Source organism: Watersipora subatra, chromosome 4, assembly GCF_963576615.1.
Source record: "Watersipora subatra chromosome 4, tzWatSuba1.1, whole genome shotgun sequence".
Taxonomy (NCBI): domain Eukaryota; kingdom Metazoa; phylum Bryozoa; class Gymnolaemata; order Cheilostomatida; family Watersiporidae; genus Watersipora; species Watersipora subatra.
The window spans coordinates 39,863,302-39,935,390 of NC_088711.1; the positions used below are offsets into that span (position 1 = coordinate 39,863,302).

The following is a 72,089-nucleotide window of genomic DNA, read 5'->3' on the forward strand; positions in this document are numbered from 1 at the left end:
GACACCCAATCGTTTTCTGAAATGAGTCTGATGAGTCAAAATGAGTCTAATTAGTCTTTTATATGACCAGTACGAGTGTCGTAAGATAGAGTAAATCAAGTACCATGAGATTGTATTTGACCTTTATCTTAAACATGCAATATAAGCCTAGCAATTTCTTAATGACCTGCTGCAATAATTAGCTCCGGCTAACATAATCAAGTCGGCACAGCCAGGTCTGTCCCAGCTGTTAAGTGCAAGGAAATTGCTTCAGCTATCTCAGCTATACTCGACTTAGCTGAACTAGCCACATAATGACTTATATACTCAAGCCAAGTCATGTATGAGAGACAAACCAAGGGTAAAGGAGGGGAGCCAAGCAAGAGTAAAAACACATGTAACGAGGCCAGATGAGCCAAAAGAGCCAGAGATGACTTGCAATCTCTTACGGGCTGTTCTTTTTAGTGCCCACATATTATTTACATGTATTTATTTATATATATTGGTCCAAAACATATCTATTTTTTAGTCTCTGCACTTGTTAGTTTTTGTGGAGAGTAAAAAAAAGTGGAAGTTCTCTGCAGACATACTTATTTCATACAACAAGCTGCTGAAGTAAATGACTGCTACTAAAACTTACAAATAATAAAAAAAAAATTTGTTGTATTAATAATAATCTATTTGTATTTTAATTGTCTTATAGTACATACTTGAACAATTCAAAGGTCACAGATGAAGTTGTAGAAATCCTATTCTGACAAACCTAAAAACCAACAAACCAGACTAGGGTGATTGAAACTAAAATTACTTCCTGGTTTTTCCTTTATGAACTAAACAGTCCATTTTCTTGAACTATCGTTTAGCTTATTTACACTACGCTATAGGTTTTTCATTTGGAAGATCATAATAATTTATTTGATTGTAATAATATACTATTTTTATGCTTATTACACTTATGTAGATTCTTTGACCAAGATACTTTGCCTCTCTAAGGGGTCGGCTAAACTCAGTTGTTAACCAATCACATGGCTTTCTTATGCTATTCTTTTACCAATTACCATTTTGCATCCAGTCAAAGGCTAATAATTATTGTATTAGATGTTTTTTAAACATAATTGATGGATAATTAATATAAAAGTTTTTACCATATCTAAAACCGTAACATAGTTATTTAAATTACTGTTGGTAATTTCTAATATTTGCTGATCAAAGAGTCAGCCCATGAACAAGTCCTTCACCTTAACCTGCCCAGTATCTTACTATTGACACAAAAATTAGAAGTCGTTTGCGCTTACACATGGTTTTCTGACTGTTTCTTTAACTCTTCACTCCATCATCTCCATCTCCATATACCCTACATTACGGATTTATTCACGGAGTTAAGTTTTGCGCAAATTGCCTTCTTCATGCATATTCGGGGACTATTTTATTTGCGAGTGAACACAATCATTCTCTATTAATAGTTAACTATATTGCGGCTAGCAATAGAGTTAACCCTTTGCATACTTTAGGTATGCAAAGGGTTAACTGTAAATAGAAACCCTTCGCATTTTTAAGTTTCTATTTAGCTTACAACAACTAGTCGATCATGCTAAGCTATAAAATTCTTGCTGCATTCATAGGTTTCACAAATGTTCATCAATTTGGAGGCCTTTGTTGAACCAACAACTTGTGGGGAGTAATGAGTTTTTTCAAAACCATTTACTGAATTGATAATTGAGTTTTACTTTGATTCTTTGGTGAAACATGTGATGCGGAAAACCGCATGTCCGGTTTATGACAGCTGGAAGAGGATTACGGCAACTATAATGCGAGTTATCAGAGGAAAGGGAAGCAAGAACCAGGAACTAAGAACCGGGTACGTTAGATGGTGTCAAGAGTGGTGACTACAAAAAGAATCAATAATTCAACGATAATAGTAGCGATAATAATAGAAAGATTAGGTAATAGTGAAATTGATGATAACAGAGAGAATTTGTAAAGACAATAGTTGAAGAAAAAAATAGAAAATTGTAGTTTATACAATAGTGAATGATTGAGGATGATAACCTAGAGAATGAGTGACAGACAAAGTAATAGTATTTGTGGAGACTTTTACGTCCCGCTTATAATTACTTGGGGTTGCTTGAAGAAGGAATAAGTTTCACTGCTAGTCTTTGTTTTATTTAGACTACCGTGAAGTCTGTAAAACATAACTTCACATGAACTAGGCAAAAATATTACATAATACTAATTAATTAATAAAACATAAACTAAACAACACAATAGCGTAAAATAGCACACAGTATATAATATAAAAGTCATGGAACTAATGCTGGTGGCTGCCTAACCTTTCCATTAAAAGTCTTCCAATTGCCAAAATTAACTTTGTTGAAACATGTAGCTTTACAGGAAATAAAAGGTATTACATCAAAATACATACACTAAATTTACTGACCTTTGTCTCCTTTTAACAACCTTTGTTTAATAACATTGTTCTGTAGTAAACACTGTTTCCAGTACTAAGGCTTGTAAATTAACTGTTTCCAGTACTAAGGCTTCCAATTAACTGGCTCTGAAGTCGGCTGACTTATTTGAATTTTAAGATATAACGCAACGAGCCAACGCAATGAGCCAACGCAACGAGCCAACGCAACAAGCCAACGCAATGGGCCAACGCAACGGGCCAACAGTAAAAACATATGGAGTTCACCACCAACACTCATAGATGTGTTTGAAAAGGTTTCTACAGTAATTTTGGGAAGGGGGTCAAGACACCCGAAATGAGACTAGAAACATGAAAGAAGTTGGATAGCGACGAGATATAGCAAATGAGATAGCAATTGTGTCTGCGGGGTTGAAAAGAAAGTAGCACACCAGAGTGTCAAGAAAAGTAGAGTTAGAAGATTATGACTTAAAACATAAGAAGGCAGCATTTTTGTTAGACTGTCTGGGAGAGAAAGGCTATGCTATTTTTGAATCATGGGAGATAGAGGTTGATGCCATGCAATACGCCGTCATCAAAGAAAGATTTGACGATTGTTTTTTGAGAAAGAAAATATAATAGCAACAAGGCACAGATTATTTACCATGAAACAGGATAATAGTGAAGATTTATGCAGGTTTATAGAAATAATAGAAAGGGCAGCAAAACAATGCAGGCTGGAAAGTTAGAAAAATATGTAATAGTGCAGCTTTTGATAATGGGTATGAATGATAATAAAATGAGCAAAGAGTTATTACTTAAGAAGAATATTACCCTATAGAAGGCAAGAGCCAAGTGCAGCCAGTACGATTAAGCCGCAATAGCAGCAGGGATAATAGCAACAACAACAAAAATAAACGATAGATCAAGTAGTAGGAGAAGAAGGTGATGAGTTAATACAAAGGATAAGAGGTAGAGCTGATGGATGCGCAAGAAACAAAAGCAATATTGGTACAGGAAGATCAGGAGTACAATGCTATACATGCAACAGATTTGGACACATATCAAAAGATTGTTTCAGAAATAAAGGAACTGGGCATAATAAAAGATACAGAGAATGAAACCTAACCAGAGAGCGAGGCACTCTAAAGAGAAATGATGAGAGGGCTCCTATCACATGCTATGCTTGTTCAGCAGCAGGACACATTGCAATAAGCTGTCCTAACTGACCAGCGGATAAGAAAATAAGCTTGGTGGAAATGATGCCTCCAAATATTCAAAATATTCATTATGACTAAAAGAGAAATTAAAAAGACTTAAAGCTGCTAATGACTTCCTAATCAGCTTGAAAACTAGAAACAAATATATAAACTTTGAGATAGACACAGGAGCTGATGTAACAGTTATAAGTAAAGCAACAGCAAAGAAGATAAACTGCAAAATTGAGCAAACTAAACGAGTACTAAAAGGAGCAAATGGTAAGAGGGTAGAGACAGTAGGCGAGTCTAAAATTAAGTTGGTATAAAAGAAAGGAAAAATAATAATAGCGAGGAACAGTGTTATGAAAGAAAACAATAGTAATCTGTTAGGGAAACTGGAGATAGTAAAGTTTGGGCTAGTTAAGACAATTCAAAAAGTGTCTAAGATAAAGGATGAGATGGCAAAGAAATACCCAAATTTTTCAAAGAGCTTTGAACACTACCAGACGTGTTCCGGATAAATTTAAATGAAGATTCGACACCGGTGTCTCCAAGCGCCAAGATGGATGCCAATAGGTCTGAAGGAAGCAACAAAAAGGAAATAGCAAGGATAGAAAAATTAGGAGTAATAAATGAGATTGAGAAACCAACAAAGTAGTGTTCTGGAATGGTAGTAGCACCAAAAAGTAATGATAGGTTAGAATTTGTGTGGATCTGACGCAACTAAACAAGAGTGTACTTAGAAACAATTTTCCACTGCCTACATTAGAAGAAACAATAGCTGAGCTAGAGGACAGCGTCATTTTTAGCACAATGGATGCAATTTCAGGATTCTGGCAGACAGAATTGGCAGAAGAGTCAAGAGAGCTTACTACATTCATTGCACCGTTTAGTAGGTATATGTTTAAGCGGGAGCCGTTCAGTATTTCGGCAGCTTCAAGATTTTTCCAAAAGCAAGTGAGTAAGATGATAGAACAATAACAGGGAGTTGTTTGTATGATGCATGTAATTCCAGTAGTGGGAAAGAACAAAGAAGAACATGATATGGCTTTGTGAAGTGTTAGACAAGCTTAATAGAGCAGGGTTGACACGTAATAGAAATAAATGTCAGTTTGGAGTTGATAAGGTGAATATTTTAGGTCATATTCTAAATACCCTAGGACACTTATATTTCGCTAGTATTTAGTTTCGTGAGTAGCACACAGAGTAAAATTTTGCTGCAACTTAATTTCGCGGCTCTGATGAGTGCGAAAATATAGTGATGTGAAAATAAATGCAGTGGAAAAAACATCACATTCCTCAGGTCCAGCTCACCAATAAGAAAAAAATTCAATTTGGGAATAGTTTGTATTTGTAAACCACAGGTTGAAATGTGTGGGTGAGATCGACAATTCAATTTGATCACTTGCTGCCATTTGTTTCTTAGACTATCAATGACGTCTAGGTCCCTCCCGCCGTGACTTTCACACTCGAATCCCAAGAAGAAGAAAATAGATAGGTAACAACCAACTTCACAACCAAAACTGTATAACCCTTACGCTGCCATAAATGCATTTATGCATTTTCTATGGGCCACTGCCATAAACACATTTTTGGACTTTCTCAGCAATTGTGTGGTAACCTGATTTTATTATTTGTTGACCACATAACCCACGGTCTTTAAGAGTTTTATGAGATTGACTGTGTTGTCAGAAGATTTCTTTTTAAAATCAGCCTAAAACAACGAAGCAATTTTAAACTTTTGTTTGAGAATTTCTAATCTAAAAACGAACATTTTTCTGTGAGTTCCTTAACTACTCCGCGCGAGTCATAAAACAGGTAATTAGTTGTTAATGACATAATAGCCAATTTAGATTTTCGTGATTATACAGATAATTAAAGTAGAACTTGAAAAAATACTGTGTACATATCATGAAGCAATATCGGCAATTTCGGTAAAATGGCTGCCACTAGGCCGGTAACGAATTTGTACATGGTTGGCAGAGAAAGAGATAATGTGGTTGGACCTGATGAGGGTTGATATTGTTTTTGGATAGTAATAAAATTCATCACTGCAATAATTATTCTTCAATTTTATGACTTCACCTACCAGACTTTCATCATCATCAGTTACAAATTGGTGACTAAACTGATATAATCTTAATTGGCTTTGCCATGCTGCTCAGTCGGTGTATTAGCTATAATGAGTTTACCAGAAATTTGCCATTTACCCCAACCACAGACGAAAATTGCCTGCATTTCTAATATTACGATTTTATTGTGGATATCACTGAACAAAGCTATTTAACTTCGCGTTTTCGCTCGTTCGTTATGATAGTTTAGTTTCGCTCATTAAATTTTCGCGAGAGGATGACAGCGCGAAAACGCGAAAGTTATATGCCGCGAATACATAAGTGTCCTAGGGTAAAGAAGGAATTCAGATAGATCCAGAGAAATAAAAGCAATCAGGGAGATGCAAGCATCTATAGACAGGAAGAGTTTGAGAAGGTTCTTGGTGATAGTGAACTATTTAAGAAGGTTTAGCTCATTGTTAGCAAAAGTAGAAAGAACATTGAGACTATTAGACAAAAACGATGCAGTATGGTGCTCGAATGAGGAACCGCAGAAGAGTTTTGAAAAAATTAAGGAGATTATCTCTACAGCACCAGTTTTGACTTTATTTGATAATAGTAGTAAACACAGGATAATAGTTGGTGCTAACAAACATACGTTGGAGTGGCTTTGCTGCAGAAGAATAGAGAAGGAAGATGGCAACCAGTAGCTCATGCCTCAAGAAAAATAAGTGAATCAGAACAAAAGTACGAACAAATAGAAAGGGAGGGACTCGCTGTAGCGTGGGCATGTGACAAATTAGATTTTTACTTGGTTGGGAAAGACTTTGAAGTTAAGACAGATCATAAGCCACTGATTCCGTTGTTAGGAAATAAAGATTTGTCAGACTTGCCATAAAAGATTCAAAGATTGAAGAAGAGGATAATGAGGTGCAGATATTATATTTTCCACACATCAGGAGATAAAATCTTTCTAGCTGACCTGTTATCAAGACCAGCATTAAAAAGAGATGAAGTAAAAATAAAAAAGAGTGGAAGATCATGCTAGTAGGATGGTAGCAGCAATAGAGAATGTTTTAATAGAGAAAATTAAAGAGTACGCAGAAACAGATGAAACGTATCAGACAGTGGTGAAAAGAACAAAAACAGGATGGGAATATGCAATATGTGGTGGGGCTAAAAAGTTGAAAGAAAAGAAGGATGAGCTCGGTGTGGTGAATTGAATGATTATGTGGAACTCCAGAGTTTACATACCTATAAATATGAGACAGGAAATAATGGAAAAACTTCATAGTGTACATCAGGGCCAGGTCAAAACATACCGGAGGTGTCAAGATTCAGTGTGGTAGCCAGAATTTAGAAAGGAAATAATAGAGATGGTGGATCGGTGCAAAGCATGTTTAAGGAATAGAAGGATATCACATAAACCGATGAGTTATCATTACCAGATAAGCCTTGGCAAGGGATCCGAACAGACATTTTCGAGTTCGAAGGAAAGCACTACGTTATCTTTATAAATGACTGCTCGAAATGGATAGAGGTAGCGCAGATGAATAATCAAACAGGAAGGGAATTGACGTTGAAACTTGCAGTAATAATAGCAAGGTTGAGAGCCCCATTGAAGGTACGTAGTGATACCATGTTACAACTCACTAGAATGGAGGGAAATTTTGAAGAGGTACAACATAGTAGAAGAAACTAGTAGTCATACATATCCCGAAAGTAATGGTTTAGCAGAGAGACAATAAAAAGCCTGTGGAGGAAAGAGAAGGACAAGAATTTGGCTTTGCTAGCTTATAGAACTACTCCACTAGAAAGTGGAAATAGGCCAGATGAGTTAATGTATAATAAAATGATTCAAAATGAGTTACCAGGAGTGCACTTAGTTGTACCCAATCTAGGACAACTTAAAGAATGAGATAGACACCTCAAAGAGAGAAAGAAGAGCAATTTTGATATAATAAAGAAGTCAACGAGATTGCTCGTGTTAAAAGAAGGGGACAGAGTACGGGTGAAAATAAACCATGAGAATAAAAGGAGAGAAGCAATAGTTATTAAGGAGGCTTTAGAACCAAATAGCTTATGGGTGGATATAAACGGAAGAAGAGTAAGAAGGAATAGGAAACATCTGAGATTATTATTTGAAAAAGCTTCATGCAACACAATTAAGTCTCAGGATAATGAAGTAGTTAGTAATAGTAAGATAAAGGGAGGTGATAGAAAGAGCAAGACAAGATAGAGAAAGAAAGGAAGGAGGAAGGTTTGAAAGCAAAATGGCAGCAGTTGAAAAATATTATGAAAAATATGTGGTCAGATCTATATAATAAAAGATAGGATAATAGCTGAGAGAGCTATTGAAAAAAGCAAAAGCCAAGGGGCAAGAAGCAGAAAGGGTTAATGGGCAGGACGAGAGACAACTAAAAATTAGAAGTATAGATAGAGATGCAAGGGAGAGAAGGTCACCAATCAGGCAGCGGAGAGTTCGTATTGTTAAAAAACTCGAGATGATAAGCAGAAACATATGACAAGATGTTCCTACTTTTTGAGAGTATGTTTAGTAGAAGAAATAGAATGGGAATAATAGTCAGGGCTTAAGTAAAGATAATAAAATCAACATAAATTAAGTAACAGACTAGATAGTAGTGAAATATAATAGTTAGCAAAAAACAATGTAGTGGTTAATTATAGACAGGGCTAAAAAAGAAATAATGAAGAAAAAAGAAAGAGAGAAAGGGAGGTGTGATGTGGGAAACCGGATGTCCGGTTTACGACAGCTGGAAGAGGATTACGGCATCTTGAATGCGAGTAACTGGAGGAGAAGGAAGCAAGAACGGGGAACTAAGAACTAGGTACGTTAGAAAACGCAATATTTATCTTTTCCATCTCTACCGCTTCGTTAATTGTTTTAGTGTGAGAGAGTGAGAGAGTCCAATTAGTTATTTGCACTAAAGGTGATAAACGCAGACTGTGCAACGGTTGGTCATCTACCCCGTGTTATAAGTAGAGTAAGCATCTTTTTTATTATTACAGAGGCACAATAACTGCAAGGGTGGTACAGTAGATGTCATTCCTAGAAGATCACCAATCATTCAGGGAGGTTTTGAAGTTGAGGTAGAAGTGACTGCAGCCTCTAACGAGGAGAATATATCTGTTTTAAAAAAATAACAAAAACGCCTTTACGAGCACAAATTTTTAGCCAACCGGTTTCACTTTGCAATAGTAAGCAGCAAGGAGAGTTTTGATGATAACTCTCTTACCAGCCATGTAGTAGCAAAGTAATTGCCTTTAATATCTACCTAAGGCAGTGACAGCGATATAGAGCTGATATTACCAAAATAACTAGTCAGAGAGCACCATTACACGCTAGCATTTACTTATCAAGAATATCAGTTTAATTTTATTGCCAGACAACCGCCATATTGGCAAAACTATTTGGATTTACTTCATTCATCATTTGTGCAATTTTATTTGTATTTGAAATTTTTTATTTGTACAGTCAAGTTTGTAATAAATTATAATATATCTATACATGAATGTGAATATATAATATAATCATGTTCGCTGCAGCAATATCAAGGAGTTGTTGTTGATGAAGGGGTATAGGTTGACTGGTTGGTTCTCTGTCAATATTCCTGCCTTGGTGAATATTACTACTTGTGTCTAGTTTTTGTAGTCGGAATAGGTTCTGTATTATATTAAATCCGCAGTAAACACAAACAAAAAAATAAGCGTAAAGGAAGTACAATAACAGTAGCTGATGTACTGGATAAAAGCGATCAGTTTTTAAACAAGAGAATGAACTAACACAGTTACTTATGGAAAAACGTATCTGCACTGCAAATCAAATACAAGACATAATGCCCAGATCAGAATCATTATCGACATCAACTTCAGTATTAGAGGTTGAGGGAGTTGTTTTTTATGTAAAAATACTGTAGGAAAGATTTTTGCAATGACGGCGCCATGCCGAATAACTTGTAAAAACCTTGAATAATTTTGTAAAGAAGTGTGATGCATTGGCAATATGGTTAACCCGAAGCCCGATGATGATTTTTAAAAAAGTTTAGGAACTCGGCTACGCTTAAAATTTCTGCCTAGCGGCTAGTTTTTAATTTGAGGCATTAGTTATTCTCCCTTGTGTTTGAAAATAAAACTAATTATTTGCTGAATTTAATAGTTCGCAGAATTGACTGTTCGCAAAATCGTGAACTTCTTTATTCATCGAATATTTTCATCCTGTAGGGTATTTCATCACCAGTTACTTCCACTACTGTATGTAAAGACCACTAATCAACAGTTTTTGCCCTCATTATGCATTGCATATTATGCATTATATATATATATATATATATATATATATATATATACAGTCAAACATGGATAACTCGAACTTCACGGGACCGAGCAAAAGTGTTCGAATTATCAGAGCGTTCAAGTTATCAGAGCACTGTCACAAGTCCATGTATTTACTTATTTATTAGTAGATACATGTACATATACAAACTATAATATAAATCAAAAGCACAAATGGCTTGTTTCGAATTAAATGCTTCTAATGTAAAGTTTAAAACGTTTTTATCAAAAAGTATAGAGATTTTTCTATCACTTGAGATTGGTTCATTGTTTGAGGTGATGTTATTGCCAGGACGTTTTTTAGATTGACATTGGCAAAACTTGATCGTTGTTGAAATGCTCAAAAGAAAAGACATTTTTTTCTTTTGGGGGTTTACCCACGATCAATTTTGCCGTTTTTTCTTGAAGTTTATGCAAAGATTACCTTACTTTACCTGGGATTCGTTAAGAGCAACACTCCGAGGCAGTTCAATTAGAAGTTTTACGAGGTTTTACGTACATTCTATATCACTCACGCTTTTTTAATAGATACTTATTGAATGTACACACGTATTCTGTGTTTAGGTCAAACGATGAATAGTGTTTTGTAGCTACGACAACGTATACGTTTAATTACAACAATTTTTAAGACGTTTTAAACATTCAATGTTTCAACGTTGATTCAACATGGAATCAACGTCGGAAAACTATTCCTCACGGGCTAGCTGGGTTACGCCACGCACTCAAGGATTTTCGCCACGCACATACAAAACAAAAACAACATGCGATTTTTGTTTTGTATGCGCGTGGGGAAAATCCTTGCACGCGTGACCCGGCTAGCCCGTGCTATTCATCGTATAACAGTATAAATCAAATTTCACCAAACCTTTAGAAAAGTCGTTGACAAGAATATTTTGCCGATGGTGGTAATAACAACGATTATGAATTACGAAAAGATGAGGTTTAGCTCTATGGCTTTGAATAAAGTGATTTTCTAAAGCGATAACAACCGTTTCGGTAGCCGTTGGGCAAAAAAACAGTGTTTTAATTAATTAAAATTTAATTAACAGTGTCGAATTAACAGTGTTGAGTTCGAGTTATATATAGCAATTTATCATTACGTGGGAATGGACCAAAGAAACCGTTCGAATTAACCATGTGTTCGAGCTATCCGTGGGCGAGTTATCCATGTTTGACTGTATATATATATATATATATATATATATATATATATATATATATAGTCAAATTAGATTGAATAGGAGGCCACTTTGGAAAATATATCCACGATATAGGGCTTTCGGATAATAGGAGGCTTCTGATAGGAGGCTTCGCTAGAAACATGCTTAAACAACTCTACTTGTCATGCTGATCGCATACGTATCTATTTTGCATTTTGCATAAATTTTGCCGGAGAGTTCAACATTTTGGAAAATTTTGCAGGTTAGGAGGCTCTGTAGTTTGAAATGGAGGACCTCCCATTAGCGTAAAATTTGAAAATTTTTATACAAAATTCTGAGTTGTCTTCTCTTTTACAAGAGAAGTTATCTTCTCATTAAATTCAGGGCTTCCTATTATGTTTTTATATCTTGAATTAGATAGTCCTAGTTCCAAGCTCTACTTCTTTTCTTTTTATATAAATTTAGCTAACTATGATATTTAGTTTGGTTCTTTTTACTTGTAATGAACCTTTATTGCATCATTTAATTTTCTATCAATTGGTTAAAAAGGCAAACTAATCCCTGAAACCCCATTTCAGGGATTTTGCCAACAGAACCTAAGAAAACCGATTTGCAGGCACATCTGTGTGTGCTTTGATCTAAAGTTTATCATACATATTATTCATAAAATTGAAAACTTATGCTTTCCCTTAATAGCTTGTTAGTTGGCATGCATGGCAAAAACAAGCACTTTGTCCATTTAAAAAAAGTTGTAATAAGTTGCAATAAAAACTAGGATGGTATTGACATCAAGTGATTGGTATTGAAACCATCCTAGTTGTCAAATAGAAAACTTTTAAAACGTATATTAATTAAAACAGTGCATATATTCATGCTGCCAAATATGCCTGGTAGAGTCAGAGACACCCAATTTTTAAAACATAAATGTCAAACATGGGAGATTTGCATACCTGTGGCCACATTTATTACTTATACAATTTGATTTAGTCAATTCATTGCTACTGAGGCAAAACTGGGAAATATAGCATATGTGGGGCCCTTTGGATTATAAAAGGTTTCAGATAAGAGCTTTCGATGAAACCATGCAGTAACATTGAACACACTGTGCAGATTGCATGCATGTATATCTAACTCGCATTTATCAACATTGGTCAGCATATTTCTTTAAAAAAAGCCCAAACTTACTCAAAAGGAAAAAAATTGACTCTTTAAGCAACCCCGTCAAGGAGTTGAGTTTACAGAAAAGGAAAGCTCAATATAAGTACGTCAAACAAATTGCTCAAGTGAGTGCAACGGTGACAAATAAAATATTCTTAAAACACAATGAGTTTGTATAAATCTTAAAGTCTTTAGTGCAAATGGAGCAACCTATCAAAAGCAGGCCAAACAGCTGTTACATTACCAAAAGATTAAAAATCAAAGCATTCACAAGAATACCATAAAACATTTATCAACAAAAGTGGACTATTTTATTTCTGTCAAATAAAGCTGTAGAGCTTCAAAACACTGAGCTCTATAATTGTCTTGCAAATTGTGTGACCATCTCCTGGCACCTCGAGTATAATGTGTGAAGTTGTGGTAGCTGTAACTAATGGCTCTGCACAACGTTTAAAATATGATTTTAGCTAGAGATCTTAGAAGCGATTCGCAAGAGAACTTTGCTGATTGTAGACACGCCCAGCTACAGAAAGAACTTTAAGGTTGGATGTCATTCCAGTCACTGGATGCCTTTTTGGAAATTGAACATCAACTTGTTGTTTGAAGGTTAGGCAATCTAGACCACTTTGCCTCCACTGGTAAATATGCTGCTCTACCTGCAAAGAAACCAGTTATTAACCTGTTAGTATAGTTAAAAATTAGGAGAATGTTGAACACTACTCATTTTACAGACTTTCCCAAGATATCAAACCAGCATTAAAACAATACTGACTAAAAAGTGTGCTCCATCATGTTGTTTTAGAACGCTTAGGAGATTGGCCAGAAACTTGAAGAGTAGGCTTTTGCAGCTAGCTATATTGGTGGCTGTACTAAATGTAGGTCACACAGAAGATGCTTTCCTACTGAAACTCTGCATAATTATGTTTGCCCTAAAGAGATTGCAGTTCTCACTAAGTTGATGTTTTGCCTAAAAAAAATAAACCTAGTAAGCCTTAAAAAATTCTTGTTTCGATGTTGTTAACACAAGTTAACTCAATAAAAGTAAAAAACAACAAACATTATCATTAATGCTTTCTTTTAAGCTAAAGCTTTTTTTGTCAAACTATTAGGTAAGAATGGTATCTTTTAAATATAAAATGTAATGAATAGTTGGGTTAAGAAAAGCTTTATTTTACAAACTAATAATTACAGCGTTACCATTCCTCTTATTTCTAAGCAAAATGCACCAAAATCTACAAAATTTTACACATTCAGCCTGTACTGTGATGAGAACCGTGTCTGTCCATATAAAGCCACCGTTGGATAATGGAAAAATATTGCATCCCGCTGGATTTGAACTTGCAACATTTACCTTGCTAGACTGACACTACAAAAACTATGCTAATTAACCTTGTAATAATTTGCAATATTTGAATGCATAATTATTGCAACTGATAATCTTTTACAGCACTCTACACTGCCAGGGTATTTGTTGGTACAAGCCAAGTTGATTCAAATCTTGAGCTGAGTAAAATTCCTAACTGTCTACACGGTCAATTTTTTTCATGCACAGATTGACTATGAATTGTATAAAAGTCCCTTTTCATTCAGTTGGCCTTTAACACTGTAAGGTTGGTGTGTATGAATATGCCTTTCACTGCAATGCATACGTGTACAAATTAAGCATAGGGTTACTGCCAGGTTACTCTGCAAAGCAGAGTTGTCCTCTCGTGCACTCCAAACAAATCCTAAATATTTAGGATTATACATTAATCATTAATTATATAGACATTATTGAAATTCTTTAAATAGTTTAGAAGTTTCTATTAAAACAGATTTTCAGCTTTTGTTTACACCATTTAGTCTCTGCTTATATGATAAAGCTACTCTTTGCCATTAGCATGTCTGTGCAAATGCGCTCATTTATAACAGTTCATCTTCGTAGACTATTTGAGATGACCAAAATAAATTCTAGCTCAGCAAAAAATTTAACTCTGATGCTCATATCAACTGATTGGACAATTAAAAACATTCAGTTTTGAAGGTAGTAAACATGAATTTGGAGATCAAACAGAAGGTGAGGTGAATAAAAGCCACAAGAGACAGACTGCTACTTGTTGCGGCTAGCTAACAAAGTAAAATCAGTGTCTGTATGACTTATCATTTATCCATCGTCGGGAAGAGCTTGAGAGCAAGATAGATTTTGATGAGACTAGATATCATGACATTCAGCTTGGTATACAGACGGTCCCCAACCTACGAACGAGTTACGTTCCGAACAATTGTTTGTACAGTGAATTTGTTCGTAAGTTGCTTCAGTGCTATATTTTGTATTATAACTTATGCTTAAGGCCTACATGTATATAAGTATATTGAAGGTTTATATTAGTATGTTTAAGGCTTGTATAAGTAACCTGTAAATTGGTTTGTACTGAAAAAACTTTTTAATAAAATGGAGAGAATACTGTGGTGGACGCCAGGCCATGACACAGCATTTCTTATTGATCGTATGTGTTGTCCTTTTTTATTATATCGTTGTTTTAATCGTTATGCTAGAACTTATCTTTGTTGTCCTTTTTTATGTGTTGTCCTTTTATTATACCGTTGTTTCACTCGTTATGCTATTGTTATATCTGATATCATGTTATAACACTATCATTTATCGTCACTTTTATTGTTGTCATACCAACTCGCTAACGGTCCTATTTATTCACCTTGTTAGCCAGTGTTCTCACCGTTTGCCGTTAGGACGGAACAGTTGATATTACTGAATATAACGGAGCGCTCTCATTTATTTGAGCAGAGCAGATAGATGTACGCTCCTCGAATAGTGAAATTTCCTTCGCTGATAAAAAAGCTGAATGGGACTACACACACTTTCTTCTTTTTATTTATTAGTCTAGATCGTGCCAAGTAAAGGTCGGCAAACTCCTTTACAATACATACAGGAAAAATAAAAAAGTTCTTTGCGCACTGGAGATACGTTCACGCGCTTATGCACTGCAACGAACTGGGCAGAGGAAGGTGGATGCTGGGTGATGCTTCTATTTAGCGCCTCTTTCTGCCGCTAATAAGTCGGTAATACCGTCGGTATTATCGATGAATATACGCGCAGACCTGTTCGTATGTACCGTTGTTTGTAACTCGAATGTTCGTAAGTAGGAAACCGTCTGTATTAACACTCCAAAGCTTTCACTGATAGATCCCCTTCAAATATTTCTGATTTCTTGCGAGGCGAATCATTTTACATATTTTTGACAAAAATGACAATCTCTAATGACAAACTAGTTTAACAATGTATTGGTATCTATAATAGCGAACCCTATGCATCTTATCATTGCTCAAGTTTGGCAAGAATGTAAGCGATATTTTTAAGGACAACTATGAAAATTTTGTTAATAATTTTGGGAACTTTCACCAACTTGACACTTTACCCTATATGGCATTACTTATGTTGGTCAAACAAAAGCTTTACATAAATTCTTTACATTGAGAGGAATTTGCGTTATAATAGGTATACATGTACATTATAGCAAAATTTGCTGTACAGCTATTCCAACCAGATAAAAATCTGACCTATGCCCATACTACAAAAAATTCATAATTTGAGTTAAAATACTTGGATTTAAGTTAGCATATGACCTAAAAGTCAATGAAAGGAACTTAAGTTTACTTTTCACATAGGAAACAAATACATTATGCTTATGAAACAATGCAAGTGTTTTGGCCTTAAAGTTTGGCTTATTTATGTATATACTTAAAAACATTACTTTTTATTTTGTGGGTTTTCACTGTCCACAAAAGACCCTGGTCCCCGTTAATCCCGAAAATTGAATGGTGACTGCAGAAAACAGCTATGACAGGCCGAACAGGATTTGGAACAAAAGGTACATTTCTCACAAACAGAGATTGTAAATGGTACAAAAATGCAAGTTAAGCAATACGAGTGTCATTCAGAGTTAAAAAAAAGCTATAGCTTGTTGCATACTATTAGATACATCGTCCAAATACATATTATTGAAATTTTCGGACTAGCACAAAATTTTTCATCTCAATATTTGTAAAATACATCTAAAAAAATATTGTTTTTCACCAAGGTTCATTCTATGTCACTCAATATTTTGGTGTTTTGACACCCTAATTTACCTTCACTAAGTTCCTTTGTCCGCTCTCCTCTGACCAGAAACCTCCCCAAATATGTAAGCTTTTGTAACCTTGAATCGCCAATTCTTTAGATAACTTGTCTAGCACCAGAGTGGGTGCAGAACATGTTATAGCAACACCCTGCAATTAGTAATAACAAAATAGAAATATCACATTTTTTGAATGAATGATTTTCCGATTTAAATTAAACTCTTTTCATAGCTAATCAATTGAAAGCTCATTGCTTGCTGCAAAAAAAGGAACAAACTGAGCAAGCAGAAGTGCATCTGATATTTTAGCTTATGACTCTCAATCCCAGCTTTGATATTTGTCACCATTGTGATTTGTAGGCAATAGAAGAACGCGAGTTAAGCAATGTAAAAACTTATTCATATCCTATTAAAAAAAAGGACTTCAAATATTGAAGTGGTATTTCAAAAGCAATTACTCATTCGTAAAATTGATAGTCAGTAGTCTGACCCTGATCTGGACTTGGCTTTTAGATATTATTGCAAAGTAAAGTTTAGAGCTGGTCACCACAGGTTTTAACTGTGAGTTTCAGTTCCTATCCCAGACACTATGCTTACATATAGTCTGTACACGTGCTATCGTCAGTGGACAGGCAACCAGAATGCAAGAACATGACAACTATAAACATGCAAGGGTGAATAGGAGCTGTATATACAATTAAAATAAAGCAGTTATTTCACAAGGCATAGTCCAATTTGTAAAACGGAATAACTAGTAAATGACATTCAACTAAATTGTTGTTGATGACAGCTCTGCACAAGCTTCAGCTAAACATTCACAGATAATAATTACATAAGAAAATACACAAACTAAAAAGCAATAATACTTAGTCAATACTAAGAATGATTATGACGTTTAAGAATATTAATCAAAATTACGTACAGTGGCACTCGCATACCGTTGTTGCTTGAAAGGTATGTTTCCAAAAGAAAATCTTGTCATTTTTCTAAAAGATTACTAATGCTTAAAGGTTGACTTGCAACAAAATTCACGCTACAGTTATTTGGTATCAAAAGATTCACCATGTCTTACTCTGTTGTGTTGCATGTGCAATATATGTAGAAATGTGATAACATGCTCTTAAAAGCTCAAAAGCGAAAAGTTAATCGCCGCCATCACGAAATTGCCGAAGATTAGAATCCCGTTCCAAAAATGGGTCAAATGGAACGTAGCTCAACAAGATGGCTTCTGTTTACACTTTCATGCAACCTCATTCATTCAAATATTTTCACAATTACACTTCACGCATTCAATGAAACGATGTCTATTGTCCTCAAGCATCTGTTTCCTCATCACTGTATTGATGTCACTTTGAGAACTGATATCTCAAAACCTACCGTAAAAAATGGTTTAATTTTTAACCTTAGCTCGAAGGAATGCATATCATCATCTGATAAGCATGACAAGCCTGTTGGTCACCTGTGATAGTCAAAAAATGCTGCGAAAATTATGCGCGCTGTTTGGCAGGAAGCATGGGTCACATGATCAGATTGCGACTAGACGATTAGATCAACCCAAAACAAAATTGTAAACTAGCGAGCATCTATATTTGGTAAGAGCTCTTTGGCGAAACCCAAAGTTTATGTCATAAACTAGTGCTACAAGAAGTTTTATATTGAGCCTTTTACGGAACTTACAATTCATGTGAGAAGATCACGTGTCAAAACAATAACCAAATCATTTTACTATGTCAGAGAAATGAATTGATTCCAATCTACGGCGGTTTCGGGATCGCGGAGATTAACTGTTTCTTTTTTAGCTTTTAAGAGCTTGTAATCACAGTTCTCCATATTTTGCACCCACAACACAGCAGAGTAAGCCATGGTGAATCTTTTGATACCAAATAACCGTAATGAAATTTTGTTGCAGGTCAACCTTCAACAAGCAAAATGATAACAAGCTCCAGTACCATGCATTGACAACTTGGGCAGCTAAGTCGTACATGCAAATCAGATGAGTATTTTACGGTATTTTGGAAAGGCCAATAATTAACCAATATTTGAGTTTTCATCAAATTAAAGTACATTTAATGGGCCATTTTAGCAGCGCAAAGAAAGCACATTTCTGATGACCATTTGCACCAATTTAGGGCAGGTAGTAGGAGTGAAACAAATTGGTTCGACTTATTTTAGTCAAAAATGGATACAAGTATTAGCCAAATGAAAGTTTGTTACGGAAAGTTCTATCATAAAAACATAATTTGAAATAAATTCTATAATAAACCTCTTGCAGTTGCTTCATTTTGTCCTGCAAACACATTAAAATCTGTAATAGAAAACAAGACACCTATACAAAATCAAAACCGGTAGTTAATTTCTGTTAGTGATGACATATTTTTTATTGTAGCTCTACAATAGCACTATAAGTTCCAAACAGTGCATTAACTATTAATATGTGTCATGATCACAGAATTCATGGTAAGTCGGGATTACAAGATTTAGCAAACAAAATTTTGATTCTAGCCTAATTACAGCAGATTATATGGTCAAAAAACTGAAGCACGTTTACCATTAGTGCAAAAACATAGTTCCAAGAAAACTGGTATTAAAGTTTGAGAAACGAAAACCAATGTAATGTTTTGTTTACATTTCAACATGACATAGCAACCAATATCAAGATATTGTGATATTTATCTAGATTTCTGTACTTGGATCCAAAAAACTATGCTGAATTTAAAAATCTAAACAGATTTTAGCTGGTTGTCAAAGAAATAGCTGTATATTTATAAGAAAGTGTATTACTTATTTTTGCAGATATAAAAAACAGCTTGATTATATCGCGATATTGGGCACACCCAAATCATCAACCAAATCTTTAGAAAATTAACAACAGTAACATATTGCACACCATCGGTCACTATATACTTCGACCTTGCAAACTTGAATAATTATTCTCATAACTAAATCTGATTATAATTTCATAAAAATTGAATAATTTTTCTTATTATTAAATATTGTAGTAATCTTGTAAGAATCGTTAGGAAAACATCACCACAACTCCCTTTACTTTCACTGCTTTTGACATCAGTTAGAATACCAAAGTACTCATTACAAGCGTCCAAAATGTCAAAGTTACCTTTAAAATCGGCAAAAAAGAAACAATTATTTTTTGCGGACACCATTTTTCAGTACTTCTTGTTTAGCATAGCAGCGGTTTTAAGTTTTTTTTCGATGGTAAAATACTTTTATTGGCTAAACTGACTTCAGATTCAGAAAGATCACTCTTTGATTGGTACAGACCTACAGGTTACAAAATTTGTTACCAATATTATAAGTTCAGTTGGTGCAACTTCAAAGTCGAATAATTCAACTTCGTGATTTGCGACTTAACCATGGTCTCTGTGACCGCAACCCATATGATCTACCTGCTGATAACTTCAACTCCTTTACTACCAAATGGATCTCTCTACCGCGACATAAGTGTTTCGTGAAACTTAATTTCTAAAAGAGTGTATAAATGGTTATAACTTTACACCCCAATTGTTTATTAACAATATTTTTATAGCAAGTTTGTCAGCATAAGTTTTTATGTTAGTTCATGCCCCCAAAAATATTACAAACGAGTTGTTGAGTGAGAGGGACCACTTGTCGTCCATTTTGAAATTACTGTGAGGTAAGCACAAAACTCTAGTCGGATGATTTATGAATATTATTAGTTTACATGTTAACCCACTCAGGACTGTTCCCGAATACCTCGGGAAGAGTTGTGCTCTCCAGGGCCCATTCCCGAAGTACTCGGGTTAAACTTTGATTTGCTCTATTGCTTAGCTGTTTAGGTACATCGGTTTTATTCATTCACCAAACGAAGTTTAAGAGTCTGGGCATCATTTTGATACCAAATATGTGATTAGACAAGAAAGTTTTAACTAACAAATTATGTGATAGATATCAACTGTTTTGGAAATTTGATGATCGCCATATTGGAAAAGGTTTATCCGAACGATGGCAAAATTTTTAAGTGAATTAGATGCGGTAATCAGCTCAGGGGAAGAAAATAGCAACAAAAGTAATGTTCAAGAAGAAAATGAGAATTTTCTGATGGAAGAAGGTAAGTTTTATGTGGCTATTTATAGAATTTTACCGAAAAAAAAACGATAAAAAGCCGAAATTTTTCTTGTGAATTTCTAACAAACTTTATTCTAACAGTGTAAGATATGGATTTTTTTCATGATACACATGATTATAACATTTTTAATCCAATAAAATTTAGATCTTTTTGCAGCATTAACTCATCACTCTATTACCCCATAATAAACAATAGTTTTATGATTTCCTTGTAGTACTACAAGATAATAAAAATTTCTTATTTCATTTATATCCAATTGTTCAACCCACAATTAGTCAAGCATATAGTTCTCAACCTCAACATCTACTATAAACTAGCCTCAACCACTAGGCTCTAATATTGGTCGATAGGGGACACTTACCACAGTAATCATCTTCATGACTTTTTGTGTTTATATTTACAGTATCAAAAAATATTTGCAATTTGTATTACCAATTGTTAGCTGCAGTAGACTACTTATTTTCCATTTGTTATTAGGTATTTACCCTGAAAAGCTACTAAAGCACAATTTTTTCTAGACTGTACAAGAAGTTTGAAAGCAAATAGGTTGCTTACTACCGATCATATTTGCTACATGTAGGTGAAGACAGTCAAGGGCTTGTGAGTGATGATGCCATTGTTGATGAGCCTAGGGCTTCAACACCAATATCTGATGAATACTGCATCAACTAACTTATAATGGCAGCAAATATGCATGTGTAGTTGGCATCAAATAACTTTCACCGTGTCATAATTTTTTAATGAACACACCCTTATTATACATGTATATATTGTTTCGTTTTCATGCATATTCATTTTTACTGTATTTTTTACAATATATTTTACTGTATTTTTACACCTTTTTTTTGCTAGTAATTGATTGTCTGTTAGCTGGTAACTTGAGTATTCTTTATGCATAATATATTCATAATAACCTCTGCAATGCATTTCAATATAAATTAACAAATTGTTTGATTATATAATTGATAAAACTGTCAGTGACGTAGTGTTGGTTAGAAGCTAGTAACACCTGTTCTATTGCTCGGAATTGAGAAATCTTTTTTTTTATTTGCTGCTGATAAAGTTTGCTATCAATCTAACATAGGTCCAACAATGTCAGTATCAAAAAACTGCTTGTGAGCTGCTACGAAACATGAAAACTAATTTTGATAAAAAATAAGTTCACAGAATTATTAGAAATTGTGGTCAGTAGAATTTGTAAAGGTGCACAAAAATTTATATCACATTGTAGCCTGGAGTGTCTTTGTTATGCTGCAAAAAACAAATCAAGATTATTTTGAAAAGAACTCTAGTTATACTCAATTTTGTGTAGCTCTATTTTAATTGTAAGGCTAGTGAAAAATTAATTGGGCTGGGGGAGCAGTCAACCAATAACTAATTAGTCCTGAATGGGTTAATTAATCTGATGAACATAATTACTCTCATTAGTACTATTGCTCAATAAAGTTGCTCAGTCTATAGATCTGAAGTTAGTAACCATTTATGGCTGTATTGCTTCTGAAATTACTGGTCATCAGTAAGAAGATTTCATAAAACAAGTTTTTGCAAAGCAAAACTATGCTCAGGTTGTAAACGCATTCTTATTTGCTCAACATATGCAAATAATAGCTTTTTTCAATCAGGTATAGATGTAATAAGATAATTTACTAATTAATCAGTAATCGGAAACAATTTGTACAAAAGCTTGCTAAAGCCGCATCATGCAGCACTTGGCCATACAGAAACACATTGCCAAACGAGCTGTACTATTGGTAGTTTAAGAGTTCACACTGAAACAGCTTCAACATAAAATTAAGACATAAGAAATCAGTGCAAAAACTGCTTCGTATTACATTTACTTCATGCCTTGTTGTAATTGAGCATCATTACAACAAGGCATGAAGGATGCACAATTAGGAAAAAATGGCTGCAAGATCAAAATTTACCAAGTCTTTAATTTGTTAATGAAGCCGTGATAAAAAACAATTTAGACAATTCATGCAGAACTTAAATGCAACTGCATTTCATCAGCATTTTTATAAGCAGGCTTAGTGTAAAAAAAACAGAGTAAGAGCCATACTACAAGTTCATGAAGTTTTGAACAAATTGTTACTTTACCCTTCAATATGTTGTAAAATGCTAAGACAAGGTTAAAAAATTATTGACGCTGTTGGAAAATAGAACGTTTCAAATGCCTCTAGATTTCATAAAAAAACAGCTAAAAATGATGGCCAGGGTTCTTGAGGACACTTTTATTTGTATGAAAGATTGGTAGATAGAACATTATTACACAAACAGACAATTCCAGAATTAAAGCGCAAACATTGTGGCCATAAAGGGTAAATAAAAATTGTTTCAAAGTAAAAGCCAAAAGGCTATTGTGCCTGGTAGTGGTAGCATCATTACCATATCATTTTTCTATTGAATAACGTAATACACTTTTTATTAGAATAGAACAGACTTTGGTACATTAATTTGTCCTACATGTGATGGCTCTTATTAAAGACCTAATTTTCACCAATGAAGTGTACCCTCAGATTAAGACGACCTTATTTATGAACCACACCGCCTATCAGAGTTTTTTAACATACACATTAATCAGCAGAAGGTTTTACGCCTAATGTTACCGACAAAAAATCTAAAAAGTGTGTTGCAGTATGAGCTTGGTCAGGTTCTCATCCTCTTTTGCTGATACAATAGGTAGCAATCAGTAGTCCATTTTCCAAAGGTTTATTTATTGTCCATTTCTAAAACCTTGGTAGCTGTAAAGGTCTAACACAGCTGTTTATTGCAATAACAAACTGTAAAAACAAAAATAATGATTCTCAAAAAACTTTGGTCGCTGTTGGCTGTTAACATGTTTTCTATTAGTTAGATGCAGGATGGCGATTGGTTTTTTCCTATTAGGTACACATATGACCGGCTAACTAATTGCCTACTCACTAATAAGAAATGTTTTGTACAAAGATTTTTTAGCGCATTGCTCTTGGTTATAAGCGTACATTGTGCTGAGCTGCACTGCGCAGCCTGTTGTACGCACTCAGTTAATGGACTAGACCAAAATCTGATTGTGTTTTAGACTTTCTCCATTCGGAAAACCCAGGCTACACTCATTAAGAAATACATTCAATCTTTAAAAAATGGTTAATATTTTAATACTTTGATATTGTATTTGTACAATTTAAATATCAATTGTACATGCCACTCCATACATGGTTATTTTGCTTCATAACTATTGTTTTACTGTTTTTGCGGATTGTCAGTGCTATAGTATTTTAGTGTAGCCAACTACCCAATGTAATGACTGCAGTCTCCAGAGCTCACTTTAGTCATCAAAGCCCAATTTAATTATCAGAAGATTAGGACTACAAAAAGTAGAGGACTCATCAACTTACCCTTCAGTTTTTCAAAACAATTGTAGGCCAATATGATTAGTTCTGTGAGAACATGATTACAGAACAATAGTTCTGCGTGGTGAGCTCATCTTCGTTCTCCAGATTAAACAACTTCTACAAAAGAACAAAGATTTTAACATTGTATAAAAAAATAAGTTGATGAGGACTTTATGCACAGAGTCTCTGACCACCTTCAATTTGGTATTGGAAAAAATGTTGAAAGTGAGCTACCGTTAAACCTATATTTGAATGCACCTTGATTTGATTGGCACCGCTATTTGGGACCACATCAGGAGATTGCTTTGAAAATCGAGCGCCATCTTTTTAATGAACGCCAACTCTATTTGAGGAGGTAAGTTACCTTATCAGTATATGTATAGGGTTAGGTATATTCGCTTTTTGTGAAAATATAGCAAGGAGCTTTTAAGGTCCAAACACACTAGGCGATTTTATTGCAAGCGTCATGAAGGCGAAGATATCGCTGGTGCGTGCATAAACACACTTGAGCGATTTACTAGCAAATGATATAATGGGCACGCTCACAAACTGCCAATAAAAATCCGTATCATTAGTTTTTTCGTAGTTGTTGATAAATTTAGGCCAGTGAAAATGTCGTCGTCTAGGCTACAACATAAACAACCTCCACATTTGTTATTAAACCTATCTCCCTTTCAAAGAGTGTACACTGCCTACACTACAAGAAGACAAAAGAAAAACGATTGTTGTATTTTTAGCTGTATTGTTTTTACAATTTTTTATACATATTTTATTTTGTAGTGGTTTTTCATATTTAATATATTAAATATTTACCATTCTCAAGATGGTCAACCGGCGCAACGATTGACTCCGGATGTTGGTTTTCAACTCGGATTTTTTTAAAGTTTTGTTATGATGGACAGAACTGGGAGTGCTATTATTAAATTCATGAACAATTGAGTGTTCGTTCTGAAGATGTTTCATAACAAAATAGAAAATTGGAGCTGATGTACGTTGTTGAACATCGGTAAGAAATAATTACCCGCCGTAAAATTACATTCTGGTAAGAACTAACCAATCGAAATGCATCTCGTTAGCAATAAAGTTGTGTAGAGAAATTCTAGCTTTATCGCTCTGCATGAACACGCTGAGTGAACTTTAATTAGCTCTAACGCAATATCGCTCTAATTATCGCCTAATTTGTTTTCACCTTAAGAGAATGCTTCAGCGATAACACTTGTTCTATTGAGTCAAATATGCTACAAAGCAAAAAATTACTCTGAATTTGTTGTCGGGGTTGTATAAAAACACCATTATCAGCTTTTCAAATGTCTTAACCGCCAGTACATCAGCAGTCATAATTAAACATTGTCCCAAAAACAAGCGGCCTCAAACTGCCTAAAATATCGTACTAATCAAACATTCCATGTTAAGTGGAAAGAAAATGGGATAAACTACAGCATTGAAATTAAAGCACTCTCACACTCACTTCATGAACAGTTCTGTCAAAATCTTTACTGATAACTCAGCTTGCACTTTTATTCCATAAGTGCCAGAGTCACATCTAGGAGCAATAGGTCGGCTTTGCGCTAGAGGACAAGCAAGGCTAAAAGTGATAAAAATTAGATAATACACAATAAACTTTCAAGTTCAATTAGTGATGAGGGAGCAAAAGTATCCTACATGGGAGCTATTGCACACTTTAAACATGATATTTGTACCTCACAAACTCACATGGTCTTTTAGAGTAAAGTAGATGCTCCTATAACATATACCTCCTATAGCATAAATTCTAGAAAAAAGTCGGGCAATTTTGTGAAGTTTTTGCTTCGTACCGCGTAAAAAACTCCATATAACTTAAAGTGTATCATCGGGCGAGTTCTAAAGTTTGATTTGAGTGTTAGTCTGTCTCGCCACACCTGCGAGAAAAGAAAGCGACATACAGCGGTGTCAGAAAGTATTTGTCCACCTCAAACCTCACTGCCCATTTTAGGTAAATTTGTTGTAGTAGTCATGTAGAGGGATTGAACCCTGACAAACCATGCATCATTTAAAAGTAAATTAACATTAGATCTTGTTGACACCATCAGTAATAAAATTACGGTTAATCAGGGATCAATAATCATTTTTAGGCCAATCAATGTGAATCAGTGCTTATTAACTCATTTTCAAACGCAATATGACATTATTAATTTTCAAGTGGAATATTATCACAACAATAGAGATCCTGTTGGACAGCATGTGCAGCAAAGGTTTACAGTTTTGCTTGTTAAAAGAGGAACAGCTAGAGATTCCAGAATTCATACCAGCGTCAACATCAACCATGGATAAGAAATGTGTCAACGACCTCATCATTCGCCTGCATACGATGGGCAATCTGAGCAATAGAAAAATAGCGAAGAAGCTTAGAGTATTTCAATCTAAAGAAAATTAAGTGGTAAAGAAATGAATGCAGCATCAAACCAACAAAGATCTACCACGATCAAGGCGTTTGAAAAAACCAGCTGTCCAACATGATTGCTGGTTTCAGATTATGAACACTCAAACGCTCGTGAGGCTTGTTCACAGCATGCCTAAGGCTGCAGAATGGTTATAGTCTGCAAAGGCTACCAGATAAAATATTAAAATGCAAAACAACCCCAATGGCTTTTTTCTGGGCCCATAACAGTACAAGACTGTTATTTTCAATTTAGAAAATAATTAAAGAAGAGATAATAACGAAATTTGCGATGACATATTTTCTGGTATGCAGTGTGAATTAGTAGGCAGCGGTTGATACAATAGAAGATATTTGGCAATTTTAAAATCTAGTTATTTCTATTTTTCAGCTCATTAGGATTGTTTTGATACAGGGTTTTATGTATGCAGTGCAAAATATTTCCAAGTTATGATGAATTTATTGCAGTGCTACACTTACTTAAACAGGCAGACAAAGATTTTTCCCAACACTGTACATAAAGCATTATACATATAATACATACAATTTCCATGACATTCTGACTCTTGTGATAATTTTTCTGAAGTGACAATGGAACAGAGAATAGGTACATATAGCAGTGCAATTGTTGATAAATATTTTAAGGCTATTGGTCGGTGCATCTGAATGTCACGAGTTGGAGTTGCAATCTTGAGCTCTTAAGAACGAATAGATGACGAAAAGGTACTATCACTTTTTTATAGTGAAACTTTTTTCTTAGTCAATTGTTGTAAGTCGCTGTCGCGTCAAACTATGCGCTCTTCATCAAATTATTGTCAAATTACCACAATCATGGTCTATTAAACCAATGAGGTTGATCATGAAAAGTTGTCGATGAAAACCAATAATACAGTTAAGGCACCGCCAATACATTCAAAAGAATTTAAGTCGGATTCTCACATGAGCGAGTTTGGAAAGGTCCTGAAATGGTTTAGACAATTTACATGTATGTTAACATTCTTATAATGAAAAATCCTTATCATGTAAACGTTCCTAGAACTGATCATCTCATTTTAGCCGCGCCTACTGTACAGTCATGTCTGATATGAGAGCAAAATGCATTCTGGGACAAAAGCTCGCAAGTTAATTTTCTTAAAGTCCTATCTCAAAAATGTTTTTTATATAAATTAACTAAAGATAAATTATTGTGTTGCCATCCTCTAAAAAACTACCAATAAGAGATATTACAATGAAAAAATACATGATTTTATCTATTCATGCTCTATACCCATGCCCCCAAGGCTACAAATACCTATGTAAAGGTTATGATCTGCATTAAAATGTAGCAGTATTATGCGCAACATAATTTTGAGTAGTGGCAGTATGCAGCAGTCCATACAGTAGCATACCATATGGAGTTCTTACCTTTCAGAGAATCATAGCACTAATGATTGTGAGAGAGAGACCTGATGCAACACGCTTGGTACGCTACACTTTTGTGGCATCGCATAAACAAACTTAAAGTATAAATTTAATATAACTGAATTCAGCTTAATAAAACATTCTTGAAAAAAACGTTCTGATCTTATATTAGAGCTAATTCTATTTTTTCTTCATTTTAATTTTTAAATCATCTCTTCCTGGCTGGAAACTTCTCGATTTGCTTATACTCTCATTTCCAGCCAACCTTTTTAAAACAAATCTGAAGCAGACCTGACGGGAAAACCAAGTGATGCAGTTTCCGTAACTGGCCTTTCGCATCTTTGGGCATTTAGTGATACATCAAAAACCACCTTGCAAGCTCGCATCTCTAATTTTCTAGAATTTCAAGGCGAAAGTGGGTAGTGAGATAGTGAACGGTACAGAATTTGTGTAAACATAAATTGCTTGAATTCTTAAATCTATTCATTGGTTATTGTTATATATATATATATATATCAATATATTTATTTTGAAGGTTTGGGGTAGACTGACACAATCTTCTGATGAATCAATTGATTTCTTATAGCCGGTTTGGGTATTGACTCGTGTTTGCTTCAAATTCTGTATCATTTACGATTTTGCTACCCATGAAAGTTTATTATAAGTTATGACTAATGTGTTGAGAGTATATGGGAGGTCATTAAGTACAAAGCCCATCAAGTCAAGTAGTCAATGATGACTTACCAGCTGTTCAAAATTAGGTTGGGTACGTGTCTAATGACAGGGAAGAAGCGTTCAACTGACATTTATGATCTACTCATCGCCAAAATCTTCCGGAAGACAATGCAAGGAAGAGGACCTTGATGACCGCCCAGGCCTATATAAATGAAAGAACCGTGAGTCACCACCGGTTTGTATGTCAATGAATTTGATATAGAAATACATAAAGTGCTGGTCAAATGAAAAGCAATACACGAGATGTTATGGATGAATAGCTATGCAAATGGCTTTGTACTAACCCTTGGTATGAAATATTACCCAAGCCTGTGTCATTAGACAGCAACCACATTTGCTAGTTAAAGCTCTAATTTTCAAATAAATTAGACAATGCTATGTAAATACATGTAAGATAATATCATAGTTGTTAAATATAAATACAAACTTGTAAAAATCCATGATACGAAACCGAGTTTTAACCCGTTGATCCTTGCTCGATCTAATCAATGCGTGTCAGTAAACCTAGACAATATGTCCAGCAATCCGAAGTTATTAATTTTTTACCAAATATATCTAAAAGTGCTAACAATGCAATGATATTTGGTGAAACAGCAGTACAAAAAGTCGGACAACCTACAGCAGATGTCATCAAACAGAAAAAAACAGTATGTCACCATTATTCGGGCTAAAACTATAAAAGTTCGCACGGTTTTAAACACTCATTAAACATTTACAGATAATATTCATCCATAGCACGCTCATCATCCTTTCATGACTCAAAATATACTGGAAATTTATATTTATTATCATAAAATTCCATATTTGTATCACAGTCATTTATGACCTACCAACGAATGAGTCATATTGATTGTTTCGCGATATCATTCTAATAAAACGTGTTATTATAATGAAAGAAGTAGATAAAGATAAGTGAAAAATGTTTCAAATGGAAGTGAAATTTAGAATCTAACATCCTGTGAAAGAATTAATTTTATTAGTTTTTGCTGTTGCTTAAAAACATATTTTGTAAACAGAACCATATGGAAGCCTGCATTCCGCCATTAAGGTTTCTGCCACAGCCTACGCAATTCCGTAATACCAGCTGTGAGGGTTCAGAGGGCTAACATTGATGAGATACTGCATTATTTACTGTTTTGGTTAGTATTGTTCCTTATACCTAAATTGTAAAAGCAAATGAAAAATAATTTTCTTTTGTTTTGCAGGTACAACTACAAAAACATTGACAACAAGCGTGATAATCTCAAATCAGAAGATTGGAGACTAAAATTATAAAAACACTACGCCATTCTATGTCATTTTAATTGAACAAGTTGAACTGACTGAAACATGCTACATCTCCGGTGTTTTTTTTTGTAAAACCTAACTTAATACATGACACCAGCATAGTCAGTGTGATATTTAAATGCAACTATAATTATTTCCCGAGTTGCATTAGTCCATAGCAAGCATAGTTGCTGAATATTGCACATCTTTCAAGTGGAGTAAACCCAGCACTTATACATTCTGCTCAAAGAGTTCTTGTGCCAAATCTCAAACTCAGCAGTCAAAATTCTAGCCAACAAGATAAAAATACTCAAACTTTTAAATATCAAGATTTGAGAGAAGATAATTCCCGAATTTCCAGTGAGTATAATACTACTTTTTACTAACAAAAGTCAACCAAAATACCATGAGAACAGTAATACACAGTGTGGGTAAGGTTAGTCGGCTAGGCTATTAAAAACTAGATGAAATCATAATTGTTATATACAGGGTTTAGCTTTATAAGAGGGTCAGTATGGTGTAATCTCAAGAGTTCAAAACTTTCAAGTTGGAAACATTGGAAAACATTGAAATCAATGTTCAGAGGCTAAGCATGACACTAAACCACAAAAATGTTCATTTTAATGTCATGACCAGAGCTATATTGATTGCTAATTATGATTTTTGTTGTATGGGTCTACAGAAAAAGCTATCTTAAATAGTACTCCACCCTTTCCTATTATAATTAGTTAAAACAAAATGATTTTTAAATTTCTTGTTGGCATGAGTAACAGTAACAAAATAACAAGAAAAGAGGGCGTTCAGCTAAAGACTAAGACACAGTTGTTATCAAAATTATAGACCATATAATTAAACCCTGAAAATAAAATTGAAAAAGGAGTCACACCGTTTTATCTTGTCAGTACATACCTGCAACCAAAAGCAAGTCAGGCATCATAGCATCATTACGAAACGCGATTGCAGAATCTACAGAAAAAAAAAGACAATTGATGGTGAGCATGCATTCATGTTGACCAAGATAAGTTAGACAGTACATCACAAGTTAGACAAAGACACACGAGTAACGCATGTAAACAAGTGCCAGCGAGGTGTTGACAGTGGCTGATGGGATTAGCCATTTCTCTGAACTAAACAATCACCAGCCACGCTATTACATAATGCCATACACTCAGCTATACACAAATGGATGTTTAAATAATGCTAGCTACTAGATTATGACCTTCAGTTCTTGAACTGGGTAATGTCTGGCTCTGAAAGCTAAAGCTTGCAAGATACAAAAGGTGTCCCACAGCACATTGGAGAACTATCAAGCAAATTTGGTCATTGATTTTGCTAATGCTGCACACAAATTTGTTGCTAACTAGCATATTAATGTGTATACAGAGAGCTTAACTAGTTTGCATGTATCATGGTTCAAAAGCTAAGCTTGCTGAAAAATTATTTAGTAATTCATATCTACCAAAGCATTATGAATTATAGCAACTCTCGACTACTGCCAATCGCTTGACATTTCTACAGTTTCTTCGGCTTTTATGACTACAGAGGTTTTCTTGGTTTGCGATTAGGTTATCTGGAGTGTTCTTGTCCCTGCATACACATATATCTTTTTTGATCACTCAAACCTTATATCTATCTCTTCTTCGAGTACATAGAACAATTTAAGTATTGTTCAATATATATACTTAAATTGTAATTTTACAGGTGAAAATAACTTTTTATCATTTTGCAGGTAGAACTACAAAAACATTGGCGACAGGCGTCAGAATCTCAAATAAGAAGAATGGAGACTAAAATTATAAAAACACTACACGACTCCATGTCATATTTAATTGTACTAGTAGAACTGACTGAAACATGCTATATCTATGGTGTTTTATGTGTACAACCTAAATTATTACAAGACACCAGCTTAGTCATCATGATATTGAAATGCAATTATAATTATTTCCATAGTTGCATTAGTTCGTAGCAAGCCTGGTTGTTGGATATCACACATCTTTCAGTCCCAGTAAACCTAGCATTAATCCATTCTGTTCAAATAATTCAAGCGCCAAATCTCACACACAGCAGTCTAAATTCTAGCCAACAAGATAAAAATACTCAAACTTTCTAATTACAAGATTTGAGAGAAGATAACCCCATGAATTTTCAGTGAGTTTCACTGCTAGTGCCAAACCCTAATTTGTACTAACAAAAATCAGCCACAATACAATCAGGACAGTACTACACAGTGTGGGTAAGGTTAGTCGGCTAGGCTATTAAGAACTAGATGAAATCATATTTGTTATAGACAGGGTTAAGCTTTATAAGAGGGTCAGTATGGTGTAATCTCAAGAGTTCAAAACTTTCAAGTTAGAAACATTGGAAAACATTGAAATCAATGTTCAGAGGCTAAGCATGACACTAAACCACAAAAATGTTAATTTTAATGTCATGACCAGAGCTATATTGATTGCTAATTATGATTTTTGTAATGTGGGTCTACAGAAAAACGCTATCTTAAATAGTACTCCACCCTTTCCTATTACAATTAGTTAAAACAATATGATTTGTAAATTTCTTGTTGGCATGAGTAACAGTAACAAAATAACAAGAAAAGAGGGCGTTCAGCTAAAGACTAAGTCACAGTTGTTATCAAAATTATAGACCATATAATTAAACCCTGAAAATAAAATTGAAAAAAGAGTCACACTGTTTTATCTTGTCAGTACATACCTGCAACCAAAAGCAAGTCAGGCATCATAGCATCATTACGAAACACGATTGCAGAATCTACAGAAAAAAAAGACAATTGATGGTGAGCATGCATTCATGTTGACCAAAACCAGTTAGACAGTACATCACAAGTTATGGTGCGTTTACACTGGCCAGGACCGACTCCGATTAGGTGCCAAAACCCTGACTCAGACCGGTACCTCAGACATTTCATGTATGGGTGCCGACACCGACTCCCCTTTACATTGCAACGATCGAACCATTTTTTTCGGTACCAACAGCCAATCACAGCGCTTCGCCGTTCTGACCTTCACCCAACCACGCAAAGACGAGTACACATAAAAATCAACGCGTTTGATGTGGAAAATTATATACTAGTACTACACTATTACTACTGCTCCTACTACTACCGCTAGAAGCAACTACTGAATGCCGAATGGAATCTTCCGATGACGATTAGATTTTGTTGATGGCAGGATCAGCTGCGGGAGCTCTGACAGTCTGTATTATATGTAATTATATGTTTGTATATATTTTATGTCTATAAATATTTTATTATATGTGTTTTCCTTTTTATTATAGCCTTGTTACTCGTTAGGCTATCAATTGTCGTCGTTTATGTTGTCATATCAACGCACTAGCGGGCCTAATTATTGGCCATTTAAACATTGTTACCTGGTGTTCCTACTCGGTTCCGTTAGCCGGAACGGGCAATTTTATTGTATATAAGGGCGCAACGCTCACTTAGTAGACAGAGCGAATGGCCGTGCGCTCCTCGGCTAGTAAATTTCCTTCGCTAATAAAACCTTGAATAAAATCACACTCAATTTATTTCTGTATGAAATAATTTAGATCGTGCCAAGTAAGGGCCGGCAAATTCCTTTAAAGTAGTACATGTAGTAGAACTAGTAGTAGTACTAGTAGTAGTCATACAACTGGCTATTCACTTTTAATTACTTTAAATAAAAGCTCACTATCAGAAAGAGCACTAGGGAAAGTTTAATGACAGTCTCCTAGCCTCTCATTAAACCTAGCCCTTTCGTTTCATAAACTTAGAACTGCCATTAAAGCTTAGGCTCATTTAATCAGAGGCTCCTAGCTTATGATTGGCTGATGAGCTGCTGGGATTCACCGACACTGACTTTCAAATCACCACAAACACCGATCTCTCTGCTCACACCTACCTCACCTGCTCGCACAGACTCATCAAATTGGTCTGTGCTCGACAAAATGGGTGACAAAATCGGCCAGTGTACATGCACCATTAGACAAAGAAGCATGAGTAATGCGTGTAACAAGTGCCAGCGAGGTGTTGACAGTGGCCGATGGGATTAGCCTGAACTAAACCACCACCAGCCATGCTATTACATAATGCCATACCCTCAGCTATATACAAATGGATAGCTAAATAATGCTAGCTACTAGATTATGACCTTCAGTTCTTGAACTGGGTAATGTCTGGCTCTGAAAGCTAAAGCTCACAAGAGACAAAAAGTGTCCTGCAGCACACTGGAAAACTATAAAGCAAATTTTAGTCATTGATTTTGCTAATGCTACACACAAATTTGTTGCTAACTAGCATATTAATGTGTATACAGAGAGCTTAATTATTTTGCATGTATCTGTATCATGGTTGATTAGCCAATCAAAAAAATGTTCAAAAGCTAAGCTTATGGCAAAATAGTCATTTTCTCTTAAGTAATATCTGCAACTGGGAATATTAATAATATCATTCAATAATATAAACTTCCATGGTAAAAGATTTTTCTCATGTCATGCGTATCTAATATCCTTCACAAAGCCTTGTTAGCAAAGCTGATGCTACATGTAGTTCTAGCATTATACAATGTTGCTCATTTTACATCCATTTTTCGTCCTAAATTTCTATACTGAAAAATAAACTACTGCTAACTTTTGCCTCGCAATGGAAGCTTTGATAAGCATATGGTACGGAAATAATTTTTGTATGAATATTACAATATAAATTATATACCATTTCACTATTCAATTCTTAAATATCCTTCTGTAAACCATATTATTGAAACAGTTGCTGTACATTTTTAATCCCTTGAAATCTTTAAAAAGTTGAAAAACTTATCATTCACGACCTTGAAGCTTTAATGTAAAGCATGCATCTAGCAACCAGTTAGCAAGACAACATTTTTCTGTAATCCATATCTGCGGAAACATTACCAAGGATAGCGACTCTCAATTCTTGCAAATCACTTGACATTTCTACAGTTATCTTCAGCTTTTAAAACTACATATGTTGTCTTGGCCTGCGCGGTCAGGTGGGTTTTTGTACCTGCATATTTTTTGCTCCCTATAACTTTATATCTAAGCATTCATAACAGCCTTTCTCTTCTTTGATTTTCTGCTTTTCAGTTGTTATACGACTAACACATATATAAAGTCAGAATGACTGCGTTAAAAACATGAATATGAAATAAATGTTAGGCTACAATCATTCAGGCTTCTAATATAAGTCCTAATTTTTTGTTACTTTGGATGAGTGACAACCATAAATTCTTTAGTTCAATGTAATCTCCAAAATACATGGTAAGCCAGAGCTAAAGCATAAGCACACATACCTGCTACCTTCACTATCTGTCCTATTTCTTAAATAGAGTTTTAGCCTATCCTTGTTCGTCTAAATCAGAAACTAAAGCTAAAAGCCTGACTGTAACGAGATGGAATGAGTTAGATTTACAGCTTTACTTAGGCCTGGTTCGAACCAATATGGCATCTAAGACACGTGTGACAGAGTACCTGTTATGCAAGCGATCGCTCATGGACTACAAGCTCAGAGTGAGCGACTATTATGTCCTACAGAAAGAAATGTCGTCATTTGCGCAATTAAATTAATTTGATGCCCATACGCAGCTACACAATTTGTTTGCTTTCCAGCTGTTGGATACATAATGAGTCGAGATTACGCAGCTGTCCCCAGGTCTGAACCCGGCCTCACCTTAGCATGCACAGACAAAGGAGTGCCACACTGATAAATTCAAGATAAGATAAACTTCACTACAGGATTTGTAAATTTTTGATGGTTTTAATTTATACGCTACCACTTGCACAATAATATATATATATATATATACAATATATCATTATATTTTTAAAACAATAACTGCAAGAGACTTGCCAAATCATTAGTTCAAAAGGCAATGATGAAAGCGGGGATGAATTTGAGCGCAAATTTAAAAAACAATATTTGCATAGTGCATAAAATGCTTTAGACAAAAATATATTTGAAGCATATAGGTGCCTTTTAATGCTTTTTAAATGCTTTCTGGAAGGCTCACCTATCTGGTATGTCTATGAAATTTATTTTAAGACTGCAGGGCTTTCTGCAATGCTTTAAAACAGTATACAGTTCACAAGCTATCGGCATGCTTAATCCATCATGGCTAACTGATTGTCAATGACAGTAGTTTAAAAACACTGCTACATTAGGCGGCAGTAAAAACTTTTGTTAAATCTTTTCTTTTTCAGTTTAATATATATGATATCTGAGTAAATACAAGATCTTTAAAATTTATTGAAAGCCTTTTACTAAAAGCATTGGAGTAAGTAAGAACGTCAAAGTTCAGAGTGACAGTGAAATGGCATTGCCTTAATTAGTGTGTCTCTATCAAAGCCGGACACTGCTACACTTTTGCTGTGTCATTTGCTGGTAATTTCTCTCATCCTTTGTCCAGCTAGAGACACTCCATAGGTATTACGTAATTACTCTCGCACTGAGGGTCTGCTGCGCCAAATTGGACATTCACTGATCCCCATAGCTCGTTGCTCTGGCAGTGATTATTTCTAATCACAATTATTCTAAACATAGATGTTTGGATTCATCAAATTGAAAAACATTTAAAATCCCTAATTGGAAATTATGCAACTCCTATTAAAACATACATGATAATAATTGAAAACTACCGTATGATGGAACAATCTTCTGCCAACACAATCTGTTTGAACTATTATAGCAATAACAAGTAACAGTTATTAGCGGAGAACATTGGCTAAGAGAACATTTCAGGGGTTGATGTAGATCTGGCCATCCATAGGAGCTTATTTGAGAATTGAACAATGAACCACAGTTTGAATGCCGGGAGTTCTAATTGAACAGGCAACGGCTGTCTAAAAAGATAATGAAACTTATGAAAGGTTGGGAAGTTAAAAAGGAGCCTAGCTTAATCATTCTCCAAGTTTGTGATGACAGCTCACACCTAAAAAACAGAAGAACATTGTTTGGTTTAATCCAAACTTGTAAATACTAATGATTGGATCCGATAAGCGCCCCTAGCCCATATAGGTTGCTGTTTTTTTAGGTTTGGCTAACAGCTGAAGCCAAATAAGTAACTAATGTATTATTATTATTGTACCAGAAAATTTGGCCAATATCTTATTATTGGGTTATATAACGTCTATAATAGATGTTATATAACTCAATTATAAGATATTGGCCAAATTTTATGGCAAAAATTTCATTAAGAGTTGAAAAACATGTTTTCTTGAGTTGTTTGTGATAGATAGCCAAGCTACTTAATTGCAACGCAAATAAATGGCATTTCGTGCATTTCAAAAGCATAGTAGCAAGAGCTAATGCTTTCACTTCTACATATACAGTTAGGTAGTTGGTATAATGAATCAATTTGGGAGTGGCTACCGGTTTCTGTCTAGATTGCGTAATAGCAAATGTGCTGAGGTTCTACCGTTCTGCTATGTCATACTCTGAACGTTTGCTGAGCCCTATAGTTTGTTGTTGATCTGTATTTAATTTTCATTACAATAATTTTATGAACCTATAAATCTGGAATATTTGATATAAAAAAATTTCATAAAAGGCTTTTATAAATAGACTTGGAAACAATATTTCAGTTTGTTTTTATAACTTTTTTGTGCATTGATAAAGCGATGTAAAGTACAATCACTACAAAGCTAAAACAATCCTCAATATTTCTTACTCTTACAAAAATATTACTTTCACTACCATCAGAGTCAGTGCTGCTATTTTTTGTCGGTTTAATGAAAAAAAAAAGTAAATCTGAATTAGCTATAATATCATCAACATAAGTAATTATCTGTTGTCTAATGTAAGTTATGTATCTTGGTCTACTAAAATTCACTAAATGCCTCTCATCTTCAGCTCTGTTGTGATACTCTCCTTTACTGTTAAAGCATACGTAGCTCACTGACTCCAGCAAAACAATGCTACTAGCATAACTCATCAACGACAAAAACAGATACAAAAACCACAGCATAATTGCTTTATAATAGCATACCATAACGTACCTTAGGCAAGACTAACTAATGACGAAAAACATCATGAATACTTTAACAGATGATTGAATGTGAGCCAATGCTAAAACTAATATTAATGACAGACTTAATCCTACTCTGCTTATGATAGGTAATCCAATTCACATGTATCTCGGAAGGTTCTTACATAAAACTTACACAATAATGTTGGTTTTTTCGGTTGGAAATTTCCAAACAAAAATTTAAAATTACCTTGTGATTCAATGCTAATTTTATACAACAAATTTTGGACAACATTGTCAATACCATAAAAGTCCTAAATATCATTGGTTATGTTGTCAACGGATAATAAAATCAGGCTACTACGCAATTACTGGGAAGTTCGCGAAAATGCGCAGTCGACCATATATTTTACATAAATGAGCATACGGCAGTGAAAGCGTATACGACACTGTATATTGTTAGTCATATGTATATTTAATGATCGAATCTTAGGAAAACCAGAAACATGAGTGTACCAGGACCTTTGAAATTGAAAATTGAAATCCATTGAAAACTACCAACTAAAAATGTATAATGGTAAAAATTAGATTTAAAAAAAACAAAACACCAAAGGTAATATCAATTAGCTACCTATAGGAAGTGCAACTTTGGCTTTTCCAATCGTTGAAAGAATATACAGTAGGCCTACATTACGAGCTCCTGCAGCATAAATAATATTTTCCAGTGAAGTTTACAATATATTGATTGTACAATATAAGAACAGTAAAATACATGTGAATTGCACAACCCATTCAAAGACCTTTCCAAACTGACCTTTCGGGCATACAAAGAGGAAAAACTTGACGTAATTTTTTTTAAATATGTGGGGTGTACTGTAACTGCAGTAATATTAGGGTGCATTGACAACTTTTCTCTGTTTTTGATCAACCTCATTTGTTTTTTACCATTTTTCAGTACTTCCACAATAACTTGGGGAGTGTACATCTTTGACGTTCATTTACAACGATTTACTAATTTTTCTAAACAGCAATGTATAATCTGCAAAGGAAAACTAATAACAAATATTTTATGTCTACAAGGAAACAAAACAACAAAATATTTTACAAAAGCTGTTCTGCCTGCTCATTACCTATCTGTATTCAGAGGTCAAGGTTAGGAAAAAATAGAACTAGTGATGATACTCCCACTCGTTACATTCACATTGGTGGACTTACGCTGTAACACCTGCGCCAATCAATCGCCTTTATATTTATGAACATTGCACAATTACCCTATTCTCTGTTTTGTCGGTACATCTGGCAATCTGTCACAACCAACTAGATTGCTACAAAAATTATATACATAATATGTATAATGCTATATTCACATAGTCTTCTCTCTTACATGTGAAGCAACCAATATAAACTAACGTTTAAATCAAAGTTGAGAACTTACTCGACTTAGCATGTAATATGGAATTTTTTTGGTAGTCGGAAGCAAAAACTTTACAGAAATGTATGTCGTCTAGACTTTAGTTCTAAAAGGTATAGGCCTACGTTATAGGAGCGTTTACTGTATATGGTAAGAGTGATGGGAGTGATAAGAATGGCTTAGCCTTGTGGTTAGTCACTCTTGTTAGTAGACTTGCGGTCTGAATGTCATGAGTCCAATATACTGCAAGGCGATTTTCTCATTGCTAAAGCTTTATCGCTATAATTTGGTGAATGAATGACAGACAGACAAACATTGAGATTCGTGTATATATATATATCTGGATTTAACCCTGCATTTATTTATTCTAGCTTGTTCAAACTGCCATTGTGTTATCTTAAAAATTCTAGCAGCAAGGCCAAACGGCTAACATAAATAATATACAAGCTAGGGCCCAGACAGTTCTATTTTCCAAACAGCTTTCTGTAAACTGCATCATCTGATTTGCTCTAAGGTCAGCATATAGCATGCATGCATATACCGTAACAAAAATAGGTATTTTTAATGTTTTATGTTTGAATGTACATGTTGGTTCTAGTAAGTGTTACAGAGCAGGCTTTATTATTCACATGTGTGTTCTACCACTCTTTAACTAGCTCTGCCTTACAAACCTGGCCCTTCAGGCTGAGAGCCACATAATGCGTATATAACGAGTATGTGATAATATTGCAAAATACTAGATAAGCAGCTGTAATAACATTGGCCTTGCTTTGACTGCAGCAGCCGTAAATAACATCTCTGTCACATCTAGAAATACTGTGACGATTAATGTTAGTCTTGCTTCATAAATAGGTGTATTTATAGGCCCGCAGGATAAACCCGGCAATCAGCTGAAACTTGACCACTCCGACCCATATTTCTCAGTCCATTGGTCACCTGCACCTAAATTAGGCAGGGCTAAGAATAAAGGGAGTAACAGACAGAAATTCGTGCCTGTCCCAGCAACTATAGGCAATGAATTGGTACACCACAATTAGCTCTAAAGGTTAGCTCTGAGGTTGATTAGGTAACATTGTTTTATGGACTGGCTTGATGATCTGGCCAAATACAGAGCTGAATGCAAGCTGATGATACTAATTAATCTTGGCTTCACTCACATTTTCATTGCTACATCATCCAATATGACTAATGTTGAAGTATAATCAAAATAACTATATTATAGCATTTGTAGACTCCTCCCCTCCTGATACATGGATTTTTTAAAGAAGGTGCAAACCAACGGTGAAGGCCTCAACATCGCTTCAAAATCTTATAAATCGCACCGTCAAATACTTCAAAACCACTCCTGTCTCTTAAATAACCCATCTAAGAACTGTGGTAACTGAAGGCCAAAACTTCATGCTGGTTGCTTTCATGACACCAAGGCCAACCTTGCGGGTTCTCAAAAAGGGCACCTGGCTCCATAGATGTTAATTAATATTGAGGTCAAGCCTTTTTACTTGTGGCTGCTACATGCCAACAGACAGCGTGTGTAATAAGAAAATTGTGATAATAATTGAATTTTCGCATCTAGTTGCGTTTTTTCAACAATTCATCTCAACAACTATTAGACATGGTCATGATAAAAAACACTCTAAAATAATTTGAGTTATGACATACTAAACTTTGAAGTATAAATAATTTATTGTATTATAAACATTTCCAAGTTTTCCTAATATTTTTCAGATATATGGTAAAAGTGAGAATCTTTTTGTCCCCTTGTTAATAGATGTTTGTGTGAATCCCTGTTGCTATCTTCGTTCAAATGTCATTCATGGACAAATTAAAAGTATGTTGGAAACTCATTAAATAAAAATGAGACTGTAAAAATCAACCATTTCAGTTAAGCACGCATGTTTTGGCTTTATTTTAAAAATTGGAGTTTTGCAAAAATATATTTGGCATATAATTTACCAAGTTTAACTAAAAAAACCTCATAGTCTCAGATTTTAATGACTTTTTTAATATGTTGTTGCCCATATTGAAAAGCGCTTATATCCCAAATTTTGATATTCTAGGGTCATTGGTTCAGGTGCTAAGAAGATTTCAACATTGACCATTTGTAGCCCGAGTTTGAGGGCATAGCACATCTACATGTAGCTAAATTTAGACTCATATGATCTGAAGAATATACAAGTTAAATATCTAGATTTTTGTGTCTACACAAAGTTTCTATATTTACACAAACAAATAGGTTTGAAATTTTTTGGATAAATAATTGGGGAAATAACTTAAACCAAAAAGGAACGAAAATGCTATTTTAGCGACTATTCAAAAACAATTATCCCTCCTATCATATAATTTGCCTTTGTTTCGGTTATTATTTCTGAATTTCTCCATGCCTCAGCTATCCAAAACTAGTCTCATCTTCTCTGTAGATGTATCAGGTCAGCGTCTGGAAGCCATACAAGAATAAGGTCTTTGTCGAATTACTGCAAAAGAAGAGGTCAAGGTCAACCTGCGGTTTCAACAGTCGCACATTTTTCTCATGTTTTACACCAATTAGCATATGCAGATTTCATTAAAACTATCAAAAGTTTGTGTTTCAGCCTGTAAAATGCTGAAAATTGAATTACAAATGCCTTCCAAACTCCTTTAAAACTTGCCTCAATCAAATGAGGTTATCCCCCCTTGTCAAGCTTTAACTTGGCTGATTATTAGAATATTATCCTATCAAGTTCAAATATGCCGTGTAATTTTGATTTGTGATTGTGATAGTAATGAGCCTAAAATATTTTCTTAACTTACATTCCTCAATGTTATCAATTGTTGTAGCTTCAAATGCATATGCTTTGCCTGAGTTGGTGGTAGATGGCGGCGCCACAGCTAATAGAACATGCTCTTGTGGTACCCAGCAGATGTCATCTTGCTGTGGCCATGTGAAATTGTTTGTTGAGCCTTTGCACATGAATCTCACATTAACACAAACGTTCTCTCGATCATAGCCAATTGCCATCCTCATATACCATCGACCATCATATATACAGGCCAGATATTGTCCAGGTTGAGGTGTTAAGGTATTGCTGGTAACATGTGAGTCATCAGTCTTCCCAACTTTGTATTCTTGTAGCATACATTTTTCATCAACCAGTGGTGAAAGTTTGCAAACTTCAATGGCTGTTCTACTGAGCGGCTTGAAACAGTGCTGGTTCTGAAAACCAATGACTCGTTGTGCTGCCTTGAACCTTGGTTTTTAATTCGCTGCTTGTTCTGCGACTTCTTCAGTGAGTACATAAAACACCTCCACCCCAGCAATGTTTTCTCTAGCATACTTGCACAGTGGTTTAGCACTGAGCAGTCTTTCTTTTCCTGACTTAACTAACTGCTTGGAGTGACGGGTGGCCAGTCTCTTGACCACCCCGTGAATCCCATCTCACGGACCTTTTTCATGTGAGATGGCAAAGAAGCTCCAAGATGCTGTAAGATTGAAATCAAGCTCATGGTAACATAAGTTGGCAAAGTTCTTGTAATTCTTATATTGGGCGCCAGATCCATCACTGAAATAATTCACATGAGTCACTTGAGGTAGGTTTTTTTAATGAATCTGATGAGCGTTCTCTGGAATGTATGTATACAATCTAAAATGCGTTATCCGGATTGTACGCTTTGGATTGTAATCTAAAAGTGCTGCAAAAATTGTTTGCGAAGTATTGGGTCACATAATCAGATTACGACTTGCCGATTAGACCAAACCAAAAGAAAACGGTAAAGTAGCAAGCATCAATATTTGATACGGTGTCTTCGGTAAAACCCGAAGTGTTTGTCATAAACCAGTTCTACGATAAGTTTTATATTGAGCTTTTTATTGGCCTTTCAATTCACATGAGAACATCACGTGACAAGACAATAACCAAATATCATGTCTACGTCCAAGAAATAAAGAGATTCGAATCTACGGCAGCTTTTCGTTTTTGAGCTTTTAAGAGCTTGTAATTACATTTTCACACATTTGGCACCTACACCACAACAGAGTAAGACATGGTGAATCTTTTGATACCAAATAACTGTAATGTGAATTTTGTTGCAGGTCAACCTTTAAGTCAGGAAAAGAAAGACTGCTCAGTACTGAGCAACTGTACAAGTATGCTAGGGAAAACATTGCTGGGGTGGAGGTGTTTTATGTACCCACTGATGAAGCCGCAGATTAAGCAGCGATTTTGGAACCAAGGTTCAAATCAATACAACGAGTCATTGGTTGTCGGGAACAGCACTGGTTCAAGCCACTCAGTAGGAAAGCCATTGAAGTTTGAAAACTTTCACCACTTGTTGAAAAAAATGTATGCTACAAAGATATAAAGTTGAGAAGACTGATGACTCACATGTTACCAGCAATACCTTAACACCTCAACCTGGACAATATCTGGCCTGTATATATGATGGTCGACAGTATATGGGGATGGCAATTGGCTATGATCAAGAGAACAATGATGTTAATGTGAGATTCATGTGCAAAGGCTCAACAAACAATTTCACATGATCAAAGCGAGAAGACATCTGCTGGGTACCACAAGAGCGGTTTTTTATTAGCAGTGGTGCCACCACCTACGACCAACTCAGGCAAAACATATGCATTTGAAGCTACAACAATTGATAACATTTAGGAATATATGTTAATAAAATAATTCAAGCTTCATTACTATCACAATCACAAACCAAAAGAAAACAGAAAATTTGATAATGAAAGGATAATAATCAGCCAAGTTGAAGCTTGACAAGCGGGATCATCTCATTTAATTAAGACGATTTAAAAAGGTGTTTGGAGGCCATTTGAAACTCAATTTTAAGCGGTTTACAGTATGAAACACAAACTCTAGATGGTTTTAATAAAATCTGCATATGTGAATTGGTGTAAACATGAGAAAAATGTGTGACTTTGTTGAAACCACAAGTTGACCTGGACCTCTACTATTGCAGTATTTCGACTAAGACGTTAATCTTGCAGGCTTATGGCTTCTATACGCAGACCCGATGCATCTACAGAGAAGACGAGACTAGTGTTGGATAGCTGAGGCTTGGGGAAATTCAGAAATAATAACAGAAACAAAGGCAAATTATATGTTAGGAGCAATAATTGTTTTTGAATAGTCGCTAAAAAAGCATTTTTGGTCATTTTCGGTCGGAGTTATCTCCCACATTATTCTTCTGAAAATTTTCATTCGTTAGTTTGTGTAAATATACAAATTGTGTGTAAACACAAAAGAATCTATATCTCTCACTGGTATATTCTTGAATTTATAAGAGTCTAAAGTCAGCTAAATATGCTATGCCCTCAAACTCGGGCGAAAAATGGTTCAAGTTCCCCAAGTTTCATGATCAGATAACGACTAGATGATTAGACCAAGCCGAAACAAAACTGTAAAGTAGCGAGCATCTATATTTGATATGGGTTTCTCGATAAAACCCGAAGTGTTTGTCATAAACTAATGCTACGAGAACTTTTCTATTGAGCCTTGTATTGGCCTTCAATTTCATGTGAGAACATCAGTTGTTAAAACAATAACAAAAAATGCTGGACTAGCCTACGTCAGTAAAATAAATTGATTCCAACCGGCGGCGATTAACTGTTCGATTTAGAGCTTTTAAAAGCTTGTAATTACATTTACACATATTTTGCACCAACAACACAGCAGAGTAAGACATGGTCAATCTTTTGATACTATACACCTGTAATGTGAATTTATTTTGTGCAAGTCAACCTTTACAGCTTTTGATTAAAAGCTCTTAAATTAAAAATTAGATTAAAATTCTTGTTATATATGTTGGATGAAATGTGGTGTACTCTTGCATGTGTGACACAATAGTTATGATATAGTTAACTAAAAAATTCACAGACGTCTAAAACCATCACTTTTTGTGAGATTTACAATGTAGCTCTCTGTTTCAAAGTTCAATGTATTACACGAGCTAATTATATTTATCAAAGCGTTTTCATAAAAAGATTAAAATGTTGATATCATCGAAAATGTTGCAACTCTTACTCACTATTTATTGAGTAGGACGTACAACTAATATTGATGTCATTATTTGGCAAATACTTCCTATAAACCTTTTAAAACCAATATTTTGAAATTGTCCATTGCATAAAGTTTTAAAAATCGTTATATAATCCTTGTATTTTCCTTCTTTTGACTTTCTGCATGTTGTTTTATGTGATTTGGCTGCAGGGATGTTTCAAAATTAAAATTGAGAATTTTTGATTGCATTGATAAAGTTCAGAAGAAAATGTTTACTCCAAAAAGATGTCAATCGTTGCACTTCCTGTTCTTCATCCAGTGATGTCATCGGCTATTGCAGCCAAGTTGCGGTGTTATGCATATTTATTGACGTACATATTATTTTTGTTTGCTTATGAGTGTTTAGATGCAAATTAGAATGTAAGCCTATCCTTAGATACACCGCTATAGCCAGTTTCAAATATTATAAAGATAGTTTGATTAGAATTAGTCCCACTGGTTTCCTTTAAATACTGTATGAACACGTGAGTATCCATTGATAACGTGACAGTATGTCTATTTTTATAAACAACTAGCATGACTATGGATGTAATTTTTGGAGAGGTCTGAGCACTTTTTTTTGTGTGAGCATTGTAACTGGAATTGAGTTTTGCTAATTTTAATCTTAAAACATCATGTCTGTCAGAACACCAAAAACAACCAACAGAATTTCAAATGATGGAAAAACTTCAATACTTTTTGACCAACTATTTTTGAATTTGACAGGAAAAGAGGCCGTTAAGACATCGAAGCAAATGAACTATGTATTAAAATTGAGACTAAAATGTCACAAGCATCTTAATTACTGTTTAAACCGTATAATAATTGCTGACATTTCCAGAAGCACAGCAAGCGTTATATTAAAGTGTAACAGACAGCAAGGAGAACCACACGTTTTTAAAAAGCTTGTGAAAAATCATGGCAGCTTTGACTATCCATCATCAGTGGCCTCTAAGCACAAGTTGTCTTATCCTGCATATATGCACAGCTACAAGCAAGGTGCCTGGATGATTGTATTGGTAGTTCATTAGTACAGCCTTTTCATTAGCCTGTTCTCCATCAAATACAAACTCCAAGCAGTTCTACTTGTAAATGTATGAGAGTGTAAACTGATCAGTTCTTTTAAATATTTTTTACAAATGTTTGTTTGCATCTCCTTGCTGATTTTCTACCCATAGTACAAGATTGCTGGGACTGTTCTTGATCAGTGTGAAAACCTAATTTTCTCAGCTGTCGCTATCCTTGTGCTTTTCCTCTAGCTGTCTCTGGCAGTGATGTTTCATGAACGGGCTGAATTCTAAAAACTTTACCTCGGGAAATTATCAAAGCAGCAATTTATTTGTAAAAAATAATTTTTTCGTTGCAACTTTTCAATATTTACCCAGTATGAAACCTTACCTATTACGCAACGTTTTTCCCAAACCTCCAACCATGGCTTAGAGCAGAAGGAGGCCCAGAATTCTTATTACAGAAAAACTGGTACCCTGTCAGTCTGGCAAGCTGAATTTGTAAAATTATTACACATAGGCTATGGGCCGAGCAGGCAAAACAGTTCTAGAAATGATGTTCCTTTGGCACCCCATTTTGGTGGCATTTTCTGCAGTGATTTAAACTAATTTTGGTATGGAGAGCTCAAAACTGAAGAGTTGCCGCAGCTGCCATTCCCACTTCTATGATAAATTTGATAAAAAGAATATATTAGGATTTATCTCCCCTGTAAATTAAATTATTTCCATAGAAGCGTCAGATTTGCAACTTTTTATCATAATTATTTTGCTGTAATTTAGGATGTCATTGGTGAAGTCGAAATTTATCTTCTATCTATTTTCGAACATTCCATATCGTACTATTGTTACACCCACATGTAAACTATATACAGTCAAACATGGATAACTCGTCCACGGATAGCTCGAACACATGGTTAATTCGAACATTTCCTTTGGTCCGTTCCCACGTAATGATAAATTGCTATAGATAACTCGAACTCAACATTGTTAATTCGATCTGTTTTTTTGCCCAACAGCTACCGAAACTGTTGTTTTCGCTTTAGAAAATCACTTTATTCAAAACCATAGAGGTAAACTTCATCTTTTCGTAATTCATAAGCGTCGTTATTACCACCATCGGCAAAATATTTTTGTCAACGACTTTTCTAAAAGTTTGGTGAAATTTGATTTATACTGCGATACGATGAATAGCACGGGCTAGCCGGGTCACGCGCGCAAGAATTTTCGCCACGCACATACAAAACAAAAATCGCAAGTTGTTTTGTATGTGCGTGGCGAAAATCCTTGAGTGCGTGACTCGGCTAGCCCGTGATGAATAGTTTTCCGACGTTGATTCCGTGTTGAATCAACGTCGGAATGTTGAATGTTTAAAACGTCTTAAAAAATGTTGTAATTAAACGTATACGTTGTCTGAGCTACAAAAAACTATTCATCGTTTGACCTAAACACAGAATACGTGTGTACATTCAATAAGTATCTATTAAAAAAGCGTGAGTGATATAGAATGTACCGTAAAACCTCGTAAAACTTCTAATTGAACTGCCTCGGAGTGTTGCTCTTAACGAATCCCAGGTAAAGTAAGGTAATCTGCATAAACTTCAAGAAAAAACGGCAAAATTGATCGTGGGTAAAACCCCAAAAGGAAAAAATGTCTTTTCTTTTGAGCATTTCAACAACGATCAAGTTTTGCCAATGTCAATCTGAAAAAACGTCCTGGCAATAACATCACCTCAAACAACAAACCAATCTCAAGTGATAGAAAAATCTCTATACTTTTTCATGAAAACGTTTTAAACTTTACATTAGAAGCATTTAATTTGAAACAAGCCATTTGTGCTTTTGATTTATATTATAGTTTGTATATGTACATGTATCTACCAATAAATAAGTAAATATATGGACTTGTGACAGTGCTCTGATAACTTGAATGCTCTGATAATTCGAACACTTTTGCTCGGTCCCTTGAAGTTCGAGTTATCCATGTTTGACTGTACATGTATATATGAATATGTACATACATGTATGTAAATAATTGTATGGTTTAATAGCTTTATTTTACAAAAACTATTCAAAACACTATAATTATGTTTTATAACCTGACACAGATTAGTTATGTTTTATTACCTGACACAGATGAATAATAGAAAATAATAAGCTACAAGATAAGTGCATTCACTGTTTGAGCTTTGACATGATTTGTGTAGCTCACATACATGACTCTCAAAAAATTAACTTAATAAACATTGACTAGTCACTGTCTAGAAAGCTGGAAAACACTTTTAAAGAGCCTGAATGGTCTGTTTCAAATAGTGTACGCTTCAAGTTGTCTGCAATCGCTACTAGATTCACAGAACATATGCCATCAGAGACAAATAACAGCAAAATTGAGCTTGTTATGAGAAAACACTGTGAGGTGAGTGAGTATTTCAGAAGTCGACCTTCAGCAGGTAATGAAAGGACTCTGGGAATCATTTAAGTTTCAAAGCGACTTTATTCTCTCTGTGAAACCTACACACGCAGACTCTATGGCCAAGGAGATAGCACCCAGGAAAATAGTACAGACTTCAACTGACTAACAGACCGGCTGTTTGTGTCTAGGTCTAAACCAGTCAGTCCTTCCCTTCAATCGCTGAAAACCATGTGCATTGTGTCAATTATGTAGCAGCTATACATACATGTATATGGAAAGGGTCAACAACACAACTTGCCAAAGCACAATTTCCTTCTTTACATCGGTGGATACTGGGTAAGGAAAATGATGAGTATGCAGTAAAGTGTCATACCAGAATTATCGCCCCACCTGAAATTCTACAAGCTGTTCTATGGGAGTGTCAAAATCCAGGTTCCGAGGGAACTGATGTGCCAGTATCATGGCAGAGCTGCCTTACACAGAGCTTTACACATGCATGCACTGAAACAAAACTGTAGCAGGAGTAGCAGAAGATGCCGATAGTGAGGAAAATGATTAAGAACTAAACATATTGAACAAATAGTTAGGATATGCGATATTTTGAAATATCCCAGCTCGTTTTGTAAGGCTGCTGATATTAGCTGTTAATAATACCACTAATAATAATGCTAATAATAATCACCAATTATTATATTCTATGATTCATCAGTTTCAGGTTATAAAACATAATTAAAGAGGTTTTGAATTTTTTGTGTAAAATAAGGCTAATAAACCATACAACTATACACACATTTACATTTACATATACGTATATAGATGTATATAGTTTACATGTGGTTGTAACAATCGTAAGATATAGAAAGTTAGAAAGTAGATAGAAGATGAATTTTGACTTCACCAATGACATCCTAAATTGCAGCAAAATAAATATTATAAAAAGTTGCAAATCTGATGGTTCTATGGAAAGAATCTTATTTACAGGGGTGATAAATCCTAAAATAAAATTTTATCAAATTTCTTTCAGAATTGGGAATGACAGCTGTGGCAACTGTTCAGTTTTGAATTATCCATATCAAAATTAGTCTGAATCACTGCAGAAATTGCCACTGAAAGGGGGTGCCAACGAAGATGCAAGAATAAACTGCCTTGGCCCACTGCCCAACATAGCTGCAAGGTGGTTAAGCTGAGCCGTTTTTAGTGTTAGTTGTTAGTGTGCACAGCTGCTCAGCCAAAGATTTGAGTTCAATTTCCCATGCAATGTTTTTCCTAACCTCTATATCTAGCTTTAGACATATGGACAGACACTGCTATTATTTATATTATTAGTGTCATTCTAAAAACTGTCTTTTAAACCGGGTGGCTGGTAGGAGGTGAGCCAAGGCCTTAGCCTGATGATTTTGACTTTAACGAGTCATTTTACTGAATAGTTGTCCTTAAAATCTGACCAGCTCCTAGCAGCACTGTTTTCTGAGTTGTTTGAAAGACTGTTGAGCACTGACCTCAATGAGATATGACACAAGCTGGCTGAATAATGTATCAATCACTCCAATCACTACATACATTATATTACTTTCGGTTGAAAATTCTACAGCCTTCGATGCTCAAATCTTGCACTTTGTACATCTCCTTTATATATTTCCTTCTTCTTTTTACTCTGGCATTACATATGATGGTTATACAACTAATCTGACAATCTGTTGTTTCTTTTTTGATCAGTACTAAACCTTTCACGTTGTCATTCTCAGACACTGGCTCTACCTTATGGTTATACTATTATGCTGTGTGTGGTATGTTATGCTTCTTACAGATACTCCAGTAATCTGCTGAGGCCACTTGATCAAGTCAGAGGTTGTATTCAGTTTGTGCAATCTTTGAGCACTTGTTTACGATATGGCTGTTTCAGCCTTTGTCTTACACAACCTGCACTTAGTTACCATTCCTGGAATTGGTTTGCAGTGCTTAGTCTTGCGCTGCTGTTATTAGACACCCTGCCTCTTTCTTAAGGCCTCTTTTTGTCATCCACTTTTGTGTCCCCTACTGTCTGATTGCTTGTTTTCATTTGTTATAGTTCATTCATCAGTCTTGGTGTTCATCATCTAGCATAGCACCTTCTAGTTTTTTTTTTCTAAAATCTATCTTACATGTCTTATTCATTGTTAGTTATCAGTTTATTTAAAATATGTATATGTATGTAATATGTATTTTTTCAGACTGCGGCTTTCATACTTTACAATTATCATTGTATTGTTATTACTAGTACCCATGGCAGTCCGCTGTACTTTGAGGGATGGTCATGCGTGTTGATAAAGTGCAGAGAATAATTACATCCACAATTATTCTACCCTTAAAGAAGACAGCTCATTATTGCATGTGTTAGGGTAGTCGACTCTTAAGCTGTATGCCACCAGTAGCCAAACCAATAAAAATAGTTTTTTTAATCTCTGCCCCTAGCTTCAGAGGCACAGACAAAATTGTTGCGTACTATAGAAATTATTGACTACTGTCTGCTCTGTTTGATGTTTGCCTATCAAAACCGGTAAAAAAGGAAAGCCTGAACCTATTCTTCATTAGATGAAGTAATTCGCTTAACCACTCTCCGCTTGGTGAGGTAGCATTTTATTGACAAACAGCAACGTTTTATTCAATACAAATATACAAATATAAAGTGCTAGTAGAAGCAAAAAAATGTTCTTTGTAACTATTGATGCATTGTTGTAATGATAGCCAAAGAACTAAAATAAAATAACTGAATTTTCGCTGCCTTCATCAGAAAACTAGCTGCAAGCGATTCTTACAGTATGTTTGTAATAATGTAGCCAGAACAGTGTAAGCTTTTTAATTAGTGGCTTGCCTAATGGCCTGTTCATGGTTTTCCAAACACTTGTTATGAAGTCAATTAACACTTTGATGCCGTATAGGCCGTGGGCCAAGACAGTTTATCTTGCGTTTCCATTGGCACCGTTTTTCAGTGGAAATTTCTGCAGTGATTTAGACTAATTATTGTATGGATAATTCAAAGCTGAAGAAGTGCCGTAGCTGTCATTTCCACTTCTATGAGAGATCTGACAAAAATGACATTTTAGGATTTATCTCCCCTGTAAATACGATTTCTTCCATAGAAGCATCAAATTTGCTAATTTTATCTAAATTATCTTGCAGTGATTTAGAATACCAGGGGAGAAGTCAAAATTAACATTCTATCTATTGTTGAACATTCCATATCCTACGATTGTTACATGCGCACTAAAACTATATACATGTACATATGTATATGTACATGGATATATAACTGTATAGTTTAATAGCGTCATTTTACAATACGAAATAAAACATTATAAGAATATTTTGTTTTATAAACTGACACTGATGAATCATAGAAAATAATAAAAACACATTGTGAATACTTTGTATGTGTTTGAATAATAATGTCTCTACTTTTGTAGAATATATCTTTTAAATTTATTTGGTATTATATCGTTTTTGTAATTAAGTATCAATATGTTGTTGATTTCTTAACATTAATATCAAGAGATGATTTTTTTAGCGTAGTTCTGCATGATCATACTATGTTTGCATAAATTTGTTGCTGTTTGCTATTTATTTTTAGCACTGTTGTGAAGTAATAAAATACAAACTATTTTAATTGGTTTTAATGCATTTACAACTTTTTGGATAAAAATGTTAGGTAAACCAGCTGTTTTAGTACCTACCATTCAGTCCCTTCTTGCCATGACAATAACCAGTCAGCCAACATCCACATTTGCAAACTATATTTGTTGTACAATAAATAAAATGCTATGAGTTTTTTATATTGAGGAAAAGTAGCCAATTTACACATAAGTTCAAAAGATAGACCACAATCATCGAAATCAAACCATCAGTTTTAAAGGTTTATATTCAAAAAATAACTTCTTGCTAATTCAATTCATAATTGGTTTGTTTATTATTCACATCACATAACACTTTGATTTCATGCCTGATAAAAACCTGCCTATAAAAGCTCAGCTGGCAGCCATCAGTTGTGCATTTTATTGCAAAATTTGGGGAAAGGAGACTTAACTCTTAAGTGTGTACAAATTTTACCTATGAATTCATTAATTTTGGACACATATCCTTGAGGAGACAACTCCAAGTTCAAAACTACCTCTAACAAATTTAAAAATATATCCTCGATAGGAGGCAAAAATGTTCCGCCTCCTATTATCAATTTGCTATACACATTTTAGATAATTTTTATATATACGAAGGCCTCTTATTAGGGGGCCTCCCATCCTACATATTTTAAGTATATATATATATATACATATATATACACCTAGTATATATATATATATATATATATACTAGGTGATCTCCCGGACTTGCACGGGTAATAAAAACGTTTTTGCACAGAAAATTTATTTGTAATTAACATATACAACAAGTAGCCTACTATTTTAAGTTTTAAATCAAGATGCTGAGCCATTTGTAAAATACACCGCCAGCCTATATTTGCCTGTCACTATAATTGTTATATGTGCTTTAAGTATGTGAGAACTTGCAGCAATGCTATGCATAGTCCAGGCTTTACTTGTATGACTCATCAGTATGAACTAGGCAGAAGAGCTAGGCATTATTTGTCTTAATTTTTTTATCATTACATCCTTACAATAAATAACCTGGTGGAAACTCTACATTAAAACAATTATAGATGAAGGATTAAAAATACAGCACCATGGCGTTTAGGTAAAGGTTTTACAGTATGTATCCAGTAGTGAGAAAAAGGTATGAAAATGTGAAATAGGGTGAAAAAGGTGAGGAAAGGTGAGAAAAGGTAAGAAAGTGTAAGAACGGGTGAGAGAAGTTGAGAAAGTAAGAGGGTTGGAGGGTAAGCGTGTAAATGAGTGGGTGAGATAGAGAGTGTCAATTAGGAAAGGAAAAAACTGAGAGAGAGAGGATGATAGAAAGAAACGGTGAAAGACAGAGAGACTGAGAAAAGGAAGGTGTGAATGAAAGTGAGGGTGAGAGAGAACATAAATTAGTAAAAACAGAGGGTGAAAGGGTGAGTTGGTTAGAATATGAGAGGAAAAGATAGAGAGAGAGAGCTTGAGAAAAAAAGGCGAGAGAAAGTGTGGGCAACAAAAAGATAGAGTGAGAAAGTTAGTTAAAATGGGAAGAGAAAGGGTAAAAGAGAAAATGAAAAAGTAGGTTGGGGAAAGAAAATGAGAGAGAAAGTGTAAAAGAGAGAATGATAAAAGGCATGGAAAAGAGAGAGATTGAGAGAATGAGAAAGAAAGTGATAGAATAACAGAGTGAGAGCATGGCAAAGTGACAATGTAAGGGGAAAGGGCTAAAGAATTACAGAAGGAAAATTAAGAAAAGAGTGAAGGGTTTTGGGGGTGATAGAGTTTGAGGGTGAAAAAGGTGAGAGGAAAGGTGGAAAAGATAAAAAAATAGCATTAGAGAGTGAGCGAAAGAGGGTGAGAGAGAGGTCAAACAGAGGATATAAAAGAGGGTGGGAGAGAGAAGGAAAAAGAGAAAGAGAGAGTGAGAGAGAATGATAAAAAGCATGGAAGAGAGAGAGAGATTGAGAGAGTGAAAAAAGAGTGATAGAATAACAGAGTGAGAGAATGACAAGGTGAGAATGTAAGAGAGTTTAAAAGAGGGTGATAGAGAATGACAGTGAGGGTTAGAAAGTAAAAGGTTTAGAAGGTGAAAGAGCAAAAGGATGAGACAGATAGTTAGATGATTAGACGATAAAATAATGAGTTTGTGAAGAGAGAGAATTATGAGTTTGTGAGAGGGTGAAAGAGAAAGAGAAAAATGAGAAAAAGGTTTTGGTAAAGAGAGCGTGAAGGAAAGAGAGGGTGAGAGAAAGAGATGATAAAAAAAGTGAGAGAGCAAGTATTCAAATGAGTGGGAAAAAGGAAGCAAGAGTAAGAAAAAGAAAGATATAGTGCGAGTGAGAGAGCTAGTACAAGTGAGAAAGATAGACTGTGTGTGTGCATGCGTGTGTGTGCATGTGCAAGCACATGCGTCTCTGTGCATTTGTGTGCATGTGTGTGAGAGGAAAAAGTGAGAGAGAGAGAGAGAAAGAGAGTGAGAGGGGGAAAGAGTGAGAGAGTAACAGAAGAAGATAATGACAGAGTGACATGGTGAGAAAAAAAGAGAGAGAGAATGGTTGAGGGAGAGTATAAATGAGAGGGTAAAAGAAAAAGAGGGGGGGGAGAAAAAGTAATAGAAAGAAAGATTAAGAGAAGCTAAATGAAAAAAAGTTTGAGAGACGGTGAGAGAGATGGTAAAAAAATTATGAGAGAGAGACAGTGATAGCAAAAGTAGGAGTAAAAGATAGAGAAAGAGAGTGAGTGAGATAGTGAAAGCAAGTAAAAAAGAGCATTACAGTGAGAAAGAGTGAGAGGGTGAAAAAAAGAGTGAGAAAATAACAGCGTGAAAGAAAGGGGTATTTTTAAAGAGATGGAAGAGGGTGATAAAGTGTAACAAGAAAGGTTAGAATGTATGAAGATGAAAAAATGAAAGAGTGAGAGGGTGAAAGGTTGAAAGAGTTAGACGACTAGCATTCGAAAGAGTTCATGGGTCAGAGGGGGAAAAAAGGAGAAAAAAAAGGGGAAGAAACGGGGAAAAAGACAGGGTGAGAAAAAGGGTAATATATAGAGTGTGAGGGTGAGAAAGATAGTGAAAGAGAGAGCGCGAGAGTGTCAGACAGAGCAGTTAACAGCTATCAAACAAATCTTCTTTATAATGGCCAATTCTAATATTCAAAGCATTCAGGAGAGTTTTGAGAGACACCTGCAGCTGTTGGCATGCCTTTCAAGCATGCTGCGTGTTAATTTCATAAACTCAGTGCAACCTTTGATAACATATGTACCTTTGCGGCAAATGAATGTGGACTCAGTTATTATAATAGTCAAACCTGGTGTTCATCATAGAAAAAGTACAGAAAATGAGCTGCAGCACCTTAATATAACTATACTATTTTGTCACGGTATTGAAAAAAACATTGCCGATAATTCATCTAAGATTGCTTAATTCAAAATAATGTTCAACGTCTTTGGTTCATTATTAGAACCACTTTTTACACATACCTTGTATGTATCTTACTTGTGTCATAGATGATTCTGTTGCTAAAGAGAAGAATGCAGTCACACTTATTAAGTTCAGCTTCAAAGTAAAAAGAGGTCTCAGACAGTTCTTAGAGTTAGATCTACAGTAGCTGCAAAATAAATCTATCTAATGAAGCATTGCAGTGAGCAGGTACCAGTTAACAGAGGTGATCACTCAATAGCTAATCAAGTTAGGATCTAGTGACCTTAACAATAATCTACTTTAAAACTTGATATTAATTGAGTTACTGTGAATAAAAGTTCTATTATACGAATGTAACAAAAAAAATAATTGAGCGGGAAGCAAAACAATTCCTTTTTTCTCATACATAGCTTATCTTCATGTTAACAAATATTCTTCAGCTTTTCATACCTTTTTATCTGATGAATAATTTATTTTAGTAAGCGCTTTAGGTAACTAGCTATAGACTTTGTCCTGTAAACACAAAGTAATTAAGACAAGGCTAGTCTTCTGCTAATCCAGCATATTTGTTGCAAGGTTGTTTCTCATTTCAGTGTAATCAGCTGACACAACTAGTCTTTATAGCCACAAGTGATACATTCATTATATCTGGACAGGTTATGAGAATGCTTATAAGAAGTGTAAAATGCTTTCTCTGAACAAGGCTGTTAACTTCTTATAACATGTATTTGAATAATTCAAGAGTCACAGATGAAGTAATAGAGATTTCCACTGAAAAAATCACAGCTATGGTTAACTTAGCAATAATTGGCAACTTAGCAAATAGCAAAACACGGCTGCGATATTGCGGATACGAATTAATGGGCTAGCTACAATTTCTGATGAGGAGTTTGTAAAATCATGAACAATACAGGCTTCAAAAGTTGTGTACCCTAAAGACCAAAGTTCCTTTGCCAATATTAGTCTAACGAGGAACAATGTGTTGCAGATGGGGTTACAAAACCTTCCAAGTAACATGAGCACCTGACTGAAAGAGAAAATTAAGTCATTTATCACATTTTTGAAAGATTTTGATGAGAGCACCAATATTGAATACATTGCTCATATTGCTATATTCATCAGAGGTGTCGATGAAACAGTGACCATAAGCAAGAGCTGTTCGAATTGCTGCACTTGAATGACACCACAATAGCAGACAACCTTTAAAGTTTTTTCATTGAAGCAGTAGATAATGTGGGAGCATACTGGTTTCTATATTGAGCCTGGCAAGAAAAAGTGCACTATCAAAGTTCAGGAAAAAAGGGTGTTGTTACAAACTTCTGTGCCAAAGTACCACCCAAAAAAGAGGACAAGAGTTTGAGAGATTTAATGTATTTTACACCAAAAGGAGTTATGTTACAAAGCACTACAACTATACCATGTTATGAGTACAGGTATTGAAACTGTCAATTTGTTCAGAACAAATAAACTAAATCCTAGTCAGTTTGACACATTCTCAGTAATAATGTCATTCATGCTGGCCTCCTATACCACACTTATGTGTCATGGTTGAGCAGAAGTACAATACACCAGCACTTCTTCCAGCTAAGACTAGAAATTGGACGGTTCCTTAAAAAGGGGATGTCAAGTAAAGGATCCTAAATGCAAGGAATGAGTGGAGAATCCTGTCTCTATGGTTGATGTTACAGAACACCTGAGCACACTTACTACTACATTAAAAGATTGTAACATAGTCGTCACTCATTATTATGGCGGCATAACTGTGTCTAAGATGAAATTGTAACTGTAAGAGGTATAGCTCTTTGACTGCGACATTCCACATTCCTCATCACAGCATCAGATCATCACAGTATTTATTGGAACAAATATATGGAAAACATAACAAATTTGCTGGTAGTTTAAGCAGATGTTTTAGGTATTTAGATAATTTGAGGACAAATTTGGCTCTGTTCTCTCACTATTTACGAGGAGGTCTTCTGATAAGCCAGCTGAAATTTGACTCACGCTTATTGGTTCACAGTGTGGTTCAACTGTTAAAGATAAATTATGGTCTGTAAAATTAAATAGGTTTTACTAATACATATCTCATGCTAGGTTAGATCAAATTAACAGCGACCATTATTTTTGTTAGAGTGTACTCACCTTTGTGCTTGTGGGTTTTTCATTATGAACAATAACAAATAAATCATCGCTCATGATAAAAAAAATAAACATTTGAACGACTTAAAAATCTTGCTATTCAGGAATAGAGACTGAGTACCAATGCCCTAACTATTAGTGCATTCAAATTTGTATTCCGAGTGCACTAGATGCACTCAAAAAGGCTAAAGGTCGCTTAGTTTTAGAAGCAAAAAGCAGCATATTGATAGCAGGAATGCAGTGAAATAAAAAGTGTGATGACAAGAAATTTATTTATGCTCATGAACACAGACTATTAAAATAGGATTAATATGATTTTAAATAAAAGACAATAAACATTGTAGCGTGTATTTTCAGGTCCAGCCAAATACTTTGCTCGGATGTAATCTCGATGGCCTTTTACTGCTATAAGTTTTTGTTTTGTTTTTATTTTTCAGTTATTCTATTTGAAAATACTCTTTTTATTAATTTGGTATTTTACAAAATATTTTTTCAAAGCTCACACTTGAATTTGTTTGCTGTGGTGAGAGTGAAAAAAAGACAGTAAAATTAATTCGGAGAGAGTGAGAGAAAGACAATGAGAGACAGTTACGGAGAGAAAGAGAGATATTGGGAGAGAGCGACAAAAAGAGTGTGAGAGAGTGAAATACTGTGAGGGAGTGTAAGAATGAGAGACAGAGTAAGAGAGTATAAGAGAAAGCGAAAGATTATCAAAATCTCTCAAACAAATCTATGTTGAAATGACCAATTTAACAATTTAATCCCTCAAAAAGAGTTCTGATAAGTACCTGTAGCTATTAGCATACCTTCCAGTATGCCCGAGTTACGGATTTTACAAACACTAAAACTTTAGATAACATACATGTATATACATATAGCTTTGCTCTAATTTAATTTTAACACATTTAGTGAAGCCTACTGTTTGTCCCAGTAGGAAAAATAAAAATGAACAGCATCACCTAATTTCAACTGTACTATTCTTATCACCATCTTAAATAAATATTTCAATAGTTAATCTAATGATTGCTCATTTAAACATATGCTCAACATGTTTAGTTCAATTTTAAAACCACCTTCTACAAATACCTTGTTAATTTCTTACTTGTGTTTTAGATGATCCTGTTGCTAAAGAGATCAATGCAATCGCACTCATTAGGTTCACTCTAAAGTAAGATCAGGTCTCAGACAGTCCTAAGAGTTGGATTCAGCTGCAAGGTAAATATGTTGGATGAGGTGTTGTAATGAACGTGTACCGGTCAAGAGAGGTGCTCATTCAATGATTAGCCAAATTTTGATCTTTTGATTTCAGCTTTAATCTAAGCTAAACTTGATATTAATTGAGTTACTGTGAATAAAAAGTCTATTTAATGAATGTAACAAAAAGAAACAATAACTTGGCAGGGGGTGAAACAATTCAGTTTTTTTCTATCAATAGACTATCAGCATGTTTACTAATATTTCTAAGCTTTACATTCCTTGATATCAATTAACCAATTCATGTTAGCAAACATTGTGGGTAACTGTGAGTACATCAGATAAAGTGTTGCAGTCAACACGTACATGTTATAGTCAGTTTGCTATATGTAAAAGCGTGGTCTTGTGGACTAGCTGTTCTAAGTGGGCTTATCAATATATGCCAACAGGAATTTACCGTTTCTTATTGACTTTATTTAGCAGCTCCTTGGCTAGTTTACAGGCCAACTCTTTCAAGTAAAAGCACACTTATTGTAAAGACGCCATTTGCTTATATATTTTCATTCGCATAATTGACAGGAAGTGATAATATCTAATGAGCTAAACACAGGATATAAAATGCTAACACGTCAGATATAATATCATAATAATTGTGTTACAGGCAGGAACATTCAGAGATCGCATGTGTCAAACGGAACTGATCAGTTGCCTAACAATAGCATGAATTGGCAAAAAGACAAAGCCATTACAGAGTTAGTCAGCTGGATGACAGTGGTGATTATTCCGCTGTTTATATCAATAGTGTCAATCAGTGTGCAGCGGCAATGTAGGACAACCACATGAAACCCTTCGATGTGAACAGTATTTGTTACAGATTATTATGGGGATTAGTAACTCATTAGTATAATAAATCCTGGTTATGAAATTGTGAAATTGTAATTGATGTGTGAATGATATGCCAAAATACTCATCCATATATTTTTTTTTCAAAATATATCTGTCATTGTCGTCGTATGTGGATCTGCACGCATTCTGGCTATAAATATAGCCAGAAGCTAGTGAAAACACAAGCTGGTGGAGTAAATACATGCTAACAAATTGGACCTAAAGTGAAAACTTTGTACTAATATTGATGAAAAATCTTTTGATAAGTGATTAATACATGTATTTAATTTCTTCTTCAATTTTCTTATACTATGCATTTAAATAATTCAAGGGTCACAGATGAAGTAATAGAGATTTCCACTAAAAAAATCACAGCTATGGTTAACTTAGCAATAATTGGCAATTTAACAAATAGCAAAACGCGGCTGCGATATTGCGGATGCGAAGTTATGGGCTAGCTACAATTTCTGATGAGGAGTTTGTAAAATCATGAACAATACAGGCTTCAAAAGTTGCGTACCTTAAAGACCAAAGTTCCTATGCCAATATTAGTCTAACGAGGAACAATGTGTCGCAAATGGGGTTACAAAACCTTCGAAGTAATGTGAGCAGCTGACTGAAAGATAAAATCAAGTCATTTATTTAGATTTTTAACAGACTTAGAAGAAAGCACCAGTGTCAGAAATATTGCTCATAGGCTGTATTTATCAGAAATGTATGAAACAGTGACCATGAGCATGAGCTGTTTGAATTGGTGCCTGTGAAGGACACCTCAATCGCAGATGACCTGTTCAGTACTTTTTTGTTGGAGCAGTAAATAAGGTGGGAGCAGAATAGTTTCTAGCTTGAACCTGGCCAAAAGAAGTGCATCATCAAAAGTCAGGAAAAAAACAGCTGTTGTCACAAACTTTTGCAACAAAGTATAGCCCAAAATAGACAAGAGTTTGGGGCATTCATTGTATTTTACACCAGAAGATGTTATGTTACAAAGCACTACAACTAGACCATGTTATGAGTCCATGTGTTGAAACTGTGAAGTTCATCAGAACACATGGTCCTAATCAAAATCAGTTTGACACAATTCTCAGTGATAATGTTATTCATGCTGACCTTCTATACCAAACTTATGTGTCATGGTTGAGCGGAACTGCAGTAAACCAGCACTTATTTTAGTTAAGACTGGAAAATGGACAGTTCCTCAGTAAGAAGGGATGTCAAGTAAAAGATCCTAAATGCAAGGAATACGTGGAGAATCCTGTCTCTATGGTTGTTGTTGTTACATAAAACTTGAGCCTACTTACTACCACATTAAAAGATTGTAACATAGTTGTCACTCACTATTATTGTTGCATAACTGTGTTTGATATGAAATTGTAACAGTAAGAGCCGGAGCTCTTTAACATAGCACATTTCTCATCAGAGCATCAGCTCATCACAGTACTAACTGAAATAAACATATAGACAGCATAACAAATTTGCTGCTAGTTTGAGCAGATGTTTTAGGTATTCAGTGAGCTTGTGAACAAATTTAGATTCATTTTCTCACTATTTACTTGAAGGTATTCTGATAAGCCAGCTGAGATTTGATTATTAAAGCTTGTTGGCTTGCAGTGTGGTTCAACTGTTAGGGATGAATTAGGGTATGTAGAATTAGATAGGTTTTACCAATACATACATGTATCTTATGCCAGATTAGACCAAATTAACAACCACTGTTATTCATCTTCGGGTGCACATATCTTTGCCATCACAGGCTCTCCATGATGAACAATAACAAAACAAATCTTTGTGAATGACTTTGTCCACCACCTTACTATTCAAGGATGGACACTGAGTACCAATGTCCTAACTATTAGTTCATTTAGATGTGCATTCCAAGAGCACTAGTTGCACTCAAAGAAGCTAAACGTTGCTTAGTTTTAGAAGCAAACAGCAGCAAGTAGATAGCAGGAATACAGTGAAAGAAAGAAAAAAACTCTGATGACGAGAAGTTTATTAACACTCATGAATACAGACTGTTAAAATAGGATTAATATGGTTTCAAATAAAAGACAATAAATATTGTAGCGTATATTCTCAAACTCAATAGTTCCAGTCTAATACTTTGCTTTAATACAATCTCATTAGTCTGGCACTGCTATAAATTTATGTGTTATTTTTATATTTCAGTTATTCTATTTGAAATTATTTTTTATCAATTCAGAATTTTACAAAGTATTTTTTCAAAGCTCACACTTGAATTTGTTTGCTGTGGTGAAAATGAAAAAAGGCAGTAAAAACAATTCGGACAGAGTGAGAGAAAGACAATGAGAGACAGTTAGAGAGAGAGCAAGAGAGATATTGGGAGAGAGCGAGAAAAAGAGTGTGAGAGAGTGAAATACTGTGAGGGAGCGTAAGAATAAGAGACAGAGTAAAAAGAGTATAAGAGAGAGCAAAAGATTATCAACATCTCTCAAACAAATCTATATTGAAACGACCAATTTAACAATTTAATCCCTCAAAAAGAGTTCTGATAAGTACCTGAAGCTATTAGCATACCTTCCAGTATGCCCGAGTTACAGATTTTACAAACACTAAAACTTTAGATAACATACATTTATATACATATAGCTTTGCTCTAATTTAATTTTAACACATTTAGTGAAGCCTGCTGTTTGTCGCAGTAGAAAAACTAAAAATGAACTGCATCACCTAATTTCAACTGTACTATTCTAATCACCATCTTAAATAAATGTGCCTCTAGTTAATTTAATGATTGCTCATTTAAACGTTTGCTCAACATGTTTAGTTCAATTTTAAAACCACCTTCTACAATTACCTTGTTAACTTCTTACTTGGGTTTTAGATGATCCTGTTGCTAAAGAGATCAATGCAATCGCACTCATTAGGTTCACTCTGAAGTAAGATGGGTCTCAGAAAGTCCTAAGAGTTAGATCCAGCCGCGAGGTAAATAATTTGGATGAGGTGTTGTAATGAACGTGTACCGGTCAAGAGAGGTGCTCATTCAATGATTAGCCAATTTTTGATCTTTTGATTTCAGCTTTAATCTAAGTTAAACTTGATATTAATTGAGTTACTGTGAATAAAAAGTCTATTTAATGAATGTAACAAAAAGAAACAATAACTTGGCAAGGGGTGAAACAATTCAGTTTTTTTCTATCAATAGACTATCAGCATGTTTACTAATATTTCTAAGCTTTACATTCCTTGATATCAATTAACCAATTCATGTTAGCAAACATTGTGGGTAGCTGTGAGTACATCAGATAAAGTGTTGCAGTCAACACGTGCCTATTATAGTCAACTTGCTATATGTAAAAGCGTGGTCTTGTGGACTAGCTGTTCTAAGTGGGCTTATCAATGTATGCCAACAGAAATTTACAGTTTCTTGTTAACTTTATTTAGCAGCCCCTTGGCTAGTTTACAGGCCAACTCTCTCAAGTAAAAGCACACTTATTGTAAAGACGCCATTTGCTTATATATTTTCATTCGCATAATTGACAGGAAGTGATAATATCTAATGAGCTAAACACAGGATATAAAATGCTAACACGTCAGATATAATATCATAATAATTGTGTTACAGGCAGGAACATTCAGAGATCGCATGTGTCAAACGGAACAGATCAGTTGCCTAACAATTGCATGGATTGGCAAAAAGACAAAGCCATTACAGAGTTAGTCAGCTGGATGACAGTGGTGGTTATTACGCTGTTGATATTGATAGTGTCAATCAGTGTGCAGCGGCAATGTAGGACAACCACATGAAACCCTTCTATGTGAACTTGTTATAGATTATTACGTGGATTAGTAACAGTATTTGTATAATAAATAAAGTATGTGTACAGTATTTGTTACAGATTATTATGGGGATTAGTAACTCATTTGTATAATAAATCCTGGTTATGAAATTGTGAAATTGTAATTGATGTGTGAATGATATGCCAAAATACTCATCCATATATTTTTTTTTTCAAAATATATCTGTCATTGTCGTCGTATGTGGATCTGCACGCATTCTGGCTATAAATATAGCCAGAAGCTAGTGAAAACACAAGCTGGTGGAGTAAATACATGCTAACAAATTGGACCTAAAGTGAAAACTTTGTACTAATATTGATGAAAAATCTTTTGATAAGTGATTAATACATGTATTTAATTTCTTCTTCAAATTTCTTATACTATGCATTTAAATAATTCAAGGGTCACAGATGAAGTAATAGAGATTTCCACTAAAAAAATCACAGCTATGGTTAACTTAGCAATAATTGGCAACTTAGCAAATAGCAAAACGCGGCTGCGATATTGCGGATGCGAAATTATGGGCTAGCTACAATTTCTGATGAGGAGTTTGTAAAATCATGAACAATACAGGCTTCAAAAGTTGCGTACCTTAAAGACCAAAGTTCCATGCCAATATTAGTCTAACGAGGAACAATGTGTCGCAAATGGGGTTACAAAACCTTCGAAGAAATGTGAGCAGCTGACTGAAAGATAAAATCAAGTCATTTATTTAGATTTTTAACAGACTTAGAAGAAAGCACCAGTGTCAGAAATATTGCTCATAGGCTGTATTTATCAGAAATGTATGAAACAGTGACCATGAGCATGAGCTGTTTGAATTGGTGCCTGTGAAGGACACCTCAATCGCAGATGACCTGTTCAGTACTTTTTTGTTGGAACAGTAAATAAGGTGGGAGCAGAATAGTTTCTAGCTTGAACCTGGCCAAAAGAAGTGCATCATCAAAAGTCAGGAAAAAAACAGCTGTTGTCACAAACTTTTGCAACAAAGTATAGCCCAAAATAGACAAGAGTTTGGGGCATTCATTGTATTTTACACCAGAAGATGTTATGTTACAAAGCACTACAACTAGACCATGTTATGAGTCCATGTGTTGAAACTGTGAAGTTCATCAGAACACATGGTCCTAATCAAAATCAGTTTGACACAATTCTCAGTGATAATGTTATTCATGCTGACCTTCTATACCAAACTTATGTGTCATGGTTGAGCGGAACTGCAGTAAACCAGCACTTATTTTAGTTAAGACTGGAAAATGGACAGTTCCTCAGTAAGAAGGGATGTCAAGTAAAAGATCCTAAATGCAAGGAATACGTGGAGAATCCTGTCTCTATGGATGTTGTTACATAAAACTTGAGCCTACTTACTACCACATTAAAAGATTGTAACATAGTTGTCACTCACTATTATTGTTGCATAACTGTGTTTGATATGAAATTGTAACAGTAAGAGCCAGAGCTCTTTAACATAGCACATTTCTCATCAGAGCATCAGCTCATCACGGTACTAACTGAAATAAACATATAGACAGCATAACAAATTTGCTGCTAGTTTGAGCAGATGTTTTGGGTATTCAGGTAACTTGTGAACAAATTTAGATTCATTTTCTCACTATTTACTAGAAGGTCTTCTAATAAGCCAGCTGAGATTTGATTAAAGCTTGTTGGCTTGCAGTGTGGTTCAACTGTTAGGGATGAATTAGGGTATGTAGAATTAGATAGGTTTTACCAATACATACATGTATCTTATGCCAGATTAGACCAAATTAACAACCACTGTTATTCATCTTCGGGTGCACATATCTTTGCCATCACAGGCTCTCCATGATGAACAATAACAAAACAAATCTTTGTGAATGACTTTGTCCACCACCTTACTATTCAAGGATGGACACTGTGTACCAATGTCCTAACTATTAGTGCATTTAGATGTGCATTCCAAGTGCACTAGTTGCACTCAAAGAAGCTAACAGTTGCTTAGTTTTAGAAGCAAACAGCAGCAAGTAGATAGCAGGAATACAGTGAAAGAAAAAAAAAACTCTGATGACGAAAAGTTTATTAACACTCATGAATACAGACTGTTAAAATAGGATTAATATGGTTTCAAATAAAAGACAATAAATATTGTAGCGTATATTCTCAAACTCAATAGGTCCAGTCTAATACTTTGCCTTTCTGCAATCTCATTATTCTGGCACTGCTATAAATTTATGTGTTGTTTTTATATTTCAGTTATTCTATTTGAAATTATTTTTTATCAATTCAGTTTTTTACAAAGTATTTTTTCAAAGCTCGCACTTGAATTTGTTTGCTGTGGTGAGAGTGAAAAAAAGACAGTAAAATTAATTCGAAGAGAGTGAGAGAAAGACAATGAGAGACAGTTACGGAGAGAAAGATAGATATTGGGAGAGAGCGAGAAAAAGAGTGTGAGAGAGTGAAATACTGTGAGGGAGTGTAAGAATGAGAAACAGAATAAGAGAGTATAAGAGAGAGCAAATGATTATCAACATCTCTCAAACAAATCTATGTTGAAATGACCAATTTAACAATTTAATCCCTCAAAAAGAGTTCTGATAAGTACCTGTAGCTATTAGCATACCTTCCAGTATGCCCGAGTTACAGATTTTACAAACACTAAAACTTTAGATAACATACATGTATATACATAAAGCTTTGCTCTAATTTAATTTTAACACATTTAGTGAAGCCTACTGTTTGTCCCAGTAGGAAAAATAAAAATGAACTGCATCACCTAATTTCAACTGTACTATTTATATCCCCATCTCAAATAAATATGCCGATAGTTAATCTAATGATTGCTCATTTAAACATATGCTCAACATGTTTAGTTCAATTTTAAAACCACCTTCTACAAATACCTTGTTAATTTCTTACTTGTGTTTTAGATGATCCTGTTGCTAAAGGGATCAATGCAACCGCACTCATTAGGTTCACTCTAAAGTAAGATCAGGTCTCAGACAGTCCTAAGAGTTGGATTCAGCTGCAAGGTAAATATGTTGGATGAGGTGTTGTAATGAACGTGTACCGGTCAAGAAAGGTGCTCATTCAATGATTAGCCAATTTTTGATCTTTTGATTTCAGCTTTAATCTAAGCTAAACTTGATATTAATTGAGTTACTGTGAATAAAAAGTCTATTTAATGAATGTAACAAAAAGAAACAATAACTTGGCAGGGGGTGAAACAATTCAGTTTTTTTCTATCAATAGACTATCAGCATGTTTACTAATATTTCTAAGCTTTACATTCCTTGATATCAATTAACCAATTCATGTTAGCAAACATTGTGGGTAGCTGTGAGTACATCAGATAAAGTGTTGCAGTCAACACGTGCCTATTATAGTCAACTTGCTATATGTAAAAGCGTGGTCTTGTGGACTAGCTGTTCTAAGTGGGCTTATCAATGTATGCCAACAGAAATTTACAGTTTCTTGTTAACTTTATCTAGCAGCTCCTTGGCTAGTTTACAGGCCAACTCTTTCAAGTAAAAGCACACTTTTTGTGAAGACGCCATTCGCTTATATATTTTCATTCGCATAATTGACAGGAAGTGATAATATCTAATGAGCCAAACACAAGATATAAAATGCTAACATGTCAGTTATAATATTATAATAGTTACAGGCAGGAACAGTCTGAGATTGGGTATGTCAAATGAACAGATCAGTTGCCTAACAATTGCATGGATTGGCAAAAAGACAAAGCCGTTACAGAGTTAGTTAGCTGGATGACAGTGGTTGTTATTCCGCTGTTGATATCGATAGTTTCAATCAGTATGCAGCGGCAATGTAGGACAACCACATGAAACCATTCTATGTGTATTTGTTATAGATTATTATGTGGATTAGTAACTCAGTTGTATAATGAATCCTGGTTATGAAATTGTGAAATTGTAATTGTTTTGTGAATGATATGCCAAAATACTCATCCATATATAATTTTTCGTTTACAAAGTGTGTCCGCCGTCGTCTTCGTCGTCGTATGTGGATCTGTATGCATTCTGTCTATAGACATAGCTATAGTGCATGGTGATTATTTTACCAATGCGGATACGCGTTATGATGCCCCTGTTAAGAAACTTTTTCCTTAGGGATCAATTACGATGTCTGGGGTCAAGGCCAATCATTTTTGTGTGGACAATTATACCATCTCTGTGGGAAGCCTCGACGTTCTCTCTCCTTTCGGTCGGACAAAGCGCGATATCTCATTTATACATTTGTATCAGTATTGAGAAGTAATAGTAGTGGCATATTCAAAGTTTTGATGGATATCTTCTGGTGGAACAGTAACCTTTTTTAAATATTTCACTACCGTAGACGCTTTTATATGTTTTGTAGGGTAGACTGTCATATACGCATTTTTGTGACTATTACAGCAGTTGCTTATTAACTTAATTTTAATATTCATTGAGAATATAGCCAATGATCTTTAGGACTTTTATAGTATTGACAGTGTTGTTCTAACATTTCTCTATAAAATTAGCCTAAAATAACAAAGCAATTTTAAATTTTTGGTTGGGAGTTTCTAATTTACAAACAAACATTTTTTGTGTAGGTTTTTTGTAAATAACTCTCGAGTTAGAAAACAGATAATTGCTTACGTTGATAGCTAATACAGACATTATAGCTAATACAGATTCAGATTTTTTTGTGCTCACACAGATAATTGAAGTAGCAGCACTGACTCTGATGGTGGTGAAAGTAATAGTTTTGTAAGAGTAAGGAACATTGTAGAGGATCGTTCTAGCTTCGTAGTGATCGTAGTTTCACATAGCTTTAACCATGCACAAAGTATAGATATATTGAATTTTTGGCATAAGACTATTTGTTAATATGATAGCAAACTAAAATATATAACAAAAATAATCAAAATAGAATTTGAAGTTGAAAAAACTGTGTACATATCATAAAGCAGTCGGCAATTTTCGTTAAAATGGCTCGCAGTAGGCCGATAGGTAAATTTGTACATAGACAGTTGTAAAAGGCTTAAACACAATGTTCTATGCAAGAATCGTTATTATTAATTCAACATATTTAGGATTTGTATTTTGTTTTTTCAGTCCCTATTAATTGTATTATTACCAAATCATCTTTTATTGTAATCGTAGCAAAACCAACTTAATTTAGCTATCACTTGCTAATTATTTCACATTTACATCTGAACCTTTTTATAGTTGTGGTTTTTTGTAACTTATTTGACCTGCACAAGACATGCTTCTTATGATATAAAGTTTGAAAGTTAAAGTTGTTTGACGAAGTTTGAAAACCTTTGCAGTTGTTTTTATTTTCTCTGTTAATTTATATCAATTACACACAACACTTTTCTCATTATATGTAGTTTTAACGATAGAATTGCAAATGTTGTTTTATATTAAATACAAATAGATTTTCTGTCCAAAGACTTTTTTATTACCCTGGCGACAGTGTTACAGCAAGTCTCATTTATAGTAAACTGCTAAAAAAAAACCTACTTTTATCATAATCTAGTCTCTAGTCAACAAGTAATTGATAATTAAACGGCTGAAAGAATTATCTCCATCAAACAAGTGTACATCAGACAAGTCAATTATACAACTGAATAGCCAAACCAGACTTGTTGGATGATCTAATACGGCTTGCTATACATTTCTGAATTTGTACAAAATGAAGCAGATGTCTAGATAATATCTAAAAAAAGTCATCACTGTTTAAAATATAGTCAAAGTAAATACTCCTTCACTAGAGGGTAGTCAATGTGTGAGCGCACTAATGTCTCTCGTCTATCACAGATATGAGTTAGTCATAGAAAGTAAGCCTTTACTACAGGTGACAGATTAGTTACAGTTAGTTCAGTTGAATAAACATTAACAATGTGTTATGTTTAAGTAAGAATAAATCAAAGGTTTTGCATCATCCTTCACAGTTATTGAACAAATTGTAGGTCAACACACTTTTACCAAAGCGACATTGTCATACAATTGAAGAAGATACAGAGTACAGAGTTTACCTGATAAATAGACTCACTATAACTCAGTTTACTTTGCATGTTTTATTTTTTTGCTTCAATCTCTAAAGTTTCATTGAAATATCTGCTCCACTTTGAAAAAGTATAAACAACATATGTTGGAAATTACTTGAGTTTCAAAGTTGAATATTTGTTCGAATTTTTACAGGGAATTTGAAAAATGTGTATATTAAAACATCCATAAGTTTAGACTTGGTTGGGTTTATGTATCTCATACAACCAAATGGTTAAGTAAATGCATGCCACTAAATTAAAATCAAAGTTCAAACTTGGCATCAATAAAATAAATAACTTTTGTTATTTAGGTAAAACAAATTTTTGTAAGGTGTATTTGAGCAATTCAAAGGTCACAGATAAAGTAATAGAAATTATTAAAAAACCCTTGCAGCTACAGTTATCTTCAACTCGATAAACAAGTTACCGTACAATGTAGGTCCCATGTAGGGTAGTATTTTGCTAAAAAAAGGCTTAAAGACATCATGACATATCTAGTACAGTGATGTATGTGGTAACTAGTCAAGATAAACCAGTGTGATTGGTATGTAATCAGCAAGTTGCCATGTTCAGACTGTTTAACATTGGCGCTAATATAAAAGTCATCATTAAAAGACTCGATATAAAGGCAGTTATGACTACTTTTTGTTTTCTTTGTAATTTGCTGCTTTAGCCCACGCAGTTTCATGAAATAAACTGTGTGACTTAAAATACTATGAAGAGCGTATGTTAGAAATTACTCTGGAGTGCTGCGGTAAATATTTGTTAGAGTCTTATGCGGAGAGTTAAAAATTTGGTATGCTAGAACAACCATCGGCCAAGACTTGTTTTTGTTTATATAAGAAAACACAAGCTGGTGAAGTAAATACATGCTAATAAATTGGACCTAAAGTGAAAACTTTGTACTAATATCGATGAAAAATCTTTTGATAAGCGATTATTATTTAATTTCTTCTTCAAATTTCTTATAATATGTATTTGAATAATTCAAGGGTCACAGATGAAGTAATAGAGATTTCCACTGAAAAAATCACAGCTATGGTTAACTTAGCAATAATTGGCAACTTAGCAAATAGCAAAACGCAGCTGCGATATTGCGGATGCGAAGTTATGGGCTAGCTACAATTTCTGATGAAGAGTTTGTAAAATCATGAACAATACAGGCTTCAAAAGTTGTGTACCCTAAAGACCAAAGTTCCATGCCAATATTAGTCTAACGAGGAACAATGTGTCGCAGATGGGGTTACAAAACCTTCAATGTAATGTGAGCAGCTGACTGAAAGATAAAATCAAGTCATTTATTTAGATTTTTAACAGACTTAGAAGAAAGCACCAGTGTTAGAAATATTGCTCATGCGCTGTATTTATCAGAAATGTATGAAACGGTGACCATGAGCATGAGCTGTTTGAATTGGTGCCTGTGAAGGACATCTCAATCGCAGATGACCTGTTCAGTATTGTTTGTTAGAACAGTAAGTAAGGTGGGAGCAGAATAGTTTCTACCTTGAACGTGGCCAAAAAAAATGCATCATCAAAGGTCAGAAAAAAAACAGCCATTGTCACAAACTTTTGCAACAAAGTATAGCCCAAAATGGACAAGAGTTTGCGGCATACATTGTACTTTTCACCAGAAGATGTTATGTTACAAAGCACTACAACTAGACCATGTTGTGAGTGCATGTGTTGAAACTGTGAAGTTCATCAGAACACATGGTCCTAATCGAAATCAGTTTGACACATTTCTCAGTGATAATGTTATTCATGCTGACCTTCTATACCTTATGTGCTGTGGTTGAGCAGAAGTACAGTATACAAGCACTTCTTTTAGTTAAGACTGGAAATTGGACGGTTCCTCAGTAAGAAGGGATGTCAAGTAGAAGATCCTAATTGCAAGGAATACGTGGAGAATCTTGTTTTTATGGTTGTTGTTACATAACACTTGAGCCCACTTACTACCACATTAAAAAATTGTAACATAGTTGTCCCTCATTATTATTGTTGCATAACTGTGTTTGATATGAAATTGTAACTGTAAGAGCAGGAGCTCTTTAATATAGCACATTTCTCATCAGAGCATCAGCTCATTACAGTACTAACTGAAATAAACATATAGACAGCATAAAAAATTTGCTGCTAGTTTGAGCAGATGTTTTAGGTATTCAGTGAACTTGAGAACAAATTTAGATTCGTTCTCTCACTATTTACTTGAAGGTATTCTGATAAGCCAGCTGAGATTTGATTATTAAAGCTTGTTGGCTTGCAGTGTGGTTCAACTGTTAGGGATGAATTAGGGTATGTAGAATTAGATAGGTTTTACCAATACATACATGTATCTTATGCCAGATTAGACCAAATTAACAACCACTGTTATTCATCTTAGGGTGCCCTTATCTTTACCATCACAGGCTCTCCATGATGAACAATAACAAAACAAATCTTTGTGAATGACTTTGTCCACCACCTTACTATTCAAGGATGGACCCTG

At 34.7% G+C, this 72,089-nt stretch overlaps 1 long non-coding RNA gene across 1 annotated transcript; it reads right to left on the minus strand.

The window, feature by feature from the left end:
• Window positions 1-12,251: 12,251 nt before the first annotated feature.
• On the minus strand, window positions 12,252-35,039 carry LOC137393671 (uncharacterized). The gene is made up of 6 exons (XR_010978316.1): window positions 35,017-35,039; window positions 32,426-32,482; window positions 28,454-28,586; window positions 25,361-25,477; window positions 16,430-16,567; window positions 12,252-12,960 (listed from the first exon to the last, which is right to left on the minus strand). It is a non-coding gene; the product is annotated as an uncharacterized lncRNA (long non-coding RNA).
• Window positions 35,040-72,089: the final 37,050 nt, after the last annotated feature.